This window comes from Ranitomeya imitator, chromosome 8 (assembly GCF_032444005.1).
Source record: "Ranitomeya imitator isolate aRanImi1 chromosome 8, aRanImi1.pri, whole genome shotgun sequence".
Classification (NCBI taxonomy): domain Eukaryota; kingdom Metazoa; phylum Chordata; class Amphibia; order Anura; family Dendrobatidae; genus Ranitomeya; species Ranitomeya imitator.
Window position 1 is genome coordinate 203,625,423 of NC_091289.1, and position 70,481 is coordinate 203,695,903.

The 70,481-nt window shown below is 53.1% G+C and overlaps 3 protein-coding genes across 3 annotated transcripts; 1 reads left to right on the plus strand and 2 right to left on the minus strand.

Moving 5' to 3' along the window:
* Window positions 1-14,312: 14,312 nt before the first annotated feature.
* On the minus strand, window positions 14,313-17,066 carry LOC138648157 (ribosome-binding protein 1-like). Its single transcript, XM_069737661.1, has one exon. The coding sequence runs from the start codon at window positions 17,064-17,066 to the stop codon at window positions 14,313-14,315; it is 2,754 nt and encodes a 917-aa protein (XP_069593762.1).
* A 349-nt stretch (window positions 17,067-17,415) lies between these two features.
* Window positions 17,416-18,930, minus strand: LOC138648158 (ribosome-binding protein 1-like). The gene has a single exon (XM_069737662.1). The coding sequence runs from the start codon at window positions 18,928-18,930 to the stop codon at window positions 17,416-17,418; it is 1,515 nt and encodes a 504-aa protein (XP_069593763.1).
* A 231-nt stretch (window positions 18,931-19,161) lies between these two features.
* Window positions 19,162-59,654, plus strand: LURAP1 (leucine rich adaptor protein 1). Its single transcript, XM_069735877.1, has 2 exons — window positions 19,162-19,358; window positions 57,294-59,654. The coding sequence occupies exons 1-2, from the start codon at window positions 19,206-19,208 to the stop codon at window positions 57,756-57,758; spliced, it is 618 nt and encodes a 205-aa protein (XP_069591978.1). The 5' UTR covers window positions 19,162-19,205; the 3' UTR covers window positions 57,759-59,654.
* The last annotated feature ends 10,827 nt before the right edge of the window (window positions 59,655-70,481 follow it).

Consider the following 70,481-nt stretch of genomic DNA (forward strand, 5'->3'; position numbering starts at 1 on the left):
TCCATTAGGGTTAAATTTCAGAAAAGAAGCTATGTTGCATTATTAATTTATACTTGTGTTTTTTGTGTTTATTCCACATTTTATATTTAGTTATTCATCTTTTTCATTTTGCTTGTTATGTTTTTTTTTTCTTTCACATGTCTGGTTGTTATTGCAGCTTTTCTTTGGTTCTCTCCCTCCCGCAAAGTCGGCATGGTATTGACCCAAAGTATTTAGCTGAATTATTTTCACCTGTTTTTAGTGGTTATATATTGGGTTTGTTTGTTTAGTCTCATGCTGAAATCTAAGAGCGCCGTTTGTGCTCGAAACGCATCCAGCGACTACATGGTAGCTTTCATCCAAATGATGTCATTTTTCGCTTGTCAGCAGTTTTCCAAATTGTAATATGTTTAAATAAATTTTTGATACTTTTTATTCCTGGAGCTGGATTTTTCTTTCCATTTGCACAAGTGATGGATAGTGCAGTCGTGGTTGTCAGTGGTAGATGCTGCAGTCGTGGTTGTCAGTGATGGATAGTGCAGTCGTGGTTGTCAGTGATGGATGCTGCAGTCGTGGTTGTCAGTGATGGATGCTGCAGTCGTGGTTATCAGTGATGGATGCTGCAGTCGTGGTTGTCAGTGGTAGATGCTGCAGTCGTGGTTATCATTGATGGATAGTGCAGTCGTGGTTGTCAGTGGTAGATGCTGCAGTCGTGGTTGTCAGTGATGGATGCTGCAGTCGTGGTTATCAGTGATGGATGCTGCAGTCATGGTTATCAGTGATGGATGCTGCAGTCATGGTTGTCAGTGGTGGATGCTGCAGTCGTGGTTGTCAGTGATGGATGCTGCAGTCATGGTTGTCAGTGGTGCATGCTGCAGTCATGGTTGTCAGTGTTGGATGCTGCTGTCGTGGTTGTCAGTGGTGGATTCAGCAGTCCTGGCTGTCAGCAGTGGATGCTGCAGTTGTGGTTGTCAGCGGTGGATGCGGCAGTCGTGGTTGTCAGTGGTGGATGCTGCAGTCATGGCTGTCAGTGGTGGATGCTGCAGGTGTGGTTGTCAGTGATGGATACTGAACTCGTGGTTGTCAGTTTTGATACTGTAATCATGGTTGTCAGTGATGAATGCTGCAGTAGTGGTTGTCAGTGGTGGATGCTGCAGTCTTGGTTGTCAGTGGTGGATGCTGTAGTTGTGGCTGTCAGTGTTGGATGCTACAGTCCAGGCTGCCAATGGTAGATGCTGCAGTCGTGGTTGTCAGTGGTGGATGCTGCAGTCGTAGTTGTCAGTGGTGGATGCTGCAGTCCTGGCTGTCAATGGTGGATGCTGCAGTCGTGGTTGTCAGTGGTGGATGCTGCAGTTGTGGTTGTCAGTGATGGATACTGCAGTCATGGTTGTCAGTTTTGATACTGTAATAGTGGTTGTCTGTGATGGATGCTGCTGTCGTGGTTGTCAGTGATGGATGATGCAGTTGTGGTCATCAGTGATGGATAGTGCAGTCATGGTTGTCAGTAGTGGATGCTGCAGTCGTGGTTGTCAGTGATGGCTGCTGCAGTCGTGGTTGTCAGTGATGGATGCTGCAGTCGTGGCTTCAGTGATGGATGCTGCAGTCATGGTTGTCAGTGATGGATGCTGCCGTCGTGGCTGTCAGTGATGGATGCTGCAGTCGTGGTTGTCAGTGATGGATGCTGCAGTCGTGGTTGTCAGTGATGGATACTGCAGTCATGGTTGTCAGTTTTGATACTGTAATCGTGGTTGTCAGTGATGGATGCTGCAGTCGTGGTTGTCAGTGATGGATGCTGCAGTCGTGGTTGTCAGTGATGGATGCTGCAGTCATGGCTGTCAGTGGTGGATGCTCCAGCCGTGGCTGTCAGTGGTTGATGCTGCAGTTGTGGTTGTCAGTGGTGGATGCTGCAATCGTGGTTGTCAGTGAAGGATAGTGCAGTCGTGGTTGTCAGTAGTGGATGCTGCAGTCGTGGTTGTCAGTGGTGGATGCTGCAGTCGTGGTTGTCAGTGATGGATGCTGCAGTCATGGCTTCGGTGATGGATGCTGCAGTCGTGGCTTCACTGATGGATGCTGCAGTCGTGGTTGTCAGTGGTGGATGCTGAGAAAACCCTACTTCTTTACCAGATGGAGTTAGAAGCCCGTGTTTCGCGGGATGTGTAGATACACCGAGTGAGGATAAGAATATATATTTTCATATTTCTAGCTTAAATCGTTTGCCTAATATCTAACAAAAACTAAACAAAGAATCTTTCATGAATTTTTGGAGCCACTTTTCCATTTCTAACTGGTGAAGGTGGGAGGGGTGAGGGACTTTCCTCTGAGCCTGGAATTTACGACCCCAGGGCAATAAAACCTCTCTTCCCCCATACACTGGCAAGCAGCTCTTGGCTGGATGAAAGGGAAGGGATTTGAAGCTCCCAACTGTTGCAGCATCCCTCCAAGAAGGGGGGCTTAGCCCACGCAGGCTAGCAAGAGAACTACTTATGATATTTCATACCATATCGTGACACCATTATAAAAAAAAAACACTGAATACCATAAAATTATAATTTGGAAAAAATGTTCTAAATGTAGATTTTCTTGATAAATCATATTGATGTGTGATTGCACTTCTCCACTATTAACTACATCCAGAAATAATAATTACTAAAGAAATATATGTTGACTAAATAATATTTAAATATATCTTAATATTCTAATAATTTAACTGAATCACATTATTTCCCATAAACACAAGTTTTTGTTGCTTTTTTCCAGCATGCCATGAATCATGAGGCCTCCTTCATACTGTCCATACATTCCACGTTATTCTCAGCAGCTGCTCATTCAGACTGTGACACACATAGAAGTTGACATTTCAAAAGACTGACTGGCACATCCAAACATAGACTAAGTGTGAACAGGTGCTGAACCTAGAGTCACCAACTCGTATATAGTTAAGTAAATAAGGCAGCACACTGCAGCGCTAAAACATGCAACCATGAAACACGAAAATTGAACTGCATTACTGCACTAGAAATATGAAAAATGAGAGCGTTTAGCGCAAAAAAATAGCCAATTTTATGTGTACCTGGTAGCCCCTTTACGGCATCTCTCTTATACCAGGTCCTACGCTTGCCCTACCTTGCTGAGAATAAACGTCTTCATCTGAATGGGTGCATGTGAAACCTCTTCTTAGACTAAAATTCTCTCTCTCTATGGAGGGGTAATGAACCTGCTGTAATTAAAACACCTGTGACTAGGAGGCGGAGTGCACGATCAGAAGGCTGAAGAATACATTTCAAAAACCTGACCGTTTCACATGTACCCATTCAGATGGAGACGTTTATTCTCAGCGAGGTAAGGCAAGTTTAGGACCTGGTATAAGAGAGATGCCGTAAAGGGGCTACCAGGTACACATAAAATTGGCCATTTTTATGCGCTAAACGCTCTCATTTTTCATATTTCTAGTGCAGTAATGCAGTTCAATTTTCGTGTTTCATGGTTGCATGTTTTAGCGCTGCAGTGTGCTGCCTTATTTACTTGACACATAGAAGTTGAAACTACAGATTTCACATACAAAGAATAAGAATACAGGTATATTAACCCAAATTACTGTATCCTAATTATCAATGCGCATTGTAAACTATTACATTTAATATTTTAATATTTCTTTGAATATTCCCCAAATACACATTACCTAACACTTTGTAAACCATTCTATAGATAGGACTCATAAGAAACGGGGGTAACCCTGAAACTTTGGCCTAAAGAATTCCTTTCACTCTTAGGCTATGTGCACACGTTACAGATTTGCCTGCGGATTATTCTGCACTAAATCCGCAGCTCTTGGCAGAAAACGCAGGTGCATTTTTGATGCATTTTTAAAAGCTAAATAAAGATGTATTATTGAGCAAAAAAAAAATTGTGATGTAATTTCTATTCCAACCTCCTCTTTTACATTTGTCCAACCCACAATCCATTACACACAGATAGATAAATAATAGATATATATATATAGATCTATAGATATAGTAATAGATAGATCTATGTATCTATCTATAGATATTTGTATGGATAGATCTATCTATGGATAGATGTAGAAATATGGATAGTTAGGCTACTTTCACACATCAGTTTTTTTCCGTCAGGCAGGATCCGGCGAATTTTTGAAAAAACTGATCCGTTGCAAATAGTGAAAAACTGATGCAACTGATCTGTTTTTTTGAGAGAGAACGGAAAGTGTGCATGATTTGAATGGAAAAATGCATGAAAAAATAGATTTGGAGGCCGGATTCATCATATCACATCTGTTTCATACGTTTTTCGCTGGATGAAACGTGTGGCCATCAGGCGCAATCCGGCGCTAATACAACTCTATGAGAAAACAAATCTGGCGGAAAAAAACATGATCCGTTTTTTTTCAAAACTTGCCGGATTGTGCCTCACGGCAAAAACCTGATGTGTGAAAGTAGCCTATGTATCTATAGATATAACTATCTATAAATATATCTATAGAGTTGGGCTCCAGTACCATCTCTATGCTGACGACACCCAATTATACACTTCTTCCCCCGACATCACCCCTACCCTAATTCAAAATACCAAGGATTGTCTGTCTGCTGTCTCTAACATCATGTCCTCCCTCTACCTGAAACTAAATCTCTCCAAAACTGAACTACTTGTTTCTCCCTTCTACTAACCTCACTCTACCCAACATCGAAATTACCCTGGAGGGTTCAGCCATAACTCCCCTGCAGCATGCCCGCTGTGGGGTCATATTCAACACCGAACTTTCCTTTACTCCCTATATCCGATCACTCACTCGCTCCTGTCACCTGCATCTTAAAAACTTCTCCAGAATCCGACATTTTCTCACCGTTGAAACTGCTAAGACTCTTACTGTCGCTCTTATTCATTCCCGTCTGGACTACTGCAACTCTCTTCTGATCGGTCTCCCTCTTACCAAACTTTCTCCTCTCCAATCCATCTTGAATGCGGCAGCCAGGGTCATATTTCTGTCCAGCCGCTTCACTGATGCCTCCATCTTGTGCCAGTCATTACACTGGCTACCCATTCACTACAGGGTCCAGTATAAACTCATCTCTCTCACCCACAAAGCTCTCCACAGTTCTGCACCGCCCTATATCTCCTCTCTCATCTCCGTCTATCGCCCTACACGTGCCCTCCGTTCTACAAATGACCTAAGACTAACATCCCCCGTAATCCGAACCTCGCACCTCCGTCTTCAAGACTTCTCTCGTGCTGCGCCAGCTCGCTGGAATGCACTTCCCCAGACGATCAGACTGATACCTAGCCATTACATTAGTCCACATTGCTCCACTGTTTATACTTCCTTGTACAGTGGCAGGGGTTGCAATAATCATGAGCACTTGCCCATAAATTTCCGGGTCCTGGCTTTATGGTCATACCAGGCTTTTTGACTGGACTGGACCATTCGCTGATGTTCATTAGCCAAGGTAGCTAGCTGGGCGAGACGGTCTCTGAACTCTAGAACGTAGGGAATGATGGGCATTTCGGTATCTGCAATATCTCCCTCATTGTTCTTTCAGAAGAGTGAGAGGCCCACAGACCTTCTTGCCAAACAGATTGCTCCCCGGTGAGGTCTGGATGTCGTGGTGCTTGAAGGGCCTGTAGTCGGGTGACTGCTCCCACAAAATGACACTGTAACTCCCCAATATCCAAGGAGGATATCTGCAGGAAGTCCTCCCATAACTCCAATCCAACACAGTTTTTCTCCAAAATCATAATCCAAACATACCAAAGCTCTCTGTATATATTTGTGGACACCCCCCACCAGGACAATAGGAATTCCCGGGCCTTGGGAAATTGCCTCCAGTCGAACCACACGGGGGTCAGCGATAGTCAGGAATGCCCCCGTGTCTCTAAATCCAGACACTTTGTATCCATCAAATAAGACATCCTGCAGGTGGCGATGCCGTTGCTCTGTATTTTGAGGGACTAAGGACGGAGTCCATACAATCCAGGAGGGGTATCTATGGTCCATGGGTCGGTGGTCCTCTCAGGTGGGGGTGGTGGTAACTCTTCCTCAGGCAGGATGGAGCGCACAAAATGCACCGGACGAGTTGGGGATGTGTGGAGCTCCCTCGGAATTCTTGAGGGACAGCTGGATTGCAAATGCCCAGGTTGCCTATACCCATAACATCTCCTCTCAGTGATACCCCCAGGTCGTGGTCGGAACTGTTGGGGCCCAGGATTGTGAGGCGTGATTGTCATAGGCCTGCGGCTGGGTGGAGGGGGAGATATAATCTCAGGGGGCCGGGGTGCGAGAGAAGGCTGTGGTTTACTGTCCAGAAGCCCCCTTCATTGCGGTCGGATAGTAAGGGCCTCATCGGCCAGAGCTGCAGCTCTATCCACGGTACACGGCATGCGCTCCTGGACGCATTCCCGTACCTCTGCGCGGCGCATTTGGCAAGAGATTGTTCTATAAGGAACAATGCCTGTATAACATCTTCCACAGTAAAGGCGTTTTCTGCTTCCAGCCATCTCCGACATGCCTGGGACATCTTATGCGCATACATCCTAACTGATCCCCCCGTGGTGCATGGGAGGTCTTGGAACTTGGCCCTATATGAGTCTGGGGAGATAGTATGGTAATCCAGGATAGTCCGCTTTACAATGTTATACTCCCGATTCTGCTGTGAGTCAATGGTTCGGTAAGCCTCCGCCATGCTACCGTTCAGGAGTCCCACTAACAAACGCATCCAGTCAGAGTGGGGCACCTCCATCACAGCACACTGCTGTTCAAAGTCCTTGAAGAACCCCTCCACATCTCTGGAAGCCTCATCAAATGGCTTGAAGTCTGTCCTGGTGATCCGTACAGGCTCCCCACTCGTTGGGTTTACAATCCACATTGTGTTACTCCCTCTTTCGATCTCCATCGCTTCTTGTCTCCGCTGTGCCCGGCGAGCAGCCTCCTCTTTGTAATCCTGAGACGCCTGGGCCCAGAACCGCCATCTCTTCTTCGTACCACACCACCCACTGGCTTTTTGGGATGGGGTCCTCGTCTCCTAGGCTTGTCCTTCAGACATATGGGAGTAGGTGGTCTGGCTGGCACCAACCAGTAAATCAATTAAGGTTTCTTTAGTCAGTCCCTGGTAGTTCAGGCCCAGGTCTCTGGCTGTCTCCTGTAGACTGGATATAGTCCAATTTCTGTATTCACTCTGTGTGTGGTTCTCCATTTGGTTACGCTCTGTTGATCCCAATGCTGCCACCAGTTGTCACGGGGTCCTTCTCCAGTATCAGACAATCAACAGACCAAGACCTTTATTTAGGCAAAAATACGAAAGGTCCATATACAATCCACCACACAAAGGATAAGACAGTCCAGAAGCCGAATGCAGTTCAGTAAGAGGATAAAAGCCCTGGGAGATGAGAGTCCAAAAATCCAGCAGAGGATAACAGTCCATATACGCTACTTTCTCTCTGACGTGCTGTGATCACATCATAGTTCCACACAGGATCTGATCTGTGTTTCACCTCTCTGATATTTTAAAAGTCCTCCTCCTTATTCACAGGTCAGGAGGGGGAAGTTCACAGGGGCTCATTGTTTCAACAAGCTAGTTCAATATGTAATTAGCATATTGGCAAACAGGATTATTCACTGACCCTGTGACAAGACAATACAGTACTGTGGGGGCTGATATCAGATGGCAACCACAGCCATTAATTAGCAAATAACGCATCCTACAAGAGAACACCATGATAATCAGTAATACATTAATACACATAAAATGATATCCACATACCATATCCTACCATCACAACCTATCTATAGATATATCCATAGCTATCCATCTATATAGATTTATCCATAGATATATAATAGCAAGGCCAATGTTGATTAATGAACATGTTTACTTAAAAAAAGGAAAAAAAATGACGTGGACTCCCGCGCAATTTTCTGTGGTCGGGGGCCAATATTTGTAGCATGGGAAGGGCGTAATACCCATGGCCACTTCCCAGGCTATGAATATCAGCCCACAGCTGTCTACGTAGCCTTTACTGGCTATTAAAATAGGGCGACCCCCCAAAAAAAAGATGGGGGTCCCTGTCATGATCCCAATGGCAGGGGATCACAAAAGGACAAGCACAAAAACAAAACAAGCTCTAGGGTGATGGAACCTGAGCTGACCGCGATCCTGAACCTAAACACACAACTAGCAGTAGCCGGGGAACGTGCCTACGATGATTCCTAGACATCTCGCGCCAGCCGAAGGATTAACTTCCCCTATTAAAAGAAACACAGACCTCACTTGCCTCCAGAGAAACACCCCACAGAAATAGCAGCCCCCCACATGTAATAACGGTGAAATGAGAGGAAAGCACATACGTAGTTATGAAAATAGAATCAGCAAAAATGAGGCCCGCTAAAGCTAGATAGCAGAGGATACAAAAGTGAACTGCGCGGTCAGCGAAAAACCCTTCAAAAAACCATCCTGAAATTACTTGAGCTCATGTGCCAACTCATGGAATATGAGGAGTAATTTCAGCCCACTAGAGCAACCAGCAGCAAGGAATCACATATCTGCAAGCTGGACTAAGACAAAAATAAAGCAAAACGTGGAACAGGAAAATCAAAACTTAGCTTGTCCTGAAGATAACAGACGCAGGGAGCAGAGGTAAAAAGACACGCTGATTACATTGATAGCCGGCGAGGAAATGACAAAAAAGCCAGGTTAAATAGGAAACTCCCATAACCTGATGGAACAGGTGGACACCAGAGACCGCAGAGAACACAAGTCACCCAGTACCATCAGTAACCACCAGAGGGAGCCCAAAAACAGAACTCACAACAGGTCCCCTTATATTTTATAGCCAGAAAGGCTACGCAGACAGCTGCGGGCTGATATTCATAGCCTAGGAAGGGACCATGGATATTGCCCCCCCTGGCTAAAAATACCAGTCTGCAGCCGCCCCAGAAATGGCGCATCTGTAAGAAGCGCCAATTCTGGCACTTAGCCCCTCTCTTCCCACTCCCCTGTAGCGGTGGGATATGGGGTAATAAGGAGTTAATGTCACCTTTGTATTGTAAGGTGACATTAAGGCGGGTTAATAATGGAGAGGTGTCAATAAGACGCCTATCCATTATTAATCCTAGAGTAGTGAAAGAGTTAAAAACAAAATTAAGACAGACAGAAAAAAGTATTTTATTATTAATTTCACCTTACAATATGTTATATGTTGTATGTACTGTATGTACTCTGTTGCATGTACTGTATGTCAATGTATATGTTGTATGTACTGTATGTTGTATGTACTGTATGTCATATGTTGTATGTACTGTTATATGTTCTGTATGTCATATGTACTGTTGTATGTACTGTTGTATGTAATATGTTGCATGTTCTGTATGTCATATGTTGTATGTACTGTTGTATGTTGCATGTAATTGTGTATATTGTATGTACTGTTGTATGTACTATTGTATGTACTTATGTCATATGTTGTATGTAATGTATGTAATGTTGTATATTGTATGTAATGTTGTACGTATGAACTGTATGTCATATGTTGTATGTGTCAGGTCGCCGTTATCACCGCCGCGGCCCCTGCTGTCCGCTCATACTTACCGCTCCACGGCGTCCCGGCTCGCTCCTGTTCTTTCTAACCTGTTGTGAATTCTGCTTTTGGGCTCCCTCCGGTGGTTGTGGATGGTGGTGCAGTTGGGCCTGGACTGCAGGATTGGACAGGTGTATCTGCTAATTGCAAAGCTGACTGGGGTATTTAGCTTTGCAGGACTCATTAGTCCCTGCCAGTTGTCAATGTTCTATTGCCAGTAATGGTTCTCCGCCTGGCCTCTCCTGCCTGCTGCCATTTCAGCTAAAGATAAGTGTCTGATTCTTTTTTGCAGGCTCACAGGCTGTGTGTCTATTTTTTCGTGCTGTTCATAGTTTCTATTTTGTTCCAGCTTCGACTGTCCTGTTTTCTCAGTCTGGTTGGATTCGCTGGAGTTGCAGATATACTCTCCACACCTTTAGTTAGGTGGTGGAGTTTTTGTATTTTTCTGCTGTGGATATTTTGTAGATTTTGTGCTGACCGCTCAGTATCCTGTACTATACTTCCCTATCTAGGTAGAAGTGGCCTCCTTTGCTAAATCTGTTTTCCGCCTGGGTGTGTCTTTTCCTCTCCTACTCACAGTCATTATTTGTTGGGGGCTGCCTATACTTTGGGGGTCTGCTCTGAGGCAAGTCAGTTTTCCTATTTTCCATCTTTAGGGATAATTAGTCCTCCGGCTGTGTCGAGGTGTCTAGGTCTGGATAGGCACACCCCACGGCTACATCTAGTGTCTGTGATAAGTTCAGGTTAGCGGTCTGTATTGTTACCACTACTCCAGCGAAGGTTTTTTCATGTTGTTCCAAGGCCGCCTGATCATAACACTAACCATAGTCTGTTTCCGTGCTTCCCTTTCAGCTCCAGTTCTCCTGTGTCTCCGTCTCCTCGGTGCGCCTGTTCCTCAGCCTAGTCCTTCTGCCTTCGTCTCCTGCTCTTCCGTGGTCTCGTGTCCTCATCCTGTCTACTGGTTTGTCTCCCATTCTCTATCTGTTTTGTCAGTCTCCCGTTACCCGTTCCTCATCATCTTTCTTGTTTCTTTCCCGTCGTCCCTGCCTTGTCCTTTCCTTTCCCCCTGCTTTGGTACCCGCTGCCGTGCAGTAGTTTCCCCTGGGCCTGCTCCTAACGCTCCCTGTATAGGGGGTGGTCTACCTGGTCCACTCGTCCTGGGGAGGTTCGCTGTTTCGGTTCAGTGGGTTCACCTATCTCATTCTCCTGGTCACAAATCGTAACAGTATGTACTGTTGTATATTGTATGTACTGTTTGTTACGTGTTACGGAACCACTCAGCACCCAGAATATGTTGTGCAGTTATATGTATGTACAATAGGTTCCATGTGAGATGCATGCCCCTATTGCATCAGCCCACAGGCTGCGCCCTGGGCAGAGGGGACAAGATATCCCCCTTCTGTCCTCTCCCACCTTTGTAATTCCCACAGTAAATATCGGCAGGCTCCGGCCACCTGCAGCTATTGTAATGTACAGTATGTCTGGCCTGCCGCTTTTCTATTGGCCTGCCCTCTGTATCTGTGTGATATATTCTGTGTCCTGTGAGTAAAGTGTTGTCAGACTGGAAATACGTGGAGAAGCAGTGATCTTTTATATGCGCCCATGTAACCAAGCAATTCCAGCCAGCGTCCTTCATTCAGACTCCAGCCAAAGCAGAGTGGACCTCCTGAAACACGGGGTGGTACTGAAAGAGGTACCCCAGCTTGGTAGACCCCAGTACAACCGGTAACATAGTAACATAGTTATTAAGGTTGAAGGAAGACTTTAAGTCCATCTAGTTCAACCCATTGCCTAACCTAACATGCCCTAACATGTTGATCCAGAGGAAGGCAAAAAAAAAAACCCATGTGGCAAAGAGTAAGCTCCACATTGGGGAAAAAAATTCCTTCCCAACTCCACATACGGCAATCAGACTAGTTCCCTGGATCAACACCCTAACAGTAATAAAGTCAGTAATAAAATCCATGGAAAGGTGTGTCCATGATCTACTAGGCATAGGTAGTGGAAGAAGAGGACCAGACGGACGGGTATGTGATACTTTAGAACGCACGCAAATACTGCAGGTAGCCACCTGTTCAACCACATCCCGATGCAACCCCGGCCACCAAAATGACGGTAAATACGTCCGCGGTTGCCTTACCTCCTGGATGACGAGCAAGCACCAAGTTATGATGTTCCCTAATAACTTTACGATGCAAATCATACGGTACAAATAACCTCCCTGAAGGCCAGGAGCTTCCCCCTGAGCCTCCATCACCTCTCATTCTAGGTCATGGTACAAGGCCGAAATAACTACCCCATTCTGCAAAACTGAGGCAGGGTCCTCATGGTCACCACCACCAGGAAAGATCCAGGACAAAGCATCCGCCTTGACATTTTTTATCCCTGGACGCAAAGTGACAACAAAACTGAATCTAGTAAAGAACAGGGACCACCTAGCTTGTCTAGGGTTGAGACGTTTAGCTGATTCAAGATATGACAGGTTCTTGTGGTCCATGATAACAGTAATGAGATGGACAGTCCACTCCAACCAATGTCGCCACTCCTTCAAGGCCAATTTAGTCACCAAAAGCTCCCTAGAACCCACGTCATAATTTCTCTCAGTCGAGGATAATTTTTTTGGATAAGAAGGCACATGGATGCCATTTACCAGGGGAAGGACCCTGACACAACACAGCCCCAACCCCCACGTCCTACGCATCAACCTCCACAACAAAGAGCTGGAAAACCTCGGGTTGACTGATTACTGGGGCCATGGCAAAACAACTCTTTATGCTGGAGAAAGCCTGCGGGGCGGCATCCTCCCCTAACAACAGGCCAACTCCCCCAACATCCGGCCTTATGCCTGGTTTCACGATAATGTGAATATGCCATGTTTTGAGTATCTACCTAAAAGTTCCAAGGCTTCTCAGACACACGCTGTGGGCCTTTCTGACCCCCCTCTTCCCACTCTGCCTGTGTGTATAATGCAAAACCCCTCATTTTCCCCATCCCTCAAGAATTTATATGGCTCTATGCTACGACAGACAAGTATCCCTACCCCACTCCTCCTACCTGGTACTGGTTAAAACTGGTATAGGAAGTGTGAGCTTCTATTGTTTTTCGAAGGTTATATATATTGGCACCGATCAAGGCTAGAGATATAAGGATTATATATTCCGGATATCCATCGAGAGATCTATATCTCCCTGAAATCACTAGAAGCTAAACCCAACGAGTGCAAAGAGCGGGTTTCTCCGTAAGCGGGTAACTATACCGTGTTTACACTTAAAAGAATCGCCCCGAAGAATCGTGGAGCACCTCCTGACCATTGTGTCTTTCATATACGAGGTTCGTACAGCAAGCTAAGCATAAAAATGGGTGACATAACTCTAAGGAAAGGGGAGGGTTTAGCCTCTAAGTGAGGTCACCACAGGGTGAGTGCTTTGGTTTTAGGCTAGGAAATAAGTGAGTAAAGCAGCAATCTTCATGTGTCTTTACGGGGTCCTGCTGAGAGACAGGGGTGATGCATCTGGATATATGCTCGTCCTTCCCCCACAGCACACGATCAGCCATGAGATGATATGACAATGAAATGTAAGTGTTTTTCACCGTTAATCCCATTTTATTTGTAATTGTATAGTACATACGATATTTGTCTTCTTTATAATATCTTTTTATACTTCTGTAAACACTGCCTACCTTTTTTGGAGTAAAATATAAAATTACTAGCTTGTCTCTCCGTGCTCTATAACGTACGGTCACGTCCTCTGAAGTGAATTACGCTACTAATTTGGGTTGGCTCCAGACCCGTTAATAATTAAGAAATCGGAGCTGGTGGCAGCGGAATTTGTCCTGTGCGTTTGGGAGGCTTTGTAGCGACCGGCGGCATTGATAATTATTGTTCCCCCCTGAGTGGGAGTAGTTATATCGCCCTCACTGCAGCATGCCCATTAGCCAGGACATAGCAGGCAGCCTTTCTGGTGACTAAATATCCTAGGTGCAGTACCCTGTCTGGCCTGAGGATAAGGGGGGCGCCAAAGAGCTGCAAGTTCCAAACCGGAACTGGGATATAAATAAATCCTCTTCAGAAAGAACCAGGGGCAACCAAACAACCCCGGTTCATGACAAATTGGAGTGGTGGGGATGATAAAGGGATCCTCCCCGTGAACTATTGGTGGTAGGGCGGTGGGATTCCTGACACCAGGCCTCCTACCTTCCGGCCTCCTTCTATCTGCACCGGCCTCCTCCCCAACAGCCTCCTCCCCTCTGCACCAGCTTCGTTCCATCAGCACCAGCTTCCTCCCCTCTGGCCTCCTTCCATCTGCACCGGCCTCCTCCAATCCGCACCAGTCTCCTCCCATCTGCACAGGTCGCATCCTCTCCAGCCTCCTTCCATCCACGCTGGCCTCTTCCCTTCAGCCTCCTTCCATCCGCACCGGCCTCCTTCCCTCACCGCCGGCCTCCTTCCATCCTCCTCCCCTCCGGCCTTCCATCCTCTCTGGCCTCCTCTCCTCCTTCCATCCCCTCCAGCCTACTTCCAATCTCTCCGGCCTCCTTCCATCCTCTCTGGCCTCCTTCCATCCTCTCCGGCCTCCTCTCCAGTCTCCTCCTCTCCCCTCCAGCCTCCTTCCAATCTCTCCGGTCTCCTTTCCTCACCGCCAGCCTCCTTCCATCCTCTCCGGCCTCCTCCTCTCCCCTCCAGCCTCCTTCCATCCTCTCCGGCCTCCTCCTAATCTCTCTGGCCTCCTCCTCACCCCTCCAGCCTCCTTCTATCCTCTCCGGCCTCCTCCTCTCCCATCCAGCCTCATTCCATCCTCTCCGGCCTCCTCTCCCCTCCAGCCTCCTTCCAATCTCTCCGGCCTCCTCCTCTCCCCTCCAGCCTCCTTCCATTCTCTCTGGCCTCCTCCCCTCAAGCCTCCTTCCATCCCCTCCGGCCTCCTTCCATCCTCTCCGGCCTCCTCCTCTCCCCTCCAGCCTCCTTCCAATCTCTCTGGCCTCCTCCTCTCCCCTCCAGGCTCCTTCCAATCTCTCCGGCCTCCTCCTCTCCCCTCCAGCCTCCTTCCATCTTCTCCGGCCTCCTCCTCTCCCCTCCAGCCTCCTTCCATCCTCTCCGGCCTCCTCTTCTCCCCTCCAGCCTCCTTCCATCCCCTCCTCCTCCTCTCCCCTCCAGCCAGTCTCTCCAGCCTCCTCCTCTCCCCTCCAGCCTCCTTCCAATCTTTCCGGCCTCCTCCTCCCCCCTCCAGCCTCCTTCCAATCTCTCCGGCCTCCATCCATCCTCTCCGGCCTCCTCCCCTCCAGCCTCCTTCCAATATCTCCAGCCTCCTCACCTCCTCCTCTCCCCTCCAGCCTCCTTCCAATCTCTCCGGCCTCCTTCCATCCTCTCCGGCCTCCTCCCCTCCGGCCTCCTTCCATCCTCTCCGGCCTCCTCCCCTCCGGCCTCCTTCCATCCTCTCCGGCCTCCTTCCTTCCTCTCCGGCCTCCTCCCATCCTCTCCGGCCTCCTTCCATCCTCTCCGGCCTCCTCCACTCCGGCCTCTTTCCATCCTCTCCAGCCTCCTTCCTTCCTCTCCGGCCTCCTCCTCTCCCCTCCGGCCTCCTTCCATCCTCTCCGGCCTCCTTCCATCCTCTCCGGCCTCCTCCCCTCCGGCCTCCTTCCTTCCTCTCCGGCCTCCTTCCATCCTCTCCGGCCTCCTCCCCTCCTTCCTTCCTCTCCGGCCTTCTCCTCTCCCCTCCGACATCCTTCCATCCTCTCTGGCCTCCTCCTCTCCCCTCCAGCCTCCTTCCATCCTCTCCGGCCTCCTCTCCCCTCCAGTCTCCTTCCTTCCTCTCCCCTCCAGCCTCCTTCCTTCCTCTCCGGCATTCTCTCCCCTCCAGCCTCCTTCCTTCCTCTCCGGCCTCCTCTCCCCTCCAGCCTCCTTCCTTCCTCTCCGGCCTCCTCTCCCCTCCAGCCTCCTTCCTCTCCGGCCTCCTTCCTTCCTCTCCGGCCTCCTCCTCTCCCCTCCAGCCTCCTTCCTTCCTCTCCGGCCTCCTCTCACCTCCAGCCTCCTTCCTTCCTCTCCGGCCTCCTCTCCCCTCCAGCCTTCTTCCTTCCTCTCCGGCCTCCTCTCTCCTCCAGCCTTCTTCCTTCCTCTCCGGCCTGCTCTCCCCTCCAGCCTCCTTCCTTCCTCTCCTGCCTCCTCCTCTCCCCTCCAGCCTCCTTCCATCCTCTCCGGCCTCCTTCCTTCCTCTCCCCTCCAGCCTCCTTCCTTCCTCTCCGGCCTCCTCCTCTCCCCTCTGGCCTCCTTCCATCCTCTCCGGCCTCCTTCCTTCCTCTCCGGCCTCCTCCTCTCCCCTCCGGCATCCTTCCTTCCTCTCCGGCCTCCTCCTCTCCCCTCCAGCCTCCTTCCTCTCCGGCCTCCTCTCCCCTCCGGCCTCCTCTTCCCTCCAGCCTCCATCCTTCCTCTCCGGCCTCCTCTCCCATCCAGCCTCCTTCCTTCCTCTCCGGCCTCCTCTCCCCTCCGGCCTCCTCTCCCCTCTGGCCTCCTTCCATCCTCTCCCCTCCAGCCTCCTTCCTTCCTCTCCGGCCTCCTCTCCCCTCCGGCCTTCTTCCTTCCTCTCCGGCCTCCTCTCCCCTCCGGCCTCCTTCCTTCCTCTCCGGCCTCCTCTCACCTCCAGCCTTCTTCCTTTCTCTCCGGCCTCCTCTCCCCTCCAGCCTTCTTCCTTCCTCTCCGGCCTGCTCTCCCCTCCAGCCTCCGTCCTTCCTCCTCCTCTCCCCTCCAGCCTCCTTCCATCCTCTCCGGCCTCCTTCCTTCCTCTCCCCTCTAGCCTCCTTCCTTCCTCTCCGGCCTCCTCCTCTCCCCTCTGGCCTCCTTCCATCCTCTCCGGCCTCCTTCCTTCCTCTCCGGCCTCCTCCTCTCCCCTCCGGCATCCTTCCTTCCTCTCCGGCCTCCTCTCCCCTCCAGCCTCCTTCCTTCCCCTCAAGCCTCCTTCCTTCCTCTTCGGCCTCCTCTCCCCTCCAGCCTCCTTCCTTCCCCTCCGGCCTCCTTCCTTCCTCTCCGGCCTCCTCCTCTCCCCTCCAGCCTCCTTCCTTCCTCTCCGGCCTCCTCTCCCCTCCGGCCTTCTTCCTTCCTCTCCGGCCTCCTCTCCCCTCCGGCCTCCTTCCTTCCTCTCCGGCCTCCTCTCACCTTCAGCCTTCTTCCTTCCTCTCCGGCCTCCTCTCCCCTCCAGCCTTCTTCCTTCTTCTCCGGCCTGCTCTCCCCTCCAGCCTCCTTCCTTCCTCTCCTGCCTCCTCCTCTCCCCTCCAGCCTCCTTCCATCCTCTCCGGCCTCCTTCCTTCCTCTCCCCTCCAGCCTCCTTCCTTCCTCTCCGGCCTCCTCCTCTCCCCTCTGGCCTCCTTCCATCCTCTCCGGCCTCCTTCCTTCCTCTCCGGCCTCCTCCTCTCCCCTCCAGCCTCCTTCCATCCTCTCCGGCCTCCTTCCTTCCTCTCCCCTCCAGCCTCCTTCCTTCCTCTCCGGCCTCCTCCTCTCCCCTCTGGCCTCCTTCCATCCTCTCCGGCCTCCTTCCTTCCTCTCCGGCCTCCTCCTCTCCCCTCCAGCCTCCTTCCTTTCTCTACGGCCTCCTCTTCTCCCCTCCGGCCTCCTTCCTTCCTCTCCGGCCTCCTCTCCCCCCTCTCCGGCCTCCTCCTCTCCCCTCCGGCCTCCTTCCTTCCTCTCCGGCCTCCTCCTCTCCCCTCGAGCCTCCTTCCTTCCCCTCCGGCCTCCTTCCTTCCTCTCCAGCCTCCTCCTCCTCCTCCCCTCCGGCCTCCTCCTTCCTTCCTCTCTGGCCTCCTCTCCCCTCCGGCCTCCTTCCTTCCTCTCCGGCCTCCTTCCTTCCTCTTCGGCCTCCTCCTCTCCCCTCAGGCCTCCTTCCTTCCTCTCCGGCCTCCTTCCTTCCTCTCCGGCCTCCTCCTCTCCCCTCCAGCCTCCTTCCATCCTCTCCTTCCTCTCCGGCCTCCTCTCCCCTCCAGCCTCCTTCCTCTCCGGCCTCCTCCTCTCCCCTCCAGCCTCCTTCCATCCTCTCCCCTCCAGCCTTCCTTCCTCTCCGGCCTCCTCTCCCCTCCAGCCTCCTTCCATCCTCTCCGGCCTCCTCTCCCCTCCAGCCTCCTTCCTTCCTCTCCGGCCTCCTCTCCCCTCCAGCCTCCTTCCTTCCTCTCCGGCCTCCTCCTCTCCCCTCCAGCCTCCTTCCATCCTCCTCTCCCCTCCAGCCTCCTTCCTTCCTCTCCGGCCTCCTCCTCTCCCCTCCGGCCTCCTTTTCTCCCCTCCAGCCTCCTTCCATCCTCTCCGGCCTCCTCTCCCCTCCGGCCTCCTTCCTTCCTCTCCGGCCTCCTCCTCTCCCCTCCAGCCTCCTTTCTTCCTCTCCGGCCTCCTCCTCTCCCCTCCTTCCTTCCTCTTCGGCCTCCTCCTCTCCCTTTCGGCCTCCTTCCTTCCTCTCCGGCCTCCTTCCTTCCCCTCCGGCCTCCTTCCTTCCCCTCCGGCCTCCTTCCTTCCTCTCCGGCCTCCTTCCTTCCTCTCCGGCCTCCTTTCTTCCTCTCCGGCCTCCTCCTCTCCCTTCCGGCCTCCTTCCTTCCCCTCCGGCCTCCTTCCTTCCTCTCCGGCCTCCTTCCTTCCTCTCCGGCCTCCTTTCTTCCTCTTCGGCCTCCTCCTCTCCCTTTCGGCCTCCTTCCTTCCCCTCCGGCCTCCTTCCTTCCTCTCCGGCCTCCTTCCTTCCTCTCCGGCCTCCTTTCTTCCTCTCCGGCCTCCTCCTCTCCCTTCCGGCCTCCTTCCTTCCTCTCCGGCCTCCTTCCTTCCTCTCCGGCCTCCTTTCTTCCTCTTCGGCCTCCTCCTCTCCCTTTCGGCCTCCTTCCTTCCCCTCCGGCCTCCTTCCTTCCTCTCCGGCCTCCTTCCTTCCTCTCCGGCCTCCTTTCTTCCTCTCCGGCCTCCTCCTCTCCCTTCCGGCCTCCTTCCTTCCCCTCCGGCCTCCTTCCTTCCTCTCCGGCCTCCTTTCTTCCTCTTCGGCCTCCTCCTCTCCCTTTCGGCCTCCTTCCTTCCCCTCCGGCCTCCTTCCTTCCCCTCCGGCCTCCTTCCTTCCTCTCCGGCCTCCTTCCTTCATCTCCGGCCTCCTTTCTTCCTCTCCGGCCTCCTCCTCTCCCTTCCGGCCTCCTTCCTTCCTCTCCGGCCTCCTCCTCTCCTCTCCAGCCTCCTCCTCTCCCCTCCGGCCTCCTTCCTCTCCGGCCTCCTCCTCTCCGGTCTCCTTCCTTCCTCTCCGGCCTCCTTCCTCCCTCTCCGGCCTCCTCCTCTCCCTTCCGGCCTCCTTCCATCCTCTCCGGCCTCCTCCCCTCACCCCCGGTCTTAGAGAACTGACCTGCAGCACATTGGCCCCGGACTGACAACATTTCCCGTCAATGAGCCAAGGCCTGCACCGCCCTACACACACACACAGAAGCTATTGCTCTCTGGTGTCAGCCCAGGCGCAGAAATCAGGAATAAAGCGCAGCGCTCCCGAAATATGACCTGTGACCTCTGCTCTCCCCTCCGCTCACTGGTTTGGTCTCACTGCGGCTGCGCACATTACGCGGCTGCATTGCTCGCGCGCGCCCTCTGCCGGCTGCATTCAGTCATTACGGCGCTGGCGGCCGAGGAGCAGGTGGAGCCGAGCTGTGTGCGGATCATGGAGGCCGCTCCGGACCTGCGGGACGTGGAGAGCAAGGTGGGCAGGAAGACCCCCGAGAGCCTGCTGCGCTGGATGACGGAGGAGCCGAGGATGAGGGGCTGCGGCAGCGGGAGCCTGGAGGACAAGATGGAGGCGCTGCGGCTGGAGCTGGTGAGGACGGGAACACGGAGCCCCCATCATAAGAGGAGCCCCCCATCATAAGAGGAGCCCCCCATCATAAGAGGAGCCCCCCCCATTATAAGAGGAGCCCCCCCATTATAAGAGGAGCCCCCCATCATAAGAGGAGCCCCCCCATTATAAGAGGAGCCCCCCATCATAAGAGGAGCCCCCCCATCATAAGAGGAGCCCCCCATCATAAGAGGAGCCCCCCATCATAAGAGGAGCCCCCCCCATTATAAGAGGAGCCCCCCATCATAAGAGGAGCCCCCCATCATAAGAGGAGCCCCCCCCATTATAAGAGGAGCCCCCCCATTATAAGAGGAGCCCCCCATCATAAGAGGAGCCCCCCCATTATAAGAGGAGCCCCCCATCATAAGAGGAGCCCCCCCATCATAAGAGGAGCCCCCCATCATAAGAGGAGCCCCCCATCATAAGAGGAGCCCCCCATCATAAGAGGAGCCCCCCCATTATAAGAGGAGCCCCCCATCATAAGAGGAGCCCCCCCCATCATAAGAGGAGCCCCCCCATCATAAGAGGAGCCCCCCATCATAAGAGGAGCCCCCCCATTATAAGAGGAGCCCCCCATCATAAGAGGAGCCCCCCATCATAAGAGGAGCCCCCCATCATAAGAGGAGCCCCCCCCATCATAAGAGGAGCCCCCCATCATAAGAGGAGCCCCCCCCATTATAAGAGGAGCCCCCCATCATAAGAGGAGCCCCCATCATAAGAGGAGCCCCCCATCATAAGAGGAGCCCCCCATCATAAGAGGAGCCCCCCCCATCATAAGAGGAGCCCCCCCCATTATAAGAGGAGCCCCCCCCATTATAAGAGGAGCCCCCCATCATAAGAGGAGCCCCCCCCATCATAAGAGGAGCCCCCCCATTATAAGAGGAGCCCCCCATCATAAGAGGAGCCCCCCCCATCATAAGAGGAGCCCCCCCCCATTATAAGAGGAGCCCCCCATCATAAGAGGAGCCCCCCATCATAAGAGGAGCCCCCCCATCATAAGAGGAGCCCCCCCATCATAAGAGGAGCCCCCCCCATTATAAGAGGAGCCCCTCATCATAAGAGGAGCCCCCCCCATCATAAGAGGAGCCCCCCCCATTATAAGAGGAGCCCCCCATCATAAGAGGAGCCCCCCCCATCATAAGAGGAGCCCCCCCCCATTATAAGAGGAGCCCCCCATCATAAGAGGAGCCCCCCATCATAAGAGGAGCCCCCCCATCATAAGAGGAGCCCCCCCCATTATAAGAGGAGCCCCCCATCATAAGAGGAGCCCCCCCCATCATAAGAGGAGCCCCCCCCATCATAAGAGGAGCCCCCCATCATAAGAGGAGCCCCCCATCATAAGAGGAGCCCCCCATCATAAGAGGAGCCCCCCCCATCATAAGAGGAGCCCCCCATTATAAGAGGAGCCCCACATCATAAGAGGAGCGCCCACCATTATAAGAGGAGCCCCCCCATCATAAGAGGAGCCCCCCCCATCATAAGAGGAGCCCCCCCATCATAAGAGGAGCCCCCCATCATAAGAGGAGCCCCCCCCATCATAAGAGGAGCCCCCCATTATAAGAGGAGCCCCCCCATTATAAGAGGAGCCCCCCCATTATAAGAGGAGCCCCCCCATTATAAGAGGAGCCCCCCCATCATAAGAGGAGCCTCCCATTATAAGAGGAGCCCCCCCCATTATAAGAGGAGCCCCCCCATTATAAGAGGAGCCCCCCCCATTATAAGAGGAGCCCCCCCCATTATAAGAGGAGCCCCCCCATCATAAGAGGATCCCCCCCCATTATAAGAGGAGCCCCCCCATCATAAGAGGAGCCCCCCCCATTATAAGAGGAGCCCCCCATCATAAGAGGAGCCCCCCATCATAAGAGGAGCCCCCCCATCATAAGAGGAGCCCCCCCATTATAAGAGGAGCCCCCCATCATAAGAGGAGCCCCCCCCATCATAAGAGGAGCCCCCCATTATAAGAGGAGCCCCACATCATAAGAGGAGCCCCCACCATTATAAGAGGAGCCCCCCCATCATAAGAGGAGCCCCCCCCATCATAAGAGGAGCCCCCCCCATCATAAGAGGAGCCCCCCATCATAAGAGGAGCCCCCCCCATCATAAGAGGAGCCCCCCATCATAAGAGGAGCCCCCCCATTATAAGAGGAGCCTCCCATTATAAGAGGAGCCCCCCCCATTATAAGAGGAGCCCCCCCATTATAAGAGGAGCCCCCCCCATTATAAGAGGAGCCCCCCCATTATAAGAGGAGCCCCCCATCATAAGAGGAGCCCCCCCATTATAAGAGGAGCCCCCCCCATCATAAGAGAAGCCCCCCCCCCATTATAAGAGGAGCCCCCCATTATAAGAGGAGCCCCCCCATTATAAGAGGAGCCCCCCCATTATAAGAGGAGCCCCCCATCATAAGAGGAGCCCCCCCATTATAAGAGGAGCCCCCCCATCATAAGAGGAGCCCCCCCCATCATAAGAGGAGCCCCCCCCATTATAAGAGGAGCCCCCCCATCATAAGAGGAGCCCCCCCATTATAAGAGGAGCCTCCCATTATAAGAGGAGCCCCCCCATCATAAGAGGAGCCCCCCCCATTATAAGAGGAGCCTCCCATTATAAGAGGAGCCCCCCCATTATAAGAGGAGCCCCCCCCATTATAAGAGGAGCCCCCCCATTATAAGAGGAGCCCCCCATCATAAGAGGAGCCCCCCATCATAAGAGGAGCCCCCCATCATAAGAGAAGCCCCCCCATTATAAGAGGAGCCCCCCATTATAAGAGGAGCCCCCCATAATAAGAGGAGCCCCCCATAATAAGAGGAGCCCCCCATTATAAGAGGAGCCCCCCATTATAAGAGGAGCCCCCCCATCATAAGAGGAGCCCCCCTATCATAAGAGGAGCCCCCCCATCATAAGAGGAACCCCCATCATAAGAGGAGCCCCCCATCATAAGAGGAGCCCCCATCATAAGAGGAGCCCCCCCATCATAAGAGGAGCCCCCCATCATAAGAGGAGCCCCCCATCATAAGAGGAGCCCCCCCATTATAAGAGCCCCCCATCATAAGAGGAGCCCCCCATCATAAGAGGAGCCCCCCCCATTATAAGAGGAGCCCCCATCATAAGAGGAGCCCCCCATCATAAGAGGAGCCCCCCATCATAAGAGGAGCCCCCATCATAAGAGGAGCCCCCCCATCATAAGAGGAGCCCCCCCATCATAAGAGGAGCACCCATCATAAGAGGAGCCCCCCATTATAAGAGCCCCCCATCATAAGAGGAGCCCCCCATCATAAGAGGAGCCCCCCTATCATAAGAGGAGCCCCCCCATCATAAGAGGAGCCCCCCCCATTATAAGAGGAGCCCCCCATCATAAGAGGAGCCCCCCCATCATAAGAGGAGCCCCCCCATCATAAGAGGAGCCCCCCATCATAAGAGGAGCCCCCCCATAATAAGAGGAGCCCCCCATAATAAGAGGAGCCCCCCATAATAAGAGGAGCCCCTCCATAATAAGAGGAGCCCCCCATAATAAGAGGAGCCCCCCATAATAAGAGGAGCCCCCCATAATAAGAGGAGCCCCCCCATCATAAGAGGAGCCACCCATAATAAGAGGAGCCCCCCATAATAAGAGGTGCCCCCCATTATAAGAGGAGCCCCCCTCCAGTGTAAAAGAGGAGCCCCCCATAATAAGAGGAGCCCCCCCATAATAAGAGGAGCCCCCCCATAATAAGAGGAGCCCCCCATAATAAGAGGAGCCCCCCATAATAAGAGGAGCCCCCCATAATAAGAGGAGCCCCCCTCCAGTGTATTATAAGAGGAGCCCCCCCTCCAGTGTATTATAAGAGGAGCCCCCCTCCAGTGTATTATAAGAGGAGCCCCCCTCCAGTGTATTATGAGAGGAGCCCCCCCTCCAGTGTATTATAAGAGGAGCCCCCCCATTATAAGAGGAGCCCCCCATTATAAGAGGAGCCCCCCTCCAGTGTATTATGAGAGGAGCCCCCCCATTATAAGAGGAGCCCCCCTCCAGTGTATTATAAGAGGAGCCCCCCTCCAGTGTATTATAAGAGGAGCCCCCCTCCAGTGTATTATGAGAGGAGCCCCCCCTCCAGTGTATTATAAGAGGAGCCCCCCCATTATAAGAGGAGCCCCCCATTATAAGAGGAGCCCCCCTCCAGTGTATTATGAGAGGAGCCCCCCCATTATAAGAGGAGCCCCCCTCCAGTGTATTATAAGAGGAGCCCCCCATTATAAGAGACCCCCTTCCAGTGTATTATAAGATGCACCCCCCCTCCAGTGTATTATAAGAGGAGCCCCCTTCCAGTGTATTATGAGAGGAGCCCCCCCTCCAGTGTATTATAAGAGGAGCCCCCCCATTATAAGAGGAGCCCCCCATTATAAGAGGAGCCCCCTTCCAGTGTATTATAAGAGGAGCCCCCCTCCAGTGTATTATAAGAGGAGCCCCCCTCCAGTGTATTATAAGAGGAGCCCCCCCTCCAGTGTATTATAAGAGGAACCCCCTCCAGTGTATTATGAGAGGAGCCCCCCTCCAGTGTATTATAAGAGGAGCCCCCCTCCAGTGTATTATAAGAGGAGCCCCCCCTCCAGTGTATTATAAGAGGAGCCCCCCTCCAGTGTATTATAAGAGGAGCCCCCCTCCAGTGTATTATAAGAGGAGCCCCCCTCCAGTGTATTATGAGAGGAGCCCCCTCCAGTGTATTATAAGAGGAGCCCCCCTCCAGTGTATTATAAGAGGAGCCCCCCTCCAGTGTATTATAAGAGGAGCCCCCTCCAGTGTATTATAAGAGGAGCCCCCCTCCAGTGTATTATAAGAGGAGCCCCCCCATTATAAGAGGAGCCCCCCTCCAGTGTATTATAAGAGGAGCCCCCCTCCAGTGTATTATGAGAGGAGCCCCCCTCCAGTGTATTATAAGAGGAGCCCCCCTCCAGTGTATTATGAGAGGAGCCCCCCTCCAGTGTATTATGAGAGGAGCCCCCCTCCAGTGTATTATGAGAGGAGCCCCCCTCCAGTGTATTATGAGAGGAGCCCCCCTCCAGTGTATTATAAGAGGAGCCCCCCTCCAGTGTATTATGAGAGGAGCCCCCCCTCCAGTGTATTATAAGAGGAGCCCCCCTCCAGTGTATTATAAGAGGAGCCCCCCATTATAAGAGGAGCCCCCCTCCAGTGTATTATAAGAGGAGCCCCCCTCCAGTGTATTATGAGAGGAGCCCCCCTCCAGTGTATTATAAGAGGAGCCCCCCATTATAAGAGGAGCCCCCCTCCAGTGTATTATAAGAGGAGCCCCCCCTCCAGTGTATTATAAGAGGAGCCCCCCTCCAGTGTATTATGAGAGGAGCCCCCCCATTATAAGAGGAGCCCCCTCCAGTGTATTATGAGAGGAGCCCCCCTCCAGTGTATTATAAGAGGAGCCCCCCTCCAGTGTATTATAAGAGGAGCCCCCCTCCAGTGTATTATAAGAGGAGCCCCCCCATTATAAGAGGAGCCCCCCTCCAGTGTATTATAAGAGGAGCCCCCCTCCAGTGTATTATGAGAGGAGCCCCCCTCCAGTGTATTATAAGAGGAGCCCCCCTCCAGTGTATTATGAGAGGAGCCCCCCCTCCAGTGTATTATAAGAGGAGCCCCCCTCCAGTGTATTATAAGAGGAGCCCCCCATTATAAGAGGAGCCCCCCTCCAGTGTATTATAAGAGGAGCCCCCCTCCAGTGTATTATGAGAGGAGCCCCCCTCCAGTGTATTATAAGAGGAGCCCCCCATTATAAGAGGAGCCCCCCATTATAAGAGGAGCCCCCCTCCAGTGTATTATAAGAGGAGCCCCCCTCCAGTGTATTATAAGAGGAGCCCCCCCTCCAGTGTATTATAAGAGGAGCCCCCCTCCAGTGTATTATGAGAGGAGCCCCCCCATTATAAGAGGAGCCCCCCCATTATAAGAGGAGCCCCCTTCCAGTGTATTATAAGAGGAGCCCCCCTCCAGTGTATTATAAGAGGAGCCCCCCCTCCAGTGTATTATAAGAGGCGCCCCCCCTCCAGTGTATTATGAGAGGAGCCCCCCCTCCAGTGTATTATAAGAGGAGCCCCCCCATTATAAGAGGAGCCCCCTTCCAGTGTATTATAAGAGGAGCCCCCCTCCAGTGTATTATAAGAGGAGCCCCCCTCCAGTGTATTATAAGAGGAGCCCCCCTCCAGTGTATTATAAGAGGCGCCCCCCCTCCAGTGTATTATAAGAGCCCCCCTCCAGTGTATTATGAGAGGAGCCCCCCCTCCAGTGTATTATGAGAGGAGCCCCCCCTCCAGTGTATTATAAGAGGAGCCCCCCATTATAAGAGGAGCCCCCCATTATAAGAGGAGCCCCCCTCCAGTGTATTATAAGAGGAGCCCCCCATTATAAGAGGAGCCCCCTCCAGTGTATTATAAGAGGAGCCCCCCCATTATAGGAGCCCCCCCTCCAGTGTATTATAAGAGGAGCCCCCCCATTATAGGAGGAGCCTCCCTCCAGTGTATTATGAGCCCCCCCATTATAGGAGGAGCCCCCCTCCAGTGTATTATAAGAGGAGCCCCCTGTAACGGGGTCTACTGTGCTGTAGTACCTCTTTCAGCACCCTCGTGTTTCAGGAGGTCCACTCTGCTTTTGCTGGATTCTGAATGAAGGACGCTGGCTGGAATTCCTTGGTTACATGAGAGCATATAAAAGCTGAGTGCTACCCCACGTATTTCCAGTCTGACAACACTTTACTCACAGGACACAGAATATATAACACAGATACACAGGGCAGGCCAATAGGAAAACAGGCCAGACATACATTACAATAGCCGCCGGGGGCCGGAGCCTGCCGATATTTACTGTGGGAATTACAAAGGTGGGGGGAGGACAGCAGGAGAATATCTTGTCCCCTCTGCCCAGGGATGCAGCCTGTGGACTGATTCATTTCACATGGAACCTGTTGTGAGTTCTGCTTTTGGGCTCCCTCCGGTGGTTGTAGGTGGTAATGCAGTTGTCCCTGGGCTGCAGTCCTGGTCAGGTGTATCTGCTAATTGCAATTCTGACTGGGGTATTTAGGTTTGCAGGACTCATTAGTCCTTTCCAGTTGTCAATGTTTCTTGGAAGGTGTTGGACCTCTGTCTGGCTTCTCCTGCTTGCTGCCAATTCAGCAAAGATAAGTGTCTGTTTCTTTTTCTGTGGCACACTTGCTGTGTGCTTGTTTTTTTTATTGTATTCCTGCTCTGAGTGTAGGATTCTCTGGAGTTACAGATATACGTTCCACGTCTTTAGTTAGATGGAGGAAGTTTTTGTATATTCTGCTGTGGATATTTTTGAAGGGTTTTAATACTGACCGCACAGAACTCTGTCCTATACTTTCCTATTTTAGCTAGAGTGGCCTCTTGTGCTAAATTCTGTTTTCTGCCTGTGTATTATTATTATACATTTTTATAGCGCCATTTATTCCATGGCGCTTTACATGTGAATACGAGGCAAATATAGACAAATACATTAAACATGAGCAGATAACAAGGCACACGGGTACATAAGGAGGGAGGACCCTGCCCGCGAGGGCTCACAGTCTGCAGGGGATGGGTGATGAACCACTAGGAGAGGGTAGGGCAGGTTGCGCGGCGGTTCAGTAACTTCAGGATCACTGCAGGCTGTAGGCTTGTCGGAAGAGGAGGGTCTTCAGGTTCTTTTTGAAGGTTTCAATGGTAGGCGAAAGTCTGATGTGTTGTGGTAGAGAGTTCCAGAGTATGGGGCAAGCACGGGAGAAGTCTTGGATGCGGTTGTGGGAAGAAGAGAGGAGAGGAGAGTAGAGAAGGAGATCATGAGAGGATCGGAGGTTGCGTGTAGGTAGGTACCGGGAAACCATGTCACAGATGTATGGAGGAGACAGGTTGTGGATGGCTTTGTATGTCATTGTGAGGGTTTTGAACTGGAGTCTCTGGGCGATAGGAAGCCAGTGAAGAACTTGACATAGGGGAGAGGCTGGAGAATAGCGGGGAGACAGGTAGATTAGTCGGGCAGCAGAGTGTAGGATGGATTTTTCCTCTCCGACTCACCGCCAATATTTGTGGGGGACTGTCTATCCTTTGGGGTTCTGCTCTGAGGCAAGATAGTATTCCTATTTCCATCTATAGGGGTATTTAGTCCTCCGGCTGTGACAAGGTGTCTAGGTTTTGTTAGGTACACCCCACGGCTACTTCTAGTTGCGGTGTTAAGATCAGGATTTGCGGTCAGTAGAGTTACCACCTACTCCAGTGAAAGTTTTCATGCTGCTTCAAGGTCACCGGATCATAACAGTACAACTGGCCCATAATGAGTTAAATGCATCTCAGAAGAAGGGAAGAAAGGTGTTGAGCCATTTTTTTCTTCAGTCTGCTTTCTCTTCTCTTCCCTCTTGATCTCTGGGTGGCTGAGGAGCTTTGTGCTAGCATGGATGTTCAGGAATTAGCTTCTCGTGTAGACCAGCTTGCTGCTAGGGTGCAGGGTATTTCTGATTATATTGTTCAGACTCCTGTTTTAGAACCGAAGATTCCTACTCCTGATTTGTTTTTTGGTGACAGGTCCAAATTTTTGAGTTTTAAAAACAACTGTAAACTGTTTTTTGCTTTGAGACCTCGATCCTCCGGTGATTCCATTCAGCGGGTTAAAATCGTCATCTCCCTGCTGCGTGGCGATCCGCAGGATTGGGCGTTTTCCCTGAAATCTGGGAATCCGGCTTTGCTTAATGTAGACTCCTTTTTTCAGGCTTTGGGATTATTATATGATGAACCTAATTCTGTGGATCAAGCTGAGAAGACCTTGTTGGCCCTGTCTCAGGGTCAAGAGGCGGCAGAATTGTATTGTCATAAATTCAGAAAATGGTCGGTGTTGACTAAATGGAATAATGATGCTTTGGCGGCAATTTTCAGAAAGGGTCTTTCTGAATTCGTTAAAGATGTCATGGTGGGGTTCCCCACGCCTTCTGGTCTGAATGATTCTATGTTTCTGGCCATTCAGATTGACTGGCGCTTACGGGAGCGCAGAACTGTGCGCACTGTGGCGTTGTCCTCAGAGCAGATTCCTGAGCCAATGCAGTGTGATAGGATTCTGTCTAGAACGGAACGACAAGGATTCAGATGTCAGAATCGGTTGTGTTATTATTGCGGCGACGCTTCTCATGTCATTTCAGTCTGTCCTAAGCGGACAAAGAGGATCGCCAGTTCAATTACCATCAGCACTGTACAACCTAAATTTTTGTTATCTGTGTCCTTGATCTGCTCATTGTCATCATTTTCTGTCATGGCGTTTGTGGATTCAGGCGCCGCCTTGAACTTAATGGACTTTGAGTTTTCCAGGCGTTGTGGTTTTCCCTTGCAGTCTTTGCAGAACCCTATTCCTTTCAGGGGCATTGATGCTACACCCTTGGCTAAAAATAAGCCCCAATTTTGGACACAGGTGACCATGCGCATGGCGCCAGCCCATCAGGAAGATTGTCGATTTCTGGTGTTGCATAATTTGCATGATGCTATCGTGCTGGGTTTTCCGTGGTTGCAGGTACATAATCCTGTGTTGGACTGGAAGTCCATGTCTGTGACTAGTTGGGGTTGTCAGGGGGTTCATTATGATGTTTCTTTGATGTCAATCTCCTCTTCTTCCTCTTCTGAAATTCCAGAGTTTTTGTCTGATTTTCAGGATGTATTCGATGAGCCCAAGTCCAGTTTCCTTCCACCGCACAGGGACTGCGATTGTGCTATTGACTTGATTCCAGGCTGTAAGTTTCCTAAGGGTCGACTTTTCAACCTATCTGTACCTGAATATACCGCCATGCGGAGCTATATTAAGGATTCTTTGGAGAAAGGGCATATTCGGCCATCTTCTTCACCGTTGGGAGCGGGGTTCTTTTTTGTTGCTAAAAAAGATGGCTCCTTGAGACCCTGTATAGATTATCGCCTCTTGAATAAGATCACGGCCAAGTTTCAATACCCTTTACCTTTGCTTACCGATTTGTTTGCTAGGATTAAGGGAGCTAGTTGGTTTACGAAGATTGACCTTCGGGGGGCATATAATCTTGTTCGTATTAAGCAGGGTGATGAATGGAAAACTGCGTTTAACACGCCCGAAGGCCATTTTGAATACCTTGTGATGCCATTTGGGCTCACTAATGCTCCATCTGTTTTTCAGTCCTTCATGCATGATATCTTCCGGACTTATATTGATAAGTTCTTGATTGTATATTTGGACGATATTTTGATTTTTTCCGATGATTGGGAGTCTCATGTGGAACAGGTCAGGATGGTATTTCAGATCCTTCGTGACAATGCCCTGTCTCTTTGGGGTGCAGAAGGTTTATTTTTTGGGCTTCATTTTTTCTCTCTCGTCTATAGAGATGGATCCGGTTAAGGTTCAGGCCATTCATGATTGGATTCAGCCCACATCCGTGAAGAGCCTTCAGAAATTTTTGGGTTTTGCAAATTTTATCGCCGTTTCATTGCTAATTTTTCCAGCGCGGTTAAACCCTTGACCGATTTGACGAAGAAAGGCGCTGATGTGGCGAATTGGTCCTCTGCAGCTGTGTCTGCCTTTCAGGAGCTTAAACGTCGATTTACTTCTGCTCCGGTGTTGCGCCAACCGGATGTTTCTCTTCCATTTCAGGTTGAGGGTGACGCTTCTGAGATTGGGGCAGGGGCCGCTTTGTCTCAGAGGGATCCTGTTGGTTCCTTGATGAAACCGTGTGCCTTCTTTTCCCGTACGTTTTTGCCTGCTGAACGCAATTATGATGTCGGCAATCGGGAGTTGTTGGCTATGAAGTGGGCGTTTGAGGAGTGGCGACATTGGCTTGAGGGAGCTAAGCATCGTATTGTGGTCTTGACCGATCATAAGAATTTGATTTACCTCGAGTCTGCCAAACGGCTGAATCCTAGACAGTCTCGATGGTCCTTGTTTTTTTTCCGTTTTGATTTCGTGGTCTCGTATCTTCCGGGTTCTAAGAATATTAAGGCTGATGCCCTCTCTAGGAGTTTTTTTGCCTGATTCTCCTGAGGTCTTGGAATCGGTCGGTATTCTTAAAGAGGGGGTGGTCCTTTCTGCCATTTCCCCTGATTTACGATGGGTTCTTCAGGAATTTCAGGCTGACAAACCTGACTGCTGTCCTGTGGGGAAACTGTTTGTTCCTGACAGATGGACTAGTAGAGTAATTTCTGAGGTTCACTGTTCCGTGTTGGCTGGTCATCCTGGCATTTTTGGTACCAGAGACTTGGTTGGTAGGTCCTTTTGGTGGCCTTCTTTGTCGCGTGATGTGCGCTCTTTTGTGCAGTCCTGTGGGACTTGTGCGCGGGCCAAGCCTTGTTGTTCCCGTGCTAGTGGGTTGCTTTTGCCATTGCCGGTCCCTGAGAGGCCCTGAACGCATATTTCTGTGGATTTTATTTCTGATCTTCCGGTCTCCCAGAAGATGTCTGTTATCTGGGTTGTTTGTGACCAGTTCTCTAAGATGGTTTATTTGGTGCCTTTGCCTAAATTGCTTTCCTCTTCGGATTTGGTTCCGTTGTTTTTTCAGCATGTGGTCCGTTTGCATGGTATTCCGGAGAATATTGTGTCCGACAGAGTTTCCCAGTTTGTTTCTAGGTTTTGGCGGGCCTTTTGTGCTAGGCTGGGCATTGATTTGTCTTTTTCTTCTGCGTTTCATCCTCAGACAAATGGTCAGACCGAGCGAACTAATCAGACTTTGGAGACTTATTTGAGATGCTTTGTGTCTGCTGATCAGGATGATTGGGTGGCTTTCTTGCCATTGGCCGAGTTTGCCCTTAATAATTGGGCTAGTTCGGCTACTTTGGTTTCGCCTTTCTTTTGTAATTTTGGTTTTCATCCTCGTTTTTCTTTTGGGCAGGTTGAGCCTTCTGACTGTCCTGGTGTGGATTCTGTGGTTGACAGGTTGCAGCAGATTTGGGCTCATGTGGTGGACAATTTGGTGTTGTCTCAGGAGGAGGCTCAACGTTTTGCTAACCATCGTCGGTGTGTTGGTTCCCGGCTTCGGGTTGGGGAGCTGGTCTGGTTGTCTTCCCGTCATGTTCCTATGAAGGTTTCTTCTCCTAAGTTTAAGCCTCAGTTTATTGGTCCTTATAGGATTTCTGACATTATTAATCCGGTGTCTTTTCGACTGGCGCTTCCAGCCTCTTTTGCGATCCATAATGTCTTCCATAGATCTTTATTGCGGAAATATGTGGAGCCCGTTGTTCCCTCTGTTGATCCTTCGGCCCCTGTGTTGGTTGATGGGGAGTTGGAATATGTTGTTGAGAAGATTTTGGATTCCCGTTTTTCGAGGCGGAAGCTTCAGTACCTTGTCAAATGGAAGGGTTATGGCCAGGAGGATAATTCTTGGGTTTTTGCCTCTGCTGTCCATGCTGCTGATTTGGTTCGTGCCTTTCATCTCGCTCATCCTGATCGGCCTGGGGGCTCTGGTGAGGGTTCGGTGACCCCTCCTCAAAGGGGGGGGGGGGATACTGTTGTTAATTCTGCTTTTGGGCTCCCTCCGGTGGTTGTAGGTGGTAATTCAGTTGTCCCTGGGCTGCAGTCCTGGACAGGTGTATCTGCTGATTGCAATTCTGACTGGGGAATTTAGGTTTGCAGGACTCATTAGTCCTTGCCAGTTGTCAATGTTTCTTGGAAGGTGTTGGACCTCTGTCTGACTTTTTCTGCTTAGCTGCCAATTCAGCAAAGATAAGTGTCTGTTTCTTTTTCTATGGCACACTTGCTGTGTGCTTGTTTTTTGATTGTATTCCTGCTCTGAGTGTAGGATTCTCTGGAGTTGCAGATATACGTTCCACGTCTTTAGTTAGATGGAGGAATTTTTGTAGAATCTGCTGTGGATATTTTTGGAAGGGTTTTAATACTGATCACACAGTACTCTGTCCTATCCTTTCCTATTTTAGCTAGAGTGGCCTCTTGTGCTAAATCCTGTTTTCTGCCTGTGTTTGTGTTCCCTCTCCTACTCACAGCCAATATTTGTGGGGGGCTGCCTATCCTTTGGGGTTCTGCTCTGAGGCAAGGTAGAATTCCTATTTCCATCTATAGGGGTATTTAGTCCTCCGGCTGTGACGAGGTGTCTAGGGTTTGTTAGGTACACCCCACGGCTACTTCTAGTTGCGGTGTTAAGATCAGAATTTGCGGTCAGTACAGTTACCACCTACTCCAGTGAAAGTTTTCATGCTGCTCCAAGGTCACCGGATCATAACAGGAACCTATCATACATACATATACTGCATAACATATTCTTGGTGCTGGGGTTCTGTAACAGGGCTCCCCTTTTCAGCGACACAATTGGCATACACAGTCTGATCCTTAACGGATCGGTTTGGGGATGACCAAAGTTTATGGGGTTGGTACAAGTTCCGTTTGTCGACTTAGTCCATCGGCATTACCGTTTTGTTTGCCGGGTCTGTAGTGGATGGTGAAGTCCAGAGGTTGTAGGGCTAAACTCCACTGCAGTAATCTGGCGTTGTCTCCGGAGACCCGATTAAGCCAGATTAGGGGATTATGGTCCATTAGGAGGGAAAACTGTTGTCCATACAAATATGGTTGTAACTTTTTGAGTGCCCATACTATTGCCAGGCACTCCTTCTCGATGGCCGCATAGCTTACTTCGCGGGGCAGTAGTTTCCGACTCAGGTAAGCTACCGGGTGTTCTTGGCCGTCCCGCCCGACTTGGCTTAGTACTGCCCCCAATCCAAACATAGAAGCGTCTGTGTGAACAAGGAAACGTTTAGTTGGATCGGGTGCGGCCAATACAGGGGTATTGGTGAGGGCGTCCTTTAGCTGGCGAAGGCTTCCTCACACTCTGGGGTCCAGGTTACCGGCGGGGTTGGTTTTTACGGGTCAGATCAGTGAGGGGCTTGGCCACGCTGCTGTAATTGGGAACAAATTTCCTGTAATACCCCGCTGTCCCTAGAAACGCCATGACCTGGGTTTTAGTGCGTGGGGTGGGCCATTTGGCTATGGCCTCAATCTTGGCTGGTTCTGGTCTCTGTTTCCCACTTCCCACCCAATGCCCTAAATACTGAACCTCTGCTTTGCCCACGTGACACTTGTTTGGGTTCAGGGTGATTCCGGCCTTGTGGATCCTGTCGAATACTGTCTCTAGGTGATTTAGATGCTCTTCCCATGTCGCGCTGTAGATGGCGATGTCATCCAGGTAGGCACACGCATAGTCCTGGAGACCATCCAGAAGCCGGTCAGCCAGCCTCTGGACGGTCGCCGGGTCAGTCTTCATCCCGAATGGCATAACTCGAAACTGGAATAAGCCAAACGGGGTGACAAATGCCGACTTGGGAATAGCATCAGGACTAAGGGGAATCTGCCAGTAGCCTTTGCATAGATCGATGGTGGTCAAATACTTTGCCCCTACCAGCCGGTCTAACAAGTCATCCACACGCGGCATGGGATACGCATCCGTCACTGTTTTCTCATTGAGCTTACGATAGTCTACACAAAACCATGTAGTCTCATCCTTCTTGGGCACTAACACTACGGGGGATACCCAGGGACTATCTGACTCTTCAATGACCCCTAAATGCAACATCTCTTGTATCTCTTGTCGCATCCCTTCTCGTACAGACTCAGGGACGCGGAAGGGGGGTTGTCGCAGGGGGGTCTGATCCTGGGTGTCAACCTTGTGTTGTGCCAGCTGAGTGTACCTGGGTTTCCCCGAAAACATCCTCTGTCGCTGCCTCAACAACTCCTCCTCCGCCTGCTGTCTCTCCCGGGGGCCTAGGTCTTCACCCAAGTGTACCTGGTCCAATGTTTTAGACTGAGTCCTTTCCCCTAAGACATCCGGCAAGGGAAGTCCGGCTAAATCCTCTGCTTCAGGTGCACAGATGGCCACTACCTCTTCAGGGCGCTCCCGATAGGGCTTCAGCATATTCACGTGGAACATGCGGATAACCCTGGGGTCGTCACAATCGGCGACATTATAGGTGGTGTCGGCTATTTTCCCCACTACCTAGTAGGGCCCCTGCCATGCAGCTTGGAACTTGTTCTGCCTAGTGGGCTCTAACACCAGGACCTTCTGCCCTATTTCCAAGGTGCGCTCTCTGGCCCTCCGATCGTACCATACGCGCTGGCGCTGCTGGGCCACCTGCATGTTCCCACGTACAGCCTGGGTCAGCTCCTGTAGGCGGTCCCGGAATTCCAGCACATAGGGTACAATAGGAACCCCTTCTATGATGCCCTCCCCTTCCCAGTGTTCTAGCACTAAGTCTAGGGGTCCCCTTACCCGTCTTTTGTATACCAGTTCGAATGGGGAGAACCCCATGGATTCTTGGGGCACCTCTTGATAGGCAAACAGGAGGTGAGGCAAGAATTTCTCCCAGTCCCTGTAGGTCCTGGTAAAAGTCCCAATGAGTTGTTTTAACGTCCCGTTAAAGCGTTCACACAACCCATTGGTTTGCGGGTGGTACGGTGTTGTGAATTCTGTGGTCAGGCTCCCTCCTGTGGTCATGAGTGGTACTTCGGCTGGTTCTGTCCATGAGCTTCCTTTGGTGGATGTGAGTGGGGCTGCGGCTTCTGAGTTTCCTTCCTCAGGTGACGAGGTTAAGTCGTTAGGTGCTGCTCTATTTAACTCCACCTAGTTCTTTGTTCCTGGCCTCCAGTCAATGTTCCAGTATTGGTGTTGCTCTCTCCTGGATCGTTCTTGTGGCCTGCCTGCCCTGCATAAGCTAAGTTCTGCTTGTGTTACTTTTGTTTGCTATTTTTTCTGTCCAGCTTGCTATATTGGTTTGTCTTGCTTGCTGGAAGCTCTGGGACGCAGAGGGAGCACCTCCGTACCGTTAGTCGGTGCGGAGGGTCTTTTTGCGCCCTCTGCGTGGTTTGTAGGTTTTTGTGTTGACCGCAAAGCTATCTTTCCTATCCTCGGTCTATTCAGTAAGTCGGGCCTCACTTTGCTAAAATCTATTTCATCTCTGTGTTTGTATTTTCATCTTTACTCACAGTCATTATATGTGGGGGGCTGCCTTTTCCTTTGGGGAATTTCTCTGAGGCAAGGTAGGCTTATTTTTCTATCTTCAGGGCTAGCTAGTTTCTCAGGCTGTGCCCGAGGCGCCTAGGTCTGGTCAGGAGCGCTCCACGGCTACCTCTAGTGTGGTGTGATAGGATTAGGGATTGCGGTCAGCAGAGTTCCCACATCTCAGAGCTCGTCCTATGTTATTAGTAACTATCAGGTCATTTTCAGTGCTCTTAACCACCAGGTCCATTGTGGCTCTAAACCACCAGTTCATAACAGTACGGGGCGCTTCTAATGGACTGTACGCCGCACAGCTTCCACAGTTGGTTGGTCACCTCTGCTGTAAACTGGGTACCCTGGTCCGAGATAATCTCCCGGGGAAATCCAACCCGTGAGAAAACCTGGAGCAGGGCGGCCGCCACCGTCTCTGCCAGTATGTTAGGTAACGCAACTGCCTCTGGATACCGTGTGGCATAATCTACCACTGTCAATATATACCTTTTCCCTGACGGACTGGGTTTGGCTAACGGCCCTATCAGATCGACCGCTACTCGGCTAAATGGTTCCTCCACAATGGGGAGGGGGCGTAATTTGGCCTTGCATCGATCTCCCCTCTTGCCAATGCGCTGGCAACTGTCACAGGTCTGGCAGTACTGACGAACATCATAGGTTACCCCCGGCCAAAGGAAGTTTTGTGTCAGACGATGCCTGGTGCAACTGACGCCGAAGTGTCCGGCCAAGGGTATGTCATGAGAGATTCGCAGTAACTCCTGCCTATACTTCTTGGGAACTACCAGCTGTCGTTTTATAGTGGGGCTCCTCCCTGTGTGGTGCTGCTCTGTGATCCGGTAGAGGAGTCCCTGCTTCCATATAAACTGTTCCCTTTCCAGTACCCCTCTCCCCTCCTGTGCCTTCCCACGATATCCCTCCAATGAAGGATCCTCAAGTAACTCCCTCTTAAATTCATCTGGGGTGGCCCAAGAAATGTGTCTGGCTATGGGAATACGTGTAGGGCTGGGATGTCTTACCTGGGCCTCCTCTGAGAGTGATTCCGCCTCCGCAGCTCGAGCTTGTCTCCGGGTGGTCACAGGATATGTCTCAGCCAGAGGGGCAACCGAGAAGGCAGACAACATGGGCCCCAAGTCATTTCCCAGCAAAACGTCTTCAGGCAAATCCTCCATCAAGCCGACCTCAACAAGGCCATCCCCAACTCCCCAGTTCAGGTGAATCCTGGCAGTGGGCAGTCGATGTATGGCTCCCCCTTCTACACGGACTGCCACTGTCCAGTCCGTCTTCTCTTGGTCCCGGACGAGATGAGGCTTCACAAGGGTCAAAGTTGCTCCGGAATCTCTTAGTCCCTGCATGCGTTTCCCATTAACCCACACGACCTGTCGATGCTGTTGTCGATTATCTGCCCGGGCTGCCTGCACGGGGTCTACTTCATGCAGCACTTGCTCCATGTCTTCCACCCATTGGTTAGTTGTAGCCCCCAATGCCGGGTCAGCTTCGCCTTGGTAGCAGTGTACAGCGGCCCGGCGGAAGGTAGCTGTTCCCGCCTTTGGCCACTGGGTATGCTGAGTCCGGTTGGGACATTGTCTTTGCAGGTGGCCCAGCTGACGGCAGATGTGGCATCGCGCCCCAGGGGAACTGTGGTAGGCCGGGTTTCTAGCTGATCCCCCTACAATCTTTGGTGGTTTGGAGCCCTCCAGGTCCATGGGTGGACCCCTAGTGACCATCTTTGATCCTGACAACTGAGGCCTCCTGGCGTCATGATGTTCATCGGCCAGACGAGCGGCTTCCTCAAGAGTCATTGGCCGCCTGTCCCGAAGCCATTCCTGTGTCTCGGGGGTTAGTCCATTAAAGAATCGTTCTAACAAGAAGAGCTGGAGGACGTCCTCCTTAGTGGTTGCTTGGCTCCCTTGTACCCACTGTAGCAGTGACCGCCGTAATTTACAGGCCCATTCAGCGTGGGTATCGGTTACTCGTTTTATAAGTCCGCGGAACTTTTGGCGGTATGCCTCTGGTGTCAGCGCATACCGGGCCAAGATCACTTCTTTGATCCGCTCATAGTCCATACAGTCCTCATCAGGTACCGTGCGATAGGCGTCCGCTGCCCGGCCTGTCAGCTTGCTGGCCATAATCTGAACCCGTTCCTCCGGCTTCACTTGATGAAGGGCACACTGCCGCTCAAAGTCCTGCAGAAAGCCATCAATGTCTTCCTCTGCCTCCCCCAGCTGTCGGAAGGCATTATACTGGATCTTTTTGTGGCTTACTGTTGAAGGTACCTGGGCGGAGGCCAGAGCTCCTCTTGCTCGCTGACTCTCCTCTCTCCGCTCTGCCATCTCCATCTTGGCCAGCTCCACTTTGGTCCGCTCTGCCATCTCCATCTTGGTTAGCTCTATCCTGGTCCGCTCGGCCATCTCTTCCTTCAGATCAGTACGCACATCAGCCATCACCTCTCGTATGATGTCTACTGCAGGGTTTGGGCCATAGAACGCCAGTCTGTTCTTTACCTCCCTCTGGAATTCAGTCTCCTGCACGTTCACATTGGGGGCGCTGCACTGTCATGGTCCATGATGGCTGCTATCAAATCCGCTTTTGTTTTGTTGCTGGTGATTAACCCTCGGGCTTCCACCAGATCTTTTAATGTAGTTCTCTTTAACTTCTGGTAGTTGTCTTCCATTCATTCCTTTCCTCCTGTAGAAGGGGTATCACATCCCGCTGTCTGCCACCAGTGTAACGGGGTCTACTGTGCTGTAGTACCTCTTTCAGCACCCCCCGTGTTTCAGGGGATCCACTCTGCTTTTGCTGGATTCTGAATGAAGGACGCTGGCTGGAATTCCTTGATTACGTGAGAGCATATAAAAGCTGACTGCTACTCCACGTATTTCCAGTCTAAAAGAACAACCTTTATTCACAGTACACAGAATATATAACACAGATACACAGGGCAGGCCAATAGAAAAAGTAGGCCAGACATACATTACAATAGCCGCAGAGGGCCGGAGCCTGCTGGTATTTACTGTGGGAATTACAAAGGTGGGGGGAGGTCAGGAGGAGAATATCTTGTCCCCTCTGCCCAGGGATGCAGCCTGTGGACTGCTACATTTCACATGGAACCTATTATACATATTCTTTGTGCTGAGGGTTCTGTAACACGTGACCAACCAACTGTGGAAGCTGTGCGGCGTAAAGTCCATTAGAAGCGCCCCGTACCACCCGCAAACCAATGGGTTGTGTGAACGCTTTAACGGGACGTTAAAACAACTAATTGGGACTTTACCAGGACCTACAGGGACTTGGAGAAATTCTTGCCTCACATCCTGTTTGCCTATCGGGAGGTGCCCCAAGAATCCACGGGGTTCTCCCCGTTCGAACTGGTATACGGGAGACGGGTAGGGGGACTTACTGCTAGAACATTGGGAAGGAGAGGGCCTCATAGAAGGGGTTCCTATTGTACCCTATGTGCTGGAATTCCGGGACCGCCTACAGGAGCTGATTCAGGCTGTACGTGAGAACATGCAGGTGGCCCAGCGGCGCCAGCGCGTATGGTACGATCGGAGGGCCAGAGAGCGGACCTTGGAAATAGGGCAGAAGGTCCTGGTGTTAGAGCCCACTAGGCAGAACAAGTTCCAAGCTGCTTGGCAGGGGCCCTACCAGGTAGTGGGGAAAATAGCAGACACCACCTATAATGTCGCCGATTGTGACGACCCCAGGGTTATCCGCATGTTCCACGTGAATATGCTGAAGCCCTATCGGGAGCGACCTGAAGAGGTAGTGGCCATCTGTGCACCTGAAGCAGAGGATTTAGCTGGACTTCCCTTGCCAGATGTCTTAGGGGAATGGACTCAGTCTAAAACATGGGACCAGGTACACTGGGGTGAAGACTTAGGTCCCCGGGAGAGACAGCAGGCGGAGGAGTTGTTGAGGCAGCGACAGAGGATGTTTTCGGGGAGACCAGGGTACACTCGCCTGGCACAACACAAGGTTGAGACCCAGGATCAGACCCCCCTGCGACAAAACCCCTTCCGCGTCCCTGAGTCTGTACGAGAAGGGATGCGACAAGAGATACAAGAGATGTTGCGTTTAGGGGTCATTGAAGAGTCAGTCCCTGGGCATCCCCCGTAGTGTTAGTGCCTAAGAAGGATGGGACTACACGGTTTTGTGTAGACTATCGTAAGCTCAATGAGAAAACAGTGACGGATGCGTATCCCATGCCGCGTGTGGATGACTTGTTAGACCGGCCGGCAGGGGCAAAGTATTTGACCACCATCGATCTATGCAAAGGCTACTGGCAGATTCCCCTTAGTCCTGACGCTATTCCCAAGTCGGCATTTGTCACCCCGTTTGGCTTATTCCAGTTTCGAGTTATGCCATTCGGGATGAAGACTGACCCGGCGACCTTCCAGAGGCTGGCTGACCGGCTTCTGGATGGTCTCCAGGACTATGCGTGTGCCTACCTGGATGACATCGCCATCTACAGCGCGAAATGGGAAGAGCATCTAAATCACCTAGAGACAGTATTGGACAGGATCCACAAGGCCGGAATCACCCTGAACCCAAACAAGTGTCACGTGGGCAAAGCAGAGGTTCAGTATTTAGGGCATTGGGTGGGAAGTGGGAAACAGAGACCAGAACCAGCCAAGATTGAGGCCATAGCTAAATGGCCCACCCCACGCACTAAAACCCAGGTCATGGCGTTTCTAGGGACAGCGGGGTATTACAGGAAATTCGTTCCCAATTACAGCAGCGTGGCCAAGCCCCTCACTGATCTGACCCGTAAGAACCAACCCCGCCAGGTAACCTGGACCCCAGAGTGTGAGGAAGCCTTCCGCCAGCTAAAGGACGCCCTCACCAATACCCCTGTACTGGCTGCACCCGATCCAACTAAACGTTTCCTTGTTCACACAGACGCTTCTATGTTTGGATTGGGGGCAGTACTGAGCCAAGTCGGGCTGGACGGCCAAGAACACCCGGTAGCTTACCTGAGTCGGAAACTACTGCCCCGTGAAGTGAGCTATGCGGCCATCGAGAAGGAGTACCTGGCAATAGTATGGGCACTCAAAAAGTTACAACCATATTTGTATGGATGACAGTTTTCCCTCCTAACGGACCATAATCCCCTAGTCTGGCTTAATCGGGTCTCCGGAGACAACGCCAGATTACTGCGGTGGAGTTTAGCCCTACAACCTCTGGACTTCACCATCCACTACAGACCCGGCAAACAAAACGGTAATGCCGATGGACTAAGTCGACAAACGGAACTTGTACCAACCCCATAAACTTCGGTCATCCCCAAACCGATCCGTTAAGGATCAGACTGTGTATGCCGATCGCGTCGCTGAAAAGGGGAGCCGTGTTACAGAACCCCAGCACCAAGAATATGTTATGCAGTATATGTATGTATAATAGTTTCCATGTGAAATGCATCAGCCCACAGGCTGCGCCCCTGGACAGAGGGGACACGATATTCCCCTTTTGTCCGGCCCCCCCACCACCTTTGTAATTTCCACATTAAATATCGGCAGGCTCCGGCCACCTGTGGCTATGGTAATGAATGTCTTGCCTGCCGCTTTTCTATTGGCCTGCCTTGTGTATCTGTGTGATATATTGTGTCCTGTGAATAAAGTGTTGTCAGACTGGAAATACGTGGAGAAGCAGTGATCTTTTATATGCGTCCATGTAACCAAGGAATTCCAGCCAGCGTCCTTCATTCAGACTCCAGCCAAAGCAGAGTGGACCTCCTGAAACACGGGGTGGTACTGAAAGAGGTACCCCAGATTGGTAGGCCCCGTTACACCCCCCCTCCAGTGTATTATAAGAGGAGCCCCCCATTATTAGAGGATCCCCCATCCAGTGTAGTATAAGAGGAGCCCCCCTCCAGTGTATTATTAGGAGCCCCCCCCTCCATTGTATTATTAGGAGCCCCCCCCCCCCTCCAGTGTATTATAAGAGGAGCTCCCCCTCCAGTGTCTTATAAAAGGAGCCCCCCTCCGGTGTATTATAAGAAGAGCCCTTCCCCTCCGGTGTATTATAAGCAGAGCCCCCCCCTCCGGTGTATTCTAATCAGAGCCCCCCCCCCTCCGGTTTATTATAAGCATAGCCCCCCCTCTGGTGTATCATAAGCAGAGCCCCCCCCCCGGTATATTATAAGCAGAGCCCCCCTCCAGTGTATTATAAGCAGAGCCCCCCCCCCCCCTGGTGTATCATAAGCAGAGCCCCCCCCCCCCCCTGGTGTATCATAAGCAGAGCTTTCCCCTCCAGTGTATCATAAGCGGAGCCCCCCCCTCCGGTGTATTATAAGAGGAGGCTCTCCCCCTGTCAGGAGGGGGGGCGCCTCTGCCATTGGGCCCTCTGCTAGTTGGGGCCACTCTGCACTCCGGCCCGGTGACAATGATCCCGGAGGTCGCAGTCACCACAGATGCGGCTGCTCAGCAATTTGTACCCATAGGATGGGATCACCAGCCCCCCGAAACACTGGCCTCAGCTACTTACACCCCAGGACAGGGGGCATCCGAGGACAGGAGAGTTACCCCCATCTTCAGGGTCTGGACGCTGCTGATCGCTGTAGGTTCCTCCCGGGACTGTGCAATAATAAACATGGAGGCTGCAGCCTAAGAGGATTCACACAGGCAGGTTCCCGGCTCCGAGAGTCGCCTGATCGTGGCTGCCGGGCACAGGAAGCGGCCAATTTATGCGCTGAGTTCTCAGTGTTTCCACATTTCTAGAGCAGTAATGCAAATGTCATGTTTACATGTTATAGCGCTAAAGAGTGCGGCTTTATTTGTTGGCTGCAGTAAGACGTGACCTGTAGACGCCACTGATCCTCTTTCCCTCTCCCCAGGACTGTGCAGTGACACATGTCACTTGCGGCCTCCGCTGATCCTCTTTACGTCCCCCCAGGACTGTGCAGTAGGACATGTGACCTGCGTCCTCTGCTGATCCTTTTTCCCTCCCCCCAGGACTGTGCAGTGACATGTGACCTGCGTCCTCCGCTGATCCTCTTTTCCTCCCCCCAGGAATGTGCAGTGACACGTGACCTGCGTCCGCCGCTGATCCTCTTTCCCTCCCCCCAGGAATGTGCAGTGACACGTGACCTGCGTCCTCCGCTGATCCTCTTTCCCTCCCCCCAGGACACTGCAGTGACACCTGACCTGCGTCCTCCGCTGATCCTCTTTTCCTCTCCCCAGCACTGTGCAGTGACACGTGACCTGCGTCCTCTTTCCCTCCCCCCAAGACTGTGCAGTGACACCTGACCTGCGTCCTCCTCTGATCCTCTTTCCCTCCCCCCAGGACTTTGCAGTGACACGTGACCTGTGTCCTCCGCTGATCCTCTTTCCCTCCCCCCAGGACACTGCAGTGACACCTGACCTGCGTCCTCCTCTGATCCTCTTTTCCTCTCCCCAGCACTGTGCAGTGACATGTGACCTGCGTCCTCCGCTGATCTTCTTTCCCTCCCCCAGGACTGTGCAGTAGGACACGTGACCTGCTTCCTCCGCTGATCCTCTTTCCCTCTCCCCAGCACTGTGCAGTGACACCTGACCTGCGTCCTCCGTTGATCCTCTTTCCCTCTCCCCAGGACTGTGCAGTGACACGTGACCTGCGTCCTCTTTCCCTCCCCCCAGGACTGTGCAGTGACACCTGACCTGTGTCCTCCGCTGATCCTCTTTCCCGCCCCCCAGGACTGTGCAGTGACAAGTGACCTGCGTCCTCCGCTGATCCTCTTTCCCTCCCCCAGGAATGTGCAGTGACACGTGATCTGCGTCCTCCGCTGATCCTCTTTCCCTCCCCCCAGGACTGTGCAGTGACACGTGACCTGCGTCCTCCGCTGATCCTCTTTTCCTCTCCCCAGCACTGTGCAGTGACACGTGATCTGCGTCCTCCTCTGATCCTCTTTCCCTCCCCCCAGGACTGTGCAGTGACACGTGACCTGCTTCCTCCGCTGATCCTCTTTTCCTCCCCCCAGGACTGTGCAGTGACACGTGACCTGCGTCCTCCGCTGATCCTCTTTCCCTCCCCCAGGAATGTGCAGTGACACGTGACCTGCGTCCTCCGCTGATCCTCTTTTCCTCTCCCCAGCACTGTGCAGTGACACGTGACCTGCGTCGTCCTCTGATCCTCTTTTCCTCTCCCCAGCACTGTGCAGTGACACGTGACCTGCGTCCTCCGCTGATCCTCTTTCCCTCCCCCCAGGACTGTGCAGTAGGACACGTGACCTGCTTCCTCCGCTGATCCTCTTTCCCTCTCCCCAGCACTGTGCAGTGACACGTGACCTGCGTCCTCCTTCCCTCCCCCCAGGACTGTGCAGTGACACGTGACCTGCGTCCTCTTTCCCTCCCCCCAGGACTGTGCAGTGACACGTGACCTGCGTCCTCCGCTGATCCTCTTTCCCTCCCCCCAGGACTGTGCAGTGACACGTGACCTGCTTCCTCCGCTGATCCTCTTTCCCTCCCCCCAGGACTGTGCAGTGACACCTGACCTGCGTCCTCCTCTGATCCTCTTTTCCTCCCCCCAGGAATGTGCAGTGACACGTGACCTGCTTCCTCCTCTGATCCTTTTTCCCTCCCCCCAGGACTGTGCAGTGACACGTGACCTGCTTCCTCCGCTGATCCTCTTTCCCTCCCCCCAGGACTGTGCAGTGACACGTGACCTGCGTCCTCCGCTGATCCTCTTTTCCTCTCCCCAGCACTGTGCAGTGACACGTGACCTGCGTCCTCCGCTGATCCTCTTTCCCTCCCCCCAGGACTGTGCAGTGACACGTGACCTGCTTCCTCCGCTGATCCTCTTTCCCTCCCCCCAGGACTGTGCAGTGACACCTGACCTGCGTCCTCCTCTGATCCTCTTTTCCTCCCCCCAGGAATGTGCAGTGACACGTGACCTGCTTCCTCCTCTGATCCTTTTTCCCTCCCCCCAGGACTGTGCAGTGACACGTGACCTGCTTTCTCCGCTGATCCTCTTTCCCTCCCCCCAGGACTGTGCAGTGACACGTGACCTGCGTCCTCCGCTGATCCTCTTTTCCTCTCCCCAGCACTGTGCAGTGACACGTGACCTGCGTCCTCCTCTGATCCTCTTTTCCTCTCCCCAGCACTGTGCAGTGACACGTGACCTGCGTCCTCCTCTGATCCTCTTTCCCTCCCCCCAGGACTGTGCAGTAGGACACGTGACCTGCTTCCTCCGCTGATCCTCTTTCCCTCTCCCCAGCACTGTGCAGTGACACGTGACCTGCGTCCTCTTTCCCTCCCCCCAGGACTGTGCAGTGACACGTGACCTGCTTCCTCCTCTGATCCCCTTTCCCTCTCCCCAGCACTGTGCATTGACACCTGACCTGCGTCCTCCGCTGATCCTCCTTCCCTCCCCCCAGGACTGTGCAGTGACACGTGACCTGCGTCCTCTTTCCCTCCCCCCAGGACTGTGCAGTGACACGTGACCTGCTTCCTCCGGTGATCCTCTTTCCCTCTCCCCAGCACTGTGCAGTGACACCTGACCTGCGTCCTCCGCTGATCCTTTTTCCCTCCCCCGAGGATTGTGCAGTGACACGTGACCTGCTTCCTCCGCTGATTCTCTTTCCCTCCCCCCAGGACTGTGCAGTGACACCTGACCTGCGTCCTCCTCTGATCCTCTTTTCCTCCCCCCAGGAATGTGCAGTGACACGTGACCTGCGTCCTCCGCTGATCCTCTTTCCCTCCCCCCAGGACTGTGCAGTGACACGTGACCTGCGTCCTCCGCTGATCCTCTTTTCCTCTCCCCAGCACTGTGCAGTGACACGTGACCTGCGTCCTCCTCTGATCCTCTTTTCCTCTCCCCAGCACTGTGCAGTGACACGTGACCTGCGTCCTCCTCTGATCCTCTTTCCCTCCCCCCAGGACTGTGCAGTGACACGTGACCTGCGTCCTCTTTCCCTCCCCCCAGGACTGTGCAGTGACACGTGACCTGCTTCCTCCTCTGATCCTCTTTCCCTCTCCCCAGCACTGTGCAGTGACACCTGACCTGCGTCCTCCGCTGATCCTCCTTCCCTCCCCCCAGGACTGTGCAGTGACACGTGACCTGCGTCCTCTTTCCCTCCCCCCAGGACTGTGCAGTGACACCTGACCTGTGTCCTCCGCTGATCCTCTTTCCCTCCCCCCAGGACTGTGCAGTGACACCTGACCTGCTTCCTCCGCTGATCCTCTTTCCCTCTCCCCAGCACTGTGCAGTGACACCTGACCTGCGTCCTCCGCTGATCCTTTCTTTCTCCCCCCAGGACTGTGCAGTGACACGTGACCTGCTTCCTCCGCTGATCCTCTTTCCCTCCACCAGGACTGTGCAGTGAGACCTGACCTGCGTCCTCCTCTGATCCTCTTTTCCTTCCCCCAGGAATGTGCAGTGACACGTGACCTGCGTCCTCCGCTGATCCTCTTTCCCTCCCCCCAGGACTGTGCAGTGACACGTGACCTGCGTCCTCCGCTGATCCTCTTTCCCTCCCCCCAGGACTGTGCAGTAGGACATGTGACCTGCGTCCTCCTCTGATCCTCTTTCCCTCTCCCCAGCACTGTGCAGTGACACGTGACCTGCGTCCTCTTTCGGTCTCCCCAGGACTGTGCAGTGACACGTGACCTGCGTCCTCCGCTGATCCTCTTTCCCTCCACCAGGACTGTGCAGTGAGACCTGACCTGCGTCCTCCTCTGATCCCCTTTCCCTCCCCCCAGGACTGTGCAGTGACACCTGACCTGTGTCCTCCGCTGATCCTCTTTCCCTCCCCCCAGGACTGTGCAGTGACACGTGACCTGCGTCCTCCGCTGATCCTCTTTCCCTCTCCCCAGCACTGTGCAGTGACACGTGACCTGCGTCCTCCGCTGATCCCCTTTCCCTCCCCCCAGGACTGTGCAGTGACACCTGACCTGCGTCGTCCTCTGATCCTCTTTCCCTCTCCCCAGCACTGTGCAGTGACACCTGACCTGCGTCCTCCGCTGATCCTCTTTCCCTCCCCCCAGGATTGTGCAGTGACACGTGACCTGCGTCCTCCGCTGATCCTCTTTTACTCCCCCCAGGAATGTGCAGTGACACGTGACCTGCGTCCGCCGCTGATCCTCTTTCCCTCCCCTTAGGATTGTGCAGTGACACGTGACCTGCGTCCTCCGCTGATCCTCTTTCCCTCCTCCCAGGACTGTGCAGTGACACGTGACCTGCGTCCTCCGCTGATCCTCTTTTCCTCTCCCCAGCACTGTGCAGTGACACCTGACCTGCGTCCTCCGCTGATCCTCTTTTACTCCCCCCAGGAATGTGCAGTGACACCTGACCTGCGTCCGCCGCTGATCCCCTTTCCCTCCCCCCAGGACTGTGCAGTGACACCTGACCTGCGTCCTCCTCTGATCCTCTTTCCCTCCCCCCAGGACTGTGCAGTGACACGTGACCTGCTTCCTCCGCTGATCCTCTTTCCCTCCCCCCAGGACTGTGCAGTGACACGTGACCTGCTTCCTCCTCTGATCCTCTTTCCCTCCCCCCAGGACTGTGCAGTGACACGTGACCTGCTTCCTCCGCTGATCCTCTTTTCCTTCCCCCAGGAATGTGCAGTGACACGTGACCTGCGTCCTCCGCTGATCCTCTTTCCCTCTCCCCAGCACTGTGCAGTGACACCTGACCTGCGTCCTCCGCTGATCCTCTTTCCCTCCCCCCAGGATTGTGCAGTGACACGTGACCTGCGTCCTCCGCTGATCCTCTTTTACTCCCCCCAGGAATGTGCAGTGACACGTGACCTGCGTCCGCCGCTGATCCTCTTTCCCTCCCCTTAGGATTGTGCAGTGACACGTGACCTGCGTCCTCCGCTGATCCTCTTTCCCTCCTCCCAGGACTGTGCAGTGACACGTGACCTGCGTCCTCCGCTGATCCTCTTTTCCTCTCCCCAGCACTGTGCAGTGACACCTGACCTGCGTCCTCCGCTGATCCTCTTTTACTCCCCCCAGGAATGTGCAGTGACACCTGACCTGCGTCCGCCGCTGATCCCCTTTCCCTCCCCCCAGGACTGTGCAGTGACACCTGACCTGCGTCCTCCTCTGATCCTCTTTCCCTCCCCCCAGGACTGTGCAGTGACACGTGACCTGCTTCCTCCGCTGATCCTCTTTCCCTCCCCCCAGGACTGTGCAGTGACACGTGACCTGCGTCCTCTTTCCCTCCTCCCAGGACTGTGCAGTGACACGTGACCTGCGTCCTCTTTCCCTCCCCCCAGCACTGTGCAGTGACACGTGACCTGCTTCCTCCTCTGATCCTCTTTCCCTCCCCCAGGACTGTGCAGTGACACGTGACCTGCGTCCTCTTTCCCTCCCCCCAGCACTGTGCAGTGACACCTGACCTGCGTCCTCCTCTGATCCTCTTTTCCTCCCCCCAGGAATGTGCAGTGACACGTGACCTGCTTCCTCCTCTGATCCTCTTTCCCTCCCCCAGGAATGTGCAGTGACACCTGACCTGTGTCCTCCGCTGATCCTCTTTCCCTCCCCCTAGGACTGTGCAGTGACAAGTGACCTGCGTCCTCCGCTGATCCTCTTTCCCTCCCCCAGGAATGTGCAGTGACACGTGACCTGCGTCCTCCGCTGATCCTCTTTTCCTCCCCCCAGGACTGTGCAGTAACACGTGACCTGCGTCCTCCGCTGATCCTCTTTTCCTCTCCCCAGCACTGTGCAGTGACACGTGACCTGCTTCCTCCGCTGATCTTCTTTTCCTCCCCCCAGGAATGTGCAGTGACACGTGACCTGCGTCCTCCGCTGATCCTCTTTCCCTCCCCCAAGGACTGTGCAGTGACACGTGACCTGCGTCCTCCGCTGATCCTCTTTTCCTCTCCCCAGCACTGTGCAGTGACACGTGACCTGCGTCCTCCTCTGATCCTCTTTTCCTCTCCCCAGCACTGTGCAGTGACATGTGACCTGCGTCCTCCGCTGATCCTCTTTCCCTCCCCCCAGGACTGTGCAGTGACACGTGACCTGCTTCCTCCGCTGATTCTCTTTCCCTCCCCCCAGGACTGTGCAGTGACACCTGACCTGCGTCCTCCTCTGATCCTCTTTTCCTCCCCCCAGGAATGTGCAGTGACACGTGACCTGCTTCCTCCTCTGATCCTTTTTCCCTCCCCCCAGGACTGTGCAGTGACACGTGACCTGCTTCCTCCGCTGATCCTCTTTCCCTCCCCCCAGGACTGTGCAGTGACACGTGACCTGCGTCCTCCGCTGATCCTCTTTTCCTCTCCCCAGCACTGTGCAGTGACACGTGACCTGCGTCCTCCGCTGATCCTCTTTCCCTCCCCCCAGGACTGTGCAGTGACACGTGACCTGCTTCCTCCGCTGATCCTCTTTCCCTCCCCCCAGGACTGTGCAGTGACACCTGACCTGCGTCCTCCTCTGATCCTCTTTTCCTCCCCCCAGGAATGTGCAGTGACACGTGACCTGCTTCCTCCTCTGATCCTTTTTCCCTCCCCCCAGGACTGTGCAGTGACACGTGACCTGCTTCCTCCGCTGATCCTCTTTCCCTCCCCCCAGGACTGTGCAGTGACACGTGACCTGCGTCCTCCGCTGATCCTCTTTTCCTCTCCCCAGCACTGTGCAGTGACACGTGACCTGCGTCCTCCTCTGATCCTCTTTCCCTCCCCCCAGGACTGTGCAGTGACACGTGACCTGCTTCCTCCTCTGATCCTCTTTCCCTCTCCCCAGCACTGTGCATTGACATGTGACCTGCTTCCTCCGCTGATCCTCCTTCCCTCCCCCCAGGACTGTGCAGTGACACGTGACCTGCGTCCTCTTTCCCTCCCCCCAGGACTGTGCAGTGACACATGACCTGCTTCCTCCGGTGATCCTCTTTCCCTCTCCCCAGCACTGTGCAGTGACACCTGACCTGCGTCCTCCGCTGATCCTTTTTCCCTCCCCCCAGGATTGTGCAGTGACACGTGACCTGCTTCCTCCGCTGATTCTCTTTCCCTCCCCCCAGGACTGTGCAGTGACACCTGACCTGCGTCCTCCTCTGATCCTCTTTTCCTCCCCCCAGGAATGTGCAGTGACACGTGACCTGCGTCCTCCGCTGATCCTCTTTCCCTCCCCCCAGGACTGTGCAGTGACACGTGACCTGCGTCCTCCGCTGATCCTCTTTCCCTCCCCCCAGGACTGTGCAGTGACACGTGACCTGCGTCCTCCGCTGATCCTCTTTTCCTCTCCCCAGCACTGTGCAGTGACACGTGACCTGCGTCCTCCTCTGATCCTCTTTTCCTCTCCCCAGCACTGTGCAGTGACACGTGACCTGCGTCCTCCTCTGATCCTCTTTCCCTCCCCCCAGGACTGTGCAGTAGGACACGTGACCTGCTTCCTCCGCTGATCCTCTTTCCCTCTCCCCAGCACTGTGCAGTGACACGTGACCTGCGTCCTCTTTCCCTCCCCCCAGGACTGTGCAGTGACACGTGACCTGCGTCCTCTTTCCCTCCCCCCAGGACTGTGCAGTGACACGTGACCTGCTTCCCCCTCTGATCCTCTTTCCCTCTCCCCAGCACTGTGCAGTGACACCTGACCTGCGTCCTCCGCTGATCCTCCTTCCCTCCCCCCAGGACTGTGCAGTGACACGTGACCTGCGTCCTCTTTCCCTCCCCCCAGGACTGTGCAGTGACACCTGACCTGTGTCCTCCGCTGATCCTCTTTCCCTCCCCCCAGGACTGTGCAGTGACACGTGACCTGCTTCCTCCTCTGATCCTCTTTCCCTCTCCCCAGCACTGTGCATTGACATGTGACCTGCTTCCTCCGCTGATCCTCCTTCCCTCCCCCCAGGACTGTGCAGTGACACGTGACCTGCGTCCTCTTTCCCTCCCCCCAGGACTGTGCAGTGACACATGACCTGCTTCCTCCGGTGATCCTCTTTCCCTCTCCCCAGCACTGTGCAGTGACACCTGACCTGCGTCCTCCGCTGATCCTTTTTCCCTCCCCCCAGGATTGTGCAGTGACACGTGACCTGCTTCCTCCGCTGATTCTCTTTCCCTCCCCCCAGGACTGTGCAGTGACACCTGACCTGCGTCCTCCTCTGATCCTCTTTTCCTCCCCCCAGGAATGTGCAGTGACACGTGACCTGCGTCCTCCGCTGATCCTCTTTCCCTCCCCCCAGGACTGTGCAGTGACACGTGACCTGCGTCCTCCGCTGATCCTCTTTCCCTCCCCCCAGGACTGTGCAGTGACACGTGACCTGCGTCCTCCGCTGATCCTCTTTTCCTCTCCCCAGCACTGTGCAGTGACACGTGACCTGCGTCCTCCTCTGATCCTCTTTTCCTCTCCCCAGCACTGTGCAGTGACACGTGACCTGCGTCCTCCTCTGATCCTCTTTCCCTCCCCCCAGGACTGTGCAGTAGGACACGTGACCTGCTTCCTCCGCTGATCCTCTTTCCCTCTCCCCAGCACTGTGCAGTGACACGTGACCTGCGTCCTCTTTCCCTCCCCCCAGGACTGTGCAGTGACACGTGACCTGCGTCCTCTTTCCCTCCCCCCAGGACTGTGCAGTGACACGTGACCTGCTTCCCCCTCTGATCCTCTTTCCCTCTCCCCAGCACTGTGCAGTGACACCTGACCTGCGTCCTCCGCTGATCCTCCTTCCCTCCCCCCAGGACTGTGCAGTGACACGTGACCTGCGTCCTCTTTCCCTCCCCCCAGGACTGTGCAGTGACACCTGACCTGTGTCCTCCGCTGATCCTCTTTCCCTCCCCCCAGGACTGTGCAGTGACAAGTGACCTGCTTCCTCCGCTGATCCTCTTTCCCTCTCCCCAGCACTGTGCAGTGACACCTGACCTGCGTCCTCCGCTGATCCTTTCTTTCTCCCCCCAGGACTGTGCAGTGACACGTGACCTGCTTCCTCCGCTGATCCTCTTTCCCTCCACCAGGACTGTGCAGTGAGACCTGACCTGCGTCCTCCTCTGATCCTCTTTTCCTTCCCCCAGGAATGTGCAGTGACACGTGACCTGCGTCCTCCGCTGATCCTCTTTCCCTCCCCCCAGGACTGTGCAGTGACACGTGACCTGCGTACTCCGCTGATCCTCTTTCCCTCCCCCCAGGACTGTGCGGTGACACGTGACCTGCGTCCTCTGCTGATCCTCTTTCCCTCCCCCCAGGACTGTGCAGTAGGACATGTGACCTGCGTCCTCCTCTGATCCTCTTTCCCTCTCCCCAGCACTGTGCAGTGACACGTGACCTGCGTCCTCTTTCGCTCTCCCCAGGACTGTGCAGTGACACGTGACCTGCGTCCTCCGCTGATCCTCTTTCCGTCCCCCCAGGACTGTGCAGTGACACGTGACCTGTGTCCTCCGCTGATCCTCTTTCCCTCCCCCCAGGACTGTGCAGTGACACGTGACCTGCGTCCTCCGCTGATCCTCTTTCCCTCTCCCCAGCACTGTGCAGTGACACGTGACCTGCGTCCTCCGCTGATCCCCTTTCCCTCTCCCCAGCACTGTGCAGTGACACCTGACCTGCGTCCTCCGCTGATCCTCTTTCCCTCCCCCCAGGATTGTGCAGTGACACGTGACCTGCGTCCTCCGCTGATCCTCTTTTACTCCCCCCAGGAATGTGCAGTGACACGTGACCTGCGTCTGCCGCTGATCCTCTTTCCCTCCCCTTAGGATTGTGCAGTGACACGTGACCTGCGTCCTCCGCTGATCCTCTTTCCCTCCTCCCAGGACTGTGCAGTGACACGTGACCTGCGTCCTCCGCTGATCCTCTTTTCCTCTCCCCAGCACTGTGCAGTGACACCTGACCTGCGTCCTCCGCTGATCCTCTTTCCCTCCCCCCAGGACTGTGCAGTGACACGTGACCTGCGTCTGCCGCTGATCCCCTTTCCCTCCCCCCAGGACTGTGCAGTAGGACATGTGACCTGGGTCCTCTTTCCCTCCCCCCAGGACTGTGCAGTGACACCTGACCTGCGTCCTCCTCTGATCCTCTTTCCCTCCCCCCAGGACTGTGCAGTGACACGTGACCTGCTTCCTCCTCTGATCCTCTTTCCCTCCCCCCAGGACTGTGCAGTGACACGTGACCTGCTTCCTCCGCTGATCCTCTTTCCCTCCCCCCAGGACTGTGCAGTGACACGTGACCTGCGTCCTCTTTCCCTCCTCCCAGGACTGTGCAGTGACACGTGACCTGCGTCCTCTTTCCCTCCCCCCAGCACTGTGCAGTGACACGTGACCTGCTTCCTCCTCTGATCCTCTTTCCCTCCCCCCAGCACTGTGCAGTGACACGTGACCTGCGTCCTCTTTCCCTCCCCCCAGGACTGTGCAGTGACACGTGACCTGCGTCCTCTTTCCCTCCTCCCAGGACTGTGCAGTGACACGTGACCTGCGTCCTCTTTCCCTCCCCCCAGCACTGTGCAGTGACACGTGACCTGCTTCCTCCTCTGATCCTCTTTCCCTCCAACCAGGACTGTGCAGTGACACGTGACCTGCGTCCTCTTTCCCTCCCCCCAGCACTGTGCAGTGACACCTGACCTGCGTCCTCCTCTGATCCTCTTTTCCTCCCCCCAGGAATGTGCAGTGACACGTGACCTGCTTCCTCCTCTGATCCTCTTTCCCTCCCCCAGGAATGTGCAGTGACACCTGACCTGTGTCCTCCGCTGATCCTCTTTCCCTCCCCCCAGGACTGTGCAGTGACAAGTGACCTGCGTCCTCCGCTGATCCTCTTTCCCTCCCCCAGGAATGTGCAGTGACACGTGACCTGCGTCCTCCGCTGATCCTCTTTCCCTCCCCCCAGGACTGTGCAGTGACACGTGACCTGCGTCCTCCGCTGATCCTCTTTTCCTCTCCCCAGCACTGTGCAGTGACACGTGACCTGCTTCCTCCGCTGATCTTCTTTTCCTCCCCCCAGGAATGTGCAGTGACACGTGACCTGCGTCCTCCGCTGATCCTCTTTCCCTCCCCCAAGGACTGTGCAGTGACACGTGACCTGCGTCCTCCGCTGATCCTCTTTTCCTCTCCCCAGCACTGTGCAGTGACACGTGACCTGCGTCCTCCTCTGATCCTCTTTTCCTCTCCCCAGCACTGTGCAGTGACATGTGACCTGCGTCCTCCGCTGATCCTCTTTCCCTCCCCCCAGGACTGTGCAGTAGGACACGTGACCTGCTTCCTCCGCTGATCCTCTTTCCCTCTCCCCAGCACTGTGCAGTGATACGTGACCTGCGTCCTCTTTCCCTCCCCCCAGGACTGTGCAGTGACACGTGACCTGCGTCCTCTTTTCCTCCCCCCAGGACTGTGCAGTGACACGTGACCTGCTTCCTCCTCTGATCCTCTTTCCCTCTCCCCAGCACTGTGCAGTGACACCTGACCTGCGTCCTCCGCTGATACTCCTTCCCTCCCCCCAGGACTGTGCAGTGACACGTGACCTGCGTCCTCTTTCCCTCCCCCCAGGACTGTGCAGTGACACCTGACCTGTGTCCTCCGCTGATTCTCTTTCCCTCCCCCCAGGACTGTGCAGTGACAAGTGACCTGCTTCCTCCGCTGATCCTCTTTCCCTCTCCCCAGCACTGTGCAGTGACACCTGACCTGCGTCCTCCGCTGATCCTTTTTCCATCCCCCCAGGACTGTGCAGTGACACGTGACCTGCTTCCTCCGCTGATCCTCTTTCCCTCCCCCCAGGACTGTGCAGTGACACCTGACCTGCGTCCTCCTCTGATCCTCTTTTCCTCCCCCCAGGAATGTGCAGTGACACGTGACCTGCGTCCTCCGCTGATCCTCTTTCCCTCCCCCCAGGACTGTGCAGTGACACGTGACCTGCGTACTCCGCTGATCCTCTTTCCCTCCCCCCAGGACTGTGCAGTAGGACATGTGACCTGCTTCCTCCGCTGATCCTCTTTCCCTCTCCCCAGCACTGTGCAGTGACACGTGACCTGCGTCCTCTTTCCCTCCCCCCAGGACTGTGCAGTGACACGTGACCTGCGTCCTCCGCTGATCCTCTTTCCGTCCCCTCAGGACTGTGCAGTGACACGTGACCTGCGTCCTCCGCTGATCCTCTTTCCCTCTCCCCAGCACTGTGCAGTGACACCTGACCTGTGTCCTCCTCTCATCCCCTTTCCCTCCCCCCAGGACTGTGCAGTGACACCTGACCTGTGTCCTCCGCTGATCCTCTTTCCCTCCTCCCAGGACTGTGCAGTGACACCTGACCTGCGTCCTCCTCTGATCCTCTTTCCCTCTCCCCAGCACTGTGCAGTGACACGTGACCTGCGTCCTCCGCTGATCCTCTTTCCCTCCTCCCAGGACTGTGCAGTGACACCTGACCTGCGTCCTCCTCTGATCCTCTTTCCCTCCCCTTAGGATTGTGCAGTGACACGTGACCTGCGTCCTCCGCTGATCCTCTTTCCCTCCTCCCAGGACTGTGCAGTGACACGTGACCTGCGTCCTCCTCTGATCCTCTTTCCCTCCCCTTAGGACTGCAGTGACACTACCTGCGTCCTCCTCTGATCCTCTTTCCTACCACCCAGGACTGTGCAGTGACACCTGACCTGTGTCCTCCGCTCATCCTCTTTCCCTCCTCCCAGGACTGTGCAGTGACACGTGACCTGCGTCCTCCTCTGATGCTCTTTCCCTCCCCTTAGGACTGCAGTGACACCTGACCTGCGTCCTCCTCTGATCCTCTTTCCCTCCCCCCAGCACTGTGCAGTGACACCTGACCTGTGTCCTCCGCTGATCCTCTTTCCCTCCCCCCAGGACTGTGCAGTGACAAGTGACCTGCTTCCTCCGCTGATCCTCTTTCCCTCTCCCCAGCACTGTGCAGTGACACGTGACCTGCTTCCTCCGCTAATCCTCTTTCCCTCCCCCCAGGACTGTGCAGTGACACCTGACCTGCGTCCTCCTCTGATCCTCTTTTCCTCCCCCCAGGAATGTGCAGTGACACGTGACCTGCGTCCTCCGCTGATCCTCTTTCCCTCCCCCCAGGACTGTGCAGTGACACGTGACCTGCGTCCTCCGCTGATCCTCTTTCTCTCCCCCCAGGACTGTGCGGTGACACGTGACCTGCGTCCTCTGCTGATCCTCTTTCCCTCCCCCCAGGACTGTGCAGTGACAAGTGACCTGCGTCCTCCTCTGATCCTCTTTCCCTCCCCCCAGGAATGTGCAGTGACACGTGACCTGCTTCCTGCGCTGTTCCTCTTTCCCTCCCCCCAGGACTGTGCAGTGACACGTGACCTGCTTCCTCCGCTAATCCTCTTTCCCTCCCCCCAGGACTGTGCAGTGACACCTGACCTGCGTCCTCCTCTGATCCTCTTTTCCTCCCCCCAGGAATGTGCAGTGACACGTGACCTGCGTCCTCCGCTGATCCTCTTTCCCTCCCCCCAGGACTGTGCAGTGACACGTGACCTGCGTCCTCCGCTGATCCTCTTTCTCTCCCCCCAGGACTGTGCGGTGACACGTGACCTGCGTCCTCTGCTGATCCTCTTTCCCTCCCCCCAGGACTGTGCAGTAGGACATGTGACCTGCGTCCTCCTCTGATCCTCTTTTCCTCTCCCCCAGGACTGTGCAGTAGGACACGTGACCTGCTTCCTCCGCTGATCCTCTTTCCCTCTCCCCAGCACTGTGCAGTGACATGTGACCTGCGTCCTCTTTCCCTCCCCCCAGGACTGTGCAGTGACACGTGACTTGTGTCCTCCGCTGATCCTCTTTCCGTCCCCCCAGGACTGTGCAGTGACACGTGACCTGCGTCCTCTGCTGATCCTCTTTCCCTCTCCCCTCCGCTGATCCTCTTTCCCTCTCCCCAGTACTGTGCAGTGACACCTGACCTGTGTCCTCCTCTGATCCCCTTTCCCTCCCCCCAGGACTGTGCAGTGACACCTGACCTGTGTCCTCCGCTGATCCTCTTTCCCTCCTCCCAGGACTGTGCAGTGACACCTGACCTGCGTCCTCCTCTGATCCTCTTTCCCTCTCCCCAGCACTGTGCAGTGACACTTGACCTGCGTCCTCCGCTGATCCTCTTTCCCTTCTCCCAGGACTGTGCAGTGACACCTGACCTGCGTCCTCCTCTGATCCTCTTTCCCTCCCCTTAGGACTGTGCAGTGACACGTGACCTGCGTCCTCCGCTGATCCTCTTTCCCTCCTCCCAGGACTGTGCAGTGACACGTGACTTGCGTCCTCCTCTGATCCTCTTTCCCTCCCCTTAGGACTGTGCAGCGACACGTGACCTGCGTCCTCCACTGATCCTCTTTCCCACCCCCCAGGACTGTGCAGTGACACCTGACCTGCGTCCTCCTCTGATCCTCTTTCCCTCCCCCCAGGACTGTGCATTGACACCTGACCTGCGTCCTCCTCTGATCCTCTTTCCCTCCCCCCAGGACTGTGCAGTGACACCTGACCTCCGTCCTCCGCTGATCCTCTTTCCCTCCCCCCAGGACTGTGCAGTGACACGTTACCTGCGTCCTCCTCTGATCCTCTTTCCCTCCCCTTAGGACTGTGCAGTGACACGTTTCCTCCGTCCTCCGCTGATCCTCTTTTCCACCCCCCAGGACTGTGCAGTGACACCTGACCTGCGTCCTCCTCTGATCCTCTTTCCCTCCCCCCAGGACTGTGCAGTGACACGTGACCTGCGTCCTCCGCTGATCCTCTTTCCCTCCCCCAGGAATGTGCAGTGACACGTGACCTGCGTCTTCCGCTGATCCTCTTTCTCTCCCCCCAGGACTGTGCAGTGACACGTGACCTGTGTCCTCCTCTGATCCTCTTTCCCTCCCCCCAGGACTGTGCAGTGACACCTGACCTGCGTCCTCCGCTGATCCTCTTTCCCTCGCCCCAGGACTGTGCAGTGACACGTGACCTGCGTCCTCCGCTGATCGTCTTTCCATACCCCCAGGACTGTGCAGTGACACGTGACCTGTGTCCTCCGCTGATCCTCTTTCCCTCCCCCCAGGACTGTGCAGTGACACGTGACCTGCGTCCTCCGCTGATCCTCTTTCCCTCCCCCCAGGACTGTGCAGTAGACCACGGGACGTGTGGACGCCGCTGATTCTCTCTTTTTCCTACAGGCCGGCCTGCGAGCCATTGATGTACAGATTCTGCAGCAGTTGCTCCTACTGAACGAGGGGATCGAGGCGATGAAGTGGATCCTGGAGGAGAAGGGGGTGCTGACCAGTCGCTGCAGCAGTCTGACCAGTAGTCAGTACAGTCTGGCCGGTAGTCGGGAGACGTCGCGGCGCAGCAGCTGGAACAGCCTCCAGGATCCGGCAGAGCGGCTGGATAGCATCTCTATTGGCAGCTACCTGGACACGCTGGCTGATGACATGGATGAGTATAGCCTGAGCACCAGTGAGCCCATTATGTTGTCCACCCCACAGCACCCTCTGCTGACCACTGACAATTACATGACCAACGGCCCCTCATCCCAGCCAGGACCGGAGGAGAAGCCCACTCTCAGGACTGGGCACAGCAGGAGGGCTTACGATGCCCACTGGCGCTGGGTGCAGTCTCAGGACGATGTCACATTTTTATAGCGCGGTTTAGGGCGGAGCCTTATTGTTCTCTGGGCTCCGCCTCCTGCAGGTAGGGAAAAGACCGTATTGGAGAACGGCCATGGCATGCCTGTGTGCAGACAGAAGACAGTGAGGAACAGACTTTCCAAAATAGCTGCTGCAGCGGTTACATCTGATGGTGAAGGACAGACGGAATAATGTGTGACTGCACGGCGCTGATTGTAGAGATGTACAGCACTGATGGTGGAGCAGGATCTTGACGCTTGACCTCCTTCACCATGGGAACTATAAGGACAACATGGCTGCAGCGTCAACCGAGCGCTCTTTCCTCCTTGGAGATAAATGATGTACAGCACCTGGAAATGTTTCTGGCAGAGCCATCGCACAGGATGGGGGCGATTACGTGTACGCTTCACATACAGCAGATAGGGGGCGATCACCTGTACGTGTCACAGTACAGGGTGGGCGATCACCTGTACGTGTCACAGCAGAGGGTGGGCGATCACCTGTACGTGTCACAGCAGAGGGTGGGCGATCACCTGTACGTGTCACATACAGCAGAGGGTGGGCGATCACCTGTACGCTTCACATACAGCAGAGGGTGGGCGATCACCTGTACGTGTCACATACAGCAGAGGGTGGGCGATCAACTGTACGTGTCACATACAGCAGAGGGTGGGCGATCACCTGTACGCTTCACATACAGCAGAGGGTGGGCGATCAACTGTACATGTCACATACAGCAGAGGGTGTGCGATCAACTGTACGTGTCATATACATCAGATGGGGCGATCACCTGTACGTGTAACATACAGCAGAGGGTGGGCGATTACCTGTGTGTTTCACATACAGCAGAAGGTGGGTGATTACCTGTACATGTCACATACATCAGATGGGGCGATAACCTGTACATGTAACATACAGCAGATGGTGGCCACGGGCACTGTCCTCTACAATGGGGGGGGGGGAAAGGTTTTACAGCCAAATAACCCATCCCCCCAAGGGCTTAGAGTATTTGGGTGTCCCCCATCATACCCCCCAAGGATCACCTGTACGTGTCACATACAGCAGAGGGTGGATGATCGCCTGTACAATCACATACAACAGAGGGTGGGCGATCACCTGTACGTGTCACAGCAGAGGGTGGATGATCGCCTGTACGTGTCACATACAGCAGAGGGTGGGCGATCACCTGTATTTATCACATACAGCAGAGGGTGGGCGACCACCTGTACGTGTCACATACAGCAGAGGGTGGGCGACCACCTGTACGTGTCACATACAGCAGAGGGTGGGCGACCACCTGTACGTGTCACATACAGCAGAGGGTGGTCGACCACCTGTACGTGTCACATACAGCAGAGGGTGGGCGACCACCTGTATGTGTCACATACAGCAGATGGTGGCTGCTGAACCGCGGGCACTGTCCTCTACAATGGGGGGCTTTTTGACATGGGACACCCAAATACTCCAGGTCCCGGGAAAGGTTACACAGCCAAATAACCCATCCCCTCAAGGATATGGAGTATGTGGGTGTCCCCCATCATACCCCCCAATACCTAGAGTAGAGAGTAGGACAGGGGACACCCAAACATTATAACTGCCCCAGGGATCTGGACATACCCAAATATTCCAGGTTCCCGAGGCAACAGGAGGCACCCAAGTATTCCAGGTTCGGAGGGGAGACACCAAAATATTCCAGATCCCTGGGTGTGTGGGGGGGAGGGGGTGTGAGACAAGAAAAACCCAAATATTCCATGACCCTTTATAAAAGAACAATAGTAGAAATGTATAGATTTTGAGAGGTCTTCTGTGCAGAGGGGCGCTCTGTACAGTCGGGGGTCTACTCATTTCCTGCACAATTTTCTGTCCTTTGTGTGAAAAGTGAATAAAAAAAATAAACTAAAATGAAAGAAATCGAACGAGAAAAATGAGGAGTCACTGATGAGACTCGTCCCCTAGAATCACCGACGAGACTCGCCCCCCCCCCCCCCCAGAATCACCGATGCGGCTCGCCACCCAGAATCACCGACGAGACTCGCCCCCCAGGATCACCCCCCAGAATCACCGACGAGACTCGTCCCCCCCAGAATCACCGACGAGAAATGCCGATGAGAATTCAGTCAAGGGGTTCAAGAACTCAGTTCAAGAGAGGCCTGGATGTTTTCCTGGAGCAGAACAATATTGTATCATACAATTATTAGGTTCTGTAGAAGGACGTAGATCTGGGGATTTATTATGATGGAATATAGGCTGAACTGGATGGACAAATGTCTTTTTTCGGCCTTACTAACTATGTTACTATGTAATCACCGACTAGACTCGCCCCCCCAAAATCACCGACGAGAATTGCCGATGAGACTCGCCCCCCAGGATCACCCCCCAGAATCACCGACGAGACTTGTCCCCCCCAGAATCACCGACGAGAAATGCCGATGAGACTCGCCCTCTACAATCAACGTTGAGAATCGCCGACGAGACTCGCCTCCCAGAATCACCGACGAGAAATGCCGATGAGAATCACTGAGGAGACTCGCCCCCCAGAATCACCGATGAGAATCACTGACAAGACTCGCCCCCCAGAATCACTGATGAGAATCACTGACAAGACTCGTCCCCAGAATCATCGACGAGCCTCGCCCCCCCAAATCATCGAGAAGACTCGCTTCTTATAAGCTGCGGTAGCACCATGCGCAGTGAAGAGGCAGTGACCCACAAAGTTCAAACACAAAAGTCTCTTTAATGTGTTACTTCATACACACATAGGTGCATAGCATTTTATAGTACTCGAGATCAAAGTTCAATGCACACAGTTGCATCTCATCTCAGTGCCTGTTTCATAGCACTACACATATGGCTTTTAGATTGCAGTCCCTAAACACGCCAGACCTCTCCTTGTCCAGTATCCTTGGGGCGACCGCACGCCATATTACAGTCTCCATACACAGCCTTCTGTTGCAGACGCTACACACGCCAGTCTTCCTCTGACAAGTTCCCGTGGGTGTCCTGCACCCTCTGTATCACAGATTTTTTACTCACACAGCCCAGGATATCCTCCGGATAGCAGCCAGGCACCATATCCACCTGTTTGCAATCGTTACTCATGCCAGTCCTCTTTTGGGCACAGGACTGTCCAGATCCAAGACCAGTTACCATGGAAGACTTGCATCGCTGTGTACGCTGCGGGTGCCAGGTTATTGCACTGCCATAGCTGCTGGCTCTGCTGGCCTGTGCTGCTTCACACACACAGCCAGCGCTCTGCAGGCCTCTGCTCTGCACAACAGCACATACCAGACTAACACCGACATTGCTCCTGACTAGATTTGAGCGATACCTTCCGATACCCAGAAGTATCGGATTGGATCGGCCGATATCCCAAAAATATCGTATCTCGCTGATACCGATACCCATGCAAGTCAATGGGACACAAATATCGGAATGTAAATAAGCCCTTTCTGTCCTTAAACATCCTGTTCCATAGGGGGGAAGAGTGTGGGTGGTGCGTGGGCGGACACTGTGAGTGTCTGTGCGGGCCTGCCAGGGATGTGTACCTGCCTACCGGGGCTCTCTGGGGTCTGTGCGGCGTGCTGGGAGTCTCTGCGGGGCGGGGTCTCTGCGGCGGGCGGGGTCTCTGTGGGGTGGGCAGGGTCTCTGTGCGGTGGGCGGGGTCTGTGCGGGGGTCTCTGCCAGCCGTGCGGGGCATGCGGGGGGTCTCTGCTAGGTGTGTGAGGTGTCTCTGCGGCGGGCGGGGTGTCTGCGGTGGGCGGGGTCTCTGCGGTGGTTGGGGTCTCGGGCGTGCGGGGGTCTCTGCAGCGGGGTCTGCAGGGGTGTGCGGGGCATGCGGGGGTCTCTGCCGGCCGGGCGGGGTGTCTGTGCGGGGTCTCTGCGGCGTGTCTCAGTGCGGGCATCGTCCGATGGGACTACAAGTCCGATCGGACGATGCCTACTACACTGACAGTGATTGACACATTAGCCGATGATGGAACAGTAGTAGTCCCATCATCCGGCTAATGCGTTGAATGAAGAAAAAAAAAATACTCCATACATACTCCAATAATAATAATCTTTATTCATATAGCGCCAACATATTCCGCAGCGCTTTACAGTTTAACAGTTTCAAACACAAACAGTAACAACGTTAACAATAGAATAATTAAAGCACAATAATCCGCCCCTGCTCGTGAGAGCTTACAATCTACAATGAGGTGGGGGAGATACAAAGCACAGGTGAGTATTTACAATGATGTATTTACAATGATGGTCCAGCCATCTTCAGGGGTTGGTGGATAGATGGAGATAGTGAATGGGCTACACACACACAAACATAACATAACTTTGATTAGTGAACGTGATAGGCCGCTCTCAACAAATGTGTTTTGAGCGAGCGCCTAAAACTATGCAAATTGTGGATGGTCCTAATTTCTTGGTAGAGCATTCCAGAGGATTGGCGCAGCACGGGAGAAGTCTTGTAGTCGGGAGTGGGAGGTACGGATTAGTGCAGAGGTTAGTCGTCAGTCATTTGCAGAGCGCAGTGGTCTGTTAGGCCGATAGACAGAAATGAGGGAGGAGATGTAAGGGGGGCCGCACTGTGGAGAGCTTTGTGGGTGAGAACAAGTACTTTGAATTGTATCCTGTAATTAATGGGCAGCCATTCAACTGGCGAAGAGCGGACGCGTCCGAGTAACGATTAGCCAGATGGACGACCCTGGCTGCTGCATTAAGGATAGACTGGAGAGGGGAAAGTTGCGTGAGGGAGAGGCCAATTAATAGAGAGTTGCAGTAGTCCAAGCGGGAGTGGATCAGGGCGACAGTGAGGGTTTTTGTTGTTTCCATGGTGAGAAAAGGGCGGATTCTAGAGATGTTCTTTAGGTGTAAGCGGCACGAGCGGGCAAGAGATTGTATATGGGAGGTGAAGGAGAGATCGGAGTCAAACATAACACCCAGACAGCGCGCCTGCTGCCGGGGTGTTATTATGGTGCCACCCACGGAGAGGAAAATGTCAGATTTAGGGAGGTTAGTAGATGGCGGGAGCAGAAGGAGTTCTGTTGTGAATTCTGTGGTCAAGCTCCCTCCTGTGGTCATGAGTGGTACTTCGGCTGGTTCTGTCTATGAGCTTCCTCTGGTGGATGTGAGTGGGGCTTCGGCTTCTGAGTTTCCTTCCTCAGGTGACGAGGTTAAGTCGTTAGGTGCTGCTCTATTTAACTCCACCTAGTTCTTTGTCCCTGGCCTCCAGTCAATGTTCCAGTATTGGTCTTGCTTTCTCCTGGATCGTTCTTGTGGCCTGTCTGCCCTGCATAAGCTAAGTTTTGCTTGTGTTACTTTTGTTTGCTATATTTTCTGTCCAGCTTGCTATATTGGTTTTTCTTGCTTGCTGGAAGCTCTGAGATGCAGAGGGAGCACCTCCGTACCGTTACTCGGTGCGGAGGGTCTTTTTGCGCCCTCTGCGTGGTTGTAGGTTTTTGTGCCGACCGCAAAGCTATCTTTACTATCCTCGGTCTATTCAGTAAGTCGGGCCTCACTTTGCTAAAATCTCTTTCATCTCTGTGTTTGTATTTTCATCTTAACTCACAGTCATTATATGTTGGGGGCTGCCTTTTCCTTTGGGGAATTTCTCTGAGGCAAGGTAGGCTTATTTTTCTATCTTCAGGACTAGCTAGTTTCTCAGGCTGTGCCGAGTTGCATAGGGAGCGTTAGGCGCAATCCACGGCTACCTCTAGTGTGGTATGATAGGATTAGGGATTGCGGTCAGCAGAGTTCCCACGTCTCAGAGCTCGTCCTATGTTAGTAACTATCAGGTCACTTTGTGTGCTCTTAACCACTAGGTCCATTGTGGTTCTGAATCACCTGTTCATAACAGAGTTCAGTTTTGGAGAGGTTGAGTTTCAGATAGAGAGCGGACATGATGTTGGAGACTGCGGACAGTCAGTGGTGTTCTGTAGTACAGTGGGAGTAAGGTCAGGGGATGATGTGTATAGTTGTGTGTCATCGGCATAAAGATGGTACTGAAAGCCAAATCTGCTGATGGTCTGTCCAATTGGGGCTGTGTAGAGGGAGAAGAGAAGGGGGCCAAGGACTGAGCCCTGGGGTACCCCGACAGTGAGAGGAAGAGGAGATGAAGTGGAGCCAGAGAACAGAACACTGAAGGAGCGGTCAGAAAGATAGGAGGAGAACCAGGAGAGAGCAGTATCCTTAATGCCAAGTGACTGGGGCCTAGAGAGTAAGAGAGGGTGGTCAACAGTGTCGAAAGCTGCAGAAAGGTCGAGAAGAATCAGCAGAGAGTGGTCACCGTTACGTTTTGCTGTCAGAAGGTTATTGGTCACTTTGATGAGTGCAGTTTCTGTCGAATGTAGGGGGCGGAAACCAGACTGTGAAGGGTCTAGGAGGGAGTGAGTGGAGAGGTAACGGGTAAGGCGGGAGTATATCAGGCGCTCCAAGAGTTTAGAGATGAAGGGGAGATTGGAGACTGGTCTGTAGTTGTTTGTGCAGGATGGGAGAGGGTGGGTTTCTTTAGTAATGGAGTAATGATAGAGTGTTTGAAGGAGGAGGGGAAAATGCCAGAGGAGAGGGAGAGATTAAAAACTGTAGTTAGGTGAGTAGTGACGACTGGAGAGAGAGACTGGAGGAGATGTGAGGAAATGGGGTCAGTAGTGCCTGTAGTCGGACAAGAAGAGGAGAGGAGCTTGGAGACTTCTGTGATGGATCGAATGTGGAGAGTGAGCCAGGGGCAATGAGGGGAGGGATGGGAGTCACTGAACTCAGTGATTGGGAGCGGATTTCCTGACGGATATTGTCTATTTTCTCTATAAAGTGGGAGGCCAGGTCATCAGCACAAAGGTCTGTGATAGGGGCTTGTGCTTTTGGCCTGAGGAGGGAGTGAAAGGTGTCAAAAAGTTTCTTGGGGTTGTTGGATAGTGCGGAGATCAGGGTGGTGAAGTAGGTCTGTTTGGCGAGGTGAAGGGCAGAGTTATAGGTCCTTAACAAGTGTATGAAGTCTTCTGGTGTGCGTGTTTTCCTCCATAAGCGTTCAGCACACCTAGGGCCTCGCTGGAGAAATCGGGTTTGTGATGTGAGCCAGGGCTGTTTCACTCTGTGTTTGGAGGTTCTGAGGGTGAGGGGCGCTACTTGGTCCAGGATGCTTCTAAGAGTGTCATTGAAGTGATGTACAGCCAGATCAGGACAGGAAAAGGAAGAGATTGGGGACAGTGATGAGCGTAGGGAGTCTGAAAGTGTATGAGGGTTAATGGCTTGTAGATTTCTGAATGTGTGGTAGGTAGGAGGGTGCTGGGGTGAGCGAGGATTTGTGAGTGTGAAGGAGAGAATGTTGTGGTCAGAGAGGGGAAGCGGTGAGTTATTTAGGTAGGAGTTTGAGCAGAGCCGGGCGAAAACCAGGTCCAGGGTGTTACCGTCTTTGTGTGTTTCAGAGGTTGAGAGATGTGAGAGGCCTAGAGAAATGGTTAGTGATAGAAGCTGGGATGCAGAGGTGGAAGTGGGGCTGTTTATGGGGATGTTGAAGTCTCCCAGGATAAGGGTTGGTAGTTCTGAGGATATGAAGTGCGGCAGCCAGGCAGAGAAATGGTCCAGGAAGCGGGTGGGTGAGCCTGGGGGCCGGTATATGACCGCTACTCTGAGGGAGAGGGGATGAAAGAGCCGGATGGTTCGGACTTCAAAAGAAGGGAATGAGAGTGACGGAACTGGGGATTACATGGAAACTGCATTGTGGGGACAGGAGTATGCCGACTCCACCACCAGGTCTGTTTGTGGGTCTCGGGAAATGGGAGAATTGTAAGCCACCATGGGTAATGGCAGCAGGAGAGACCGTGTCAAAATCCTGAATCCAGGTTTCCGTGAGGGCCAACAGATTCAGAGAGTTTTTCAGAGAGTACTCGATACATACTCCATACAGTACATTCATACATGACATTAAACATAGAGTTCATACTCACCATTACTTGTCATTTTGATCCCCGAAGCTAGTGTCATCTGTAAAAAAAAAGGTGAAAAAAACAAACAACCAATATACTCCCTGTCCGCAGATATCCACGAGTGTCCCACGACTATCTCCTGTGGAGAACAGCAGCATCAAAAGATGCGACCGCTCTCCAGGGACACAATGACGGGAGGAAAGGATTCCACTGCCACTGTAAAAAAAAAATAGTCCATAGTCTCACTTATGGCATTGCTGCATGTGAAATTTTTCCATGCAGCAATTGCCTTAAAGTGAGACCAGTGAACTAAGGTAACCTCTCAGTGATGCACTGCAGCAGCCATTGTCTCCTGTCAGTGTGTCACCGAGGGTCCTATAGAGCAGTGACATCACCCGATGTCATTGTTCTATAGGGGAGATCGTCGTGGGACACTCGTTATTAATTGGACTACTGCGGACAGGTAGTATACGGTTTATCATTTTACATTTTTTGCAGGCGCTGAAGTATGGTAAGTATGGTTAAATGAAGAATATTAAAATACTTTTTTCCTTAATGTGTGTGTGTTTTATTGACCCTTTATTACTATTGGATTAATAATGGATAGACGTCTGTTGTGGATTCTGTTTTTGGGCTCCCTCTGGTGGTTACAGATGGTACTGGGTGACTTGTGTTGTCTGCGGTCTCTGGTGTCCACCTGTTCTATCAGGATATGGGAGTTTCCTATTTAACCTGGCTTTCTTGTCATTTCCTCGCCGGCTATCAATGTAATCAGTGTGTCTTGTTACCCCTGCTTTCCGCTTCTGTAATCTTCAGGACAAGCTAAGTTTTTGATTTTCCTGTTCCACGTTTTGCTTTATTTTTGTTTTAGTCCAGCTTGCAGATATGTGATTCCTTGTTGCTGGTTGCTCTAGTGGGCTGATATTACTCCTCATGTTCCATGAGTTGGCACATGAGTTCAAGTAATTTCAGGATGGTTTTTTGTAGGGTTTTTCGCTGACCGCGCAGTTCACTTTTGTATCCTCTGCTATCTAGCTTTAGCGGGCCTCATTTTGCTGAATCTGTTTTCATAACTACGTATGTGCTTTCCTCTCATTTCACCGTCATTACATGTGGGGGGCTGCTATTTCTGTGGGGTGTTTCTCTGGAGGCAAGAGAGGTCTGTGTTTCTTCTAATAGGGGAAGTTAGTCCTTCGGCTGGCGCGAGACGTCTAGGAATCATCGTAGGCACGTTCCCCGGCTACAGCTAGTTGTGTGTTTAGGTTCAGGATCGCGGTCAGCTCAGTTTCCATTGTCAAGGTAAAAATATACGTCTTTATACACTTTTGTACTTTTATATATTCTTATGCTGTGAAACAATAAGTTTTTCCCTTTGCTTGCCACATGCAAATTTAACTGTATTTAAGATGGCTGCCAGTATTCACCTTTGCCCCACTTTCAGGCTGAAGGAACAAGTTGCACATTCCAGAAGGACAAGTAACATTTCTCTGGAATTCGAAACTGGACAAGATGTAGACAAAGGAAGATTCATCAGAAGATGCCAGAGCCAATCAGAAGGACTGAATACTAGATACATTGCTTAACCCCTGCCTATCCCCGCCCTCTGCACACCTTCCCCCAATAGATCATGTAATATTGTGTTTTAGGAAATAAAGTTCAGTAGTTGCTGTGACGTTCCCACTACGTGTGGACACACGAGCATGCTATGAGTTTGAACCAGCATTGTGTCTGACTCATTCTTATCCGGTACCAACATGCTTTAAATCTGATTTGGAATGACTGGTGGATGAAGGGTATTGTCGTGACGACCCCGACAATTTGGCGCAACCAACGTGGGGCGTGGCCCGCGATCCGAGACCCCCTGGACCCATGCCTGGACGTCCGTGGACGACACCCGTAGTGGCTGACCTCGAGGACTGATCACCCTCTAAACACGGTAAGTGGAGATCGCATACTATGTATGTGTCACACTTGCCAGTGTTTCAGCCATTATTGGTTAGTCTGTGGTCTCCTTGGGTCTGGGGTGTGACCGGTCGAGTGGTGAGACCGAGCGCGATCTCGTGCCACGCTTCAAACCAGCAACTGAGAGACGTCGCACTCTGCGCGTTCTCGTGTACACCACACCTCCTCCACCGGTCATTGTACTCCATTCAACCACCCTACCCGTGACTGTTGCCTAGTAGTGATAGAGTGAAAGATTGAGGAAGTTTGTGGATTGGGGGCGGCTGAGAGAAGGGATAGGAGACGCAGCCTCTGTGATATTGTACCAACTAGGTAATTAAGACGTCCCGAGAGGGGACCACCTGTTTTTCTGTGGAGGGCTCTCACTAGGAGACCGCCTCCCGACTGGTTAGAATATCGTGACAGGGTAGACTGTTAATCACGGGTGTTCAGGGGTTAGGGACAGGATATCGAGCGCGAGGCTCTTTATTCATAACACGTCGAGCGCGAGGCTCCGTGTTGTTTTTTTGAAGGGAAACCTGTGTTGTTACCGCTGTCAGTGATCCTGGGCTGCAGCAGGGCATAGTATTCTGTGAGTCATGTTGCGTCTCTTATGGCAGAAGAAGTCCGTGCCCCACGAGTTAGATGAGGATGCTGTGGAAGTCAAAACAATAGTAGAGTCACGGGAGGGCAAGAAGGCAGTCAAGAATGTTGAAAGATGAAGGACTGTTAGAACAAGTGCAAGCTCATCTGCGAGTTGCGCGAGGTTTAAAGAACGAGCAAAGAGGTTGATGGAGAGGGAGGATGAGAGGATGCAGAGCCCGTGTTTGGCTATAAAATACCTCAATTATTAGTTTTTCTGAGGTGTTCTGGCATAGGAATTGTGTGAAGGTTTTGTAGAAATTAATTGAGTCTGAGAACTGCTGTATTTCGTCACTCTGTGTGGTTTTCCGAGACACCCAATGGGAGGGGTGAACCCCTGCGCGAATTGTTTTTTTGACTTCTCCTCTTTGTGCTGCCGGCCAGAGAAAGGGGGGCCAAAGTTTCCAGAAGAACTTAACCCAGTCTGTATCAGCAGCTGCAGCGATCCTCACTCGCTCTCTAGTCCCCCTCCCCTCGCAGCTTCAAGGACACAACTCGCAGCTCGCTTCCTTATCAGTGGCCCAAGAAGCAGAAGACTTCAGCTCCAGCTCCCCCTCCCTTACACAAATCCAGTCTTACGCTCCAATATTCATTTTAACCCTGTGTCTGGAAATCTCCCTCGCCATGTTAATTCTCAGACCAAGATAGGACAGATGGATTTGTAAATATTGCGGTCAGACAAACCCAGACTGGAGAAATGCTTGTATAATCTGTGCTGCAACTCGACCTAAGTGAATTACACTGATTCCTGTCCAGATAAGATCACATGTAGTGATGTAGTGATATAAGAAGCTGACACAGGATAGTGGGTAGTGGGGACATTAACTTTGGGAGTAGGCTGACAGTAATCCTTTTGGGAAGGAGCTGTAGACCAGCATGTCATGTCACCCCCAACCGGTCATCTAGTCACCCCCACCACCAGAGAACCAACCACACCAGGTAGTGTAAGACAGATACAGGAGTATTATCCCTGGAAGCCCTCTGACTAGCTAGCTACGCTAAAATAATTGGCTGACCCTGAGAACAAACCTTTCCCATTTTACTGACAAAGATAATATGATGGACGTATAAGTGCACCTGAGCAGACCTAGAGAGTTGGTGAGCCAAGATGATGGTCAGATGGTCCTTACGTTATATAACCCCTATGTAGATGAGTATAATGAGATGTGTTATAAAAAAAAAAAAAAAATAGGGGGGATAGTGTCTCTAACCCTGTCAGTTAAAATATCCTTATGTTATGCTGCTTCAGTATGTGGGTAATTTTTTTTTGTTTTTTTGTTGTGTACACAGACAGAGCAGGAAGCCATTGTTGCCACTGTTAGTTTTCGCAAGTATCTGGCAGATCTGAACTGTCGGGTTTCGGCCTCAAGACTTCGGTTCTGCCTTGGTCAAGTGATATTTTTGGGTCACTGTCTCCTTCAGGGTGCCAGACACCTCACAGAAGAAAGAAAAAAAAAAAAAGAAATAGCCGTCAGCTACAAAAGATGAGACTGAACTCCAACGTTTTCTTGGACTATGTACTTATTGTTGTCAGTGGATACCGGACGCATCCCGCATAATGCAGCCTCTCTACAAGGCCCTGAAAGACTGTTCGAGATATGGTGATGATTTTGGCAGACTCCACACCGGATACGCTGTTACTATGGAAGACACTGTAGTGCACGGAGCTGCACTCACTCCCTCCCACCCTGTCAGCACAAGAAGCAGAACGTCAGGCTCTGTCTACTACATGTACTTTGGCCAAGGACAGGCGGGCTAATAAATACACAGACTCACTGTAAGCATTTGGTATTGCTCATGATTTCGGAGCCTATGAACCAATCGAGGATTTGTTATTACCGCCGGGACTCAGTGAAGAATGTTGAAGCTGTTAAAGCCCTCATGGACTCAATCGAATTACCTACCCAGGTGGCCATTATCAAAGTTAAGGAGCACGGTACCATGGAACAGTCCACAGACTGTTGGAAACGCCTCTGCGGATATGCAAGCAAAAGCTGCTGCTCTCCTACCCGTTGAACAGACCATACCAGCTATGGTGACCACACGCTCTCAGCGTAAACAGTTACAAGAAACACTGACTCTACAGGAACCTGATGATCTATGACAGACTGAGGTTTTCTACCGGACCCCGCAAGACCGCTTAATGACGATGCAGAGAATGTCTCCAAAGGAAGAAGTGAAGCAGTGGAAAGCTGATGGAGCACGTATGGACATGGTCGCTGGAAAAAGGACCAACTTG

Bases quoted from the DNA above. Each gene is read 5' to 3' on its own strand.
- LOC138648157 (XM_069737661.1), bottom strand. From the start codon at position 17,066: ATGGAAGGAGGCCAGAGGGGAGAGGAGGAGGCCGGAGAGGAAGGAAGG.
- LOC138648158 (XM_069737662.1), bottom strand. From the start codon at position 18,930: ATGTTGTCAGTCCGGGGCCAATGTGCTGCAGGTCAGTTCTCTAAGACC.
- LURAP1 (XM_069735877.1), top strand. From the start codon at position 19,206: ATGGAGGCCGCTCCGGACCTGCGGGACGTGGAGAGCAAGGTGGGCAGG. The intron at 19,359-57,293 runs GTGAGGACGGGA...TTTTTCCTACAG, and splicing joins AGGCGCTGCGGCTGGAGCTG to GCCGGCCTGCGAGCCATTGA.